Raw genomic sequence first — 72,089 nt, 5'->3', positions numbered from 1 at the left:
AATTCTGTTGTAAAGCTATGATATATCAGAGTATCCCGTTGTAATTTCATGAAGATATGGGGGGTGGAGTGTTCAACTTGTACTTGTGAGCAAAAGCACCTGCGCTGAGATTGGCAGATGCTGACACAGCTGTAATTTCATGAGAAGTTTGAACAGGGAGAGATGGAAGCGATGAGGACCTTTGCTTCAAATGGAAAAGGAGGAAACCTCAGTTCCTAGAGATGCTCCCAGAGATATTCTTAGAGATGAGGAGGAGGACCCTTTACTCCCAGGGAAGGAGAAGGGCCTCTATTCTTAGAGATGAAATGCTCCCAGAGATGGGTGAAGAGAACTTTTGTTTCTGAACGGCTCAACCTTAAAATTGTACCCCAGTAATTCAAGAGTGGACCCTTGAAAGCAGTTGTGGGAAAAGCTGCAAGTCGGGGGAAGGGATTCACATGCGAGCAGAGAGATTCCTCTTCCTAAAATGGACAGAACAAGGTTATTATGGAAGTGATAAACAGACTGAACATCTTAAGGGTTGTCTTTTTACATTGTCAGTGGGAGAAGGGAGGAAGGTGGGGGGAGGAGGAGAGTTCTGAAGGTGGTATAATTTTTTTTTCCTTATTTTAGGTCTGTTGATAAACTTCTTTATATTCTTTCAAGTTTGGTGCCTGCTTTGCATTTCTCCTAATTCTTATCTCACAGAAGATAAACAGTAATGAGTATTTTGGACCAAACCACTACACTAAATTGGTGTTTCCACCCAGTTACAAACCAAACCTGCTATAGAAACAGAAAGAAAAAATGTAGATGTATCCCTCATAATAAAATTTGATTGATCTTTTCAAAATAAGAATTTGAAAAATATAAATATTTTACCTTAACAGCATAGGTACTCTAGGACTGTTAAAAGCTGTGAAAAAGCTTGATGTATTTTGAAGATCACAGTTTTATTTATCAACACTGGAAACAAAACGCTACTTTGTTATGATCAAGATTTTGCATATTAAGAGTATAACGATAAAAAAAATAGACTAGGCTTGTTATCAGAAAAGTATCACTTTTTGTGATTTTAGTGAAGTGGATGCCAGTTAATCTCTGGCATGGTCCAGGTCTGAGGATACTTTACACATTCTAGACTACTTCTTCAAAGGTGAATTTAAAGGTGAGACTAATTGAGAATTTGGGTACTGAAAATTTAAGAGAAGACTGTCCTTTGGGTACTGAAAATTTAAGAGAGGACTGGCCTATGGCTCAGTTGGGGGTACTTTGTCCCCAGTTCTTGTTTGCTGCTAAGATAAGCAATTCATGGTTTTAATTTGGTTCATGACTTTTTGGACAATTTTTTAACTGATTAGTAGGTATGGCTGAATCTATGTGTAGATACTCAAGTTGCCTGGCAACCTGTGTGTGATTTAGGAAATACTTCTTTATGTCTTCGGTATGGAAATCACCTCTCCTCTGACACTCCCATTACTGGGGATGTCTGTGAGCCCCAGGACCCAGGGAATGAAGTTGGTGTCCTCCTGCCCAGGCTCTCAGTAACCACAGAAAACTGGTGTGTGACTGAGATATTTCCTATGTTAGCAGTTCTCAGCTCCATTAGGTTTGGGGTTTCACTGACCCCTTAGGGGAAATGGGTGCTGCAGACTCAGGCAGTTCAGGAAAAACAGGTGTAAGTCTGGCAGCTTCCATGAGGAGAAGGGAGGAGATAGGTGGTGATTTCTTCTTCCACTTTGCCCCATCACCCTCTCATGAAGGGAGAGGACAACTAGTGTATTCAAGTGAGCAAACATGTACAGATACAGACATGTCAGCTGTAACAAATGTCTTGAAATTACACGCTTAGAGTCACAGTAGCAAACCAGCGGTGGCCTCGACCTTTCAGAGCATTGACCTCATCAATCAAGGACAACAGAAACACCCTTCAACAAGTGAACAGCCACTTTCTTCTGCGAAGAATGCCACAAGCAAATTAGGGGTATTGTAAACAACACTGGGTTTATGTGTTTGACATCAGTGCTAATACTAAAAAAAAACAGGTTTAATTTTTTTTTTTATTTAATTTCAGCTGCTTACTTTGTTCTCTCGCCAATATCTGTATGTTGCTGACAAAACAAACTGAATTTATGTTGCTGCAATCATCACAATGAGTCATTAAAATCATTAAAATGAGTCAATAATATGAGTCATCAAGTGAGAGAGCTACACCTGCAACCAGCTCCTGTCCCTATGTTATGCAATTAAATTTTTCATGATGGGCTTAAAACTTACGGGTATCACGTTGAAGTGTTTCTTAACAGCTCATACTGCCACTGGAGTTATAATATTTAGTACTGCTGAATGAATATTTGTGATTGAATTAAACTTTTAGTCACTGAAAATAGAACCTGCCACACAGAAAGGGAACGTCGTTACTCAAAAAGGAGTGTTCTTTTGAGAAAGTTCTCACAATTCTATCTTGGGCAGAAATTATTGGTATATCAGAGTTAGCTTTAAAAACTAGTATATATTATGAAGATACAGCCTGCTTTCTAGATTTGGGTTTACACCTTCATTCTTGCACTAGTAAACTTTTTATTTATATGAATTAAAATTGTTTCACTTTTGGGGGGAGGGAAATTATATTTGAGAATTATATGTTGTATATATTTATATTATATAAACTAAGCACTTGAGGTTTTTAAGGAAGGGCACTACACGTTATAGGTATCTGTATAATGCCTGTCATACCCGTTTCTCCCTCTTATATTTGGTGCCTTATTAATGTAAAAAAACCAGAAGTATTATCCTTATTTATTATGTATTGGGTATTGTTTGCCAAATACTGAAGATTAGAAGTTTCAAAACTTCTAGTGACTGAAGATGCATCACTCATTTTAGCAAAAACTTGATCTGTGCATTATTAGAGTTTTTTTTCTGACCATAAGATGCAATATTTAAAGCCCCAAATTTGCAAACTTGTTTATGTAAATACTGACTTCAATTCTTTTTCCCTTTCCAGATTTTTTAAATATTTTCCTTTTTTTCAGGGACCTAAACATAGCTTTTGTTATCCACCTTTACAAAGCCATTCATGAAATTTTGGCTTTAGGTATTGGCATCAGGTTTTGGAAAGGTTAGACTAGAAGAAAAAAATTGACTTGTTCAGCCACTGGTTTTTGTTATTCTAGTAGTCTCTTTCCAGCTTTTCCCTGTTAGTACTCTGAGACATAAACAAGCTTGTAAGAAAAAAATACATTTCCAATTCTTAGCTGATTAATAAGAGGAAAATTAAAAAGGAAAAAGACCAAAAAGCCTAGTGGATTGACATGTTTCTTTAAAAGAGTTTGGGCTGTTTCATAAGCAGTGTAAGAGGGTGGGGAGGGAATTTGAACCTTTTTTGTGCCTGCCCAGTGTTTTTTCTTGAGTGGGTTTAAGAAGTTCACTGAGGAATTAAGGAGTTTTAGCCTTTCTTACAGTTTCTCCAGCAGAAATTTATACCATGCAACAAAATGCCTTTTCTAGACAGATTACACATTTGTTCTATGAGTCTATCTCATAATCTGTCAGCTCACAGAGAGGTACCAATGGGAACTGCCTTTTCCTCTGTGCTAAGCTTCTATTTTAAAAGTGATTTACAATTCCTAAACAAAAAATCAGAGCAATAGAGCTATAAAATTTATTACTGTGATCATGTCACCTTTCTCTGTGGACTGCTGAGTATTTAGTAAGTAAAAGAGAGAAAATCAATCTTTCACGGGTAATATATAATCTACACAGTGATGGCAATCTTTCATTTTACTTTGGCTTGCCTGACCAGGGAGATACCATTTCTATGGGAAAATCTCTGTCAGGTGGTGACATCATTTGGAGCTTTCTAGAGAAAACACTGTGCTTTTAGCTTGTTTTTCAGCATGAAGTAGAATAGTGGTTTGGCCACTAAGTATCTGTTTGCTACTCAAGTACACTCTTTGTAGATGGACATGTAATGTTTGGGATTAACATCTAATACAGCTTGGACAGAAGAGGGAAGGAGAAAAAAGGGTATTTTAATAAAACTAATTTTTGGAGGAATCTTTTCAGTGAGGCTCTTTGTGAAGCCAGCAACAGATTTGCTAAGCTAAGGCAAAGCAACACTAGCAAGAGCCCCAGATCTGTGAAAATGCTGATACTTTTACATTAAATTCTGGGGTTTTTTTCCTAACTGCTAGTGTCAGAATATTTCAAGTAAATACATCGTCCAAAACTAATGCCTCCAGCTGAATTCTCTGCCTTGCTTTATATTTGCTTTCAAGTTAAATAACACAAGATGAAAATCAAGAGCACTTTTATTCCTGTTCTTTTCTCATTCTTAATGTTTCCAAAGTCTTAAGGGAAATTCTCAAAGGACTCTAATGGGCAATTTCAGTAATGCAGCAATGTTATAGATTCTTGGCTTTTCTGTAAGGTGGACTATGATTTAAGAGACAGATCTTTTTTTATTTGCCTGAGTCTTCTATTAAGGGGCTTCTGCCTTCCTGGAAAAATGCTTATTTCTATCATTGATTGATGTCTTCAGTGAATCACAGTTTAAAACCTGGTTCAAGGGTTAGGTAATTCTTAGTCATATGATTTAATATTTCTAGACAGTAACTTTTGCCTTTAAAATCTAAAATATTTATGTATTTTGGGAGATGATGCCGACTTTGTTGTTTTACCAGCCATAACCAGAGCCAGGTGTGCAGCAATGGTCATGAGAATTTTCTTGCAGTAAAAACCCCCAAACAATAAAAAGGCAGAAAGCTTCTCCTGGGTTCCTAATATGTCATGGGCCCTCAGAAAAAAAATAACCTTCACAGCCACTTGTCCTCCATAAAGATGGGTGTTACTGAAGGGACAAGAAGATTTGACGAAGATTTGATAAAAGTCTTCAGTTATGTTAAAGGTAGATGTGGAAGAATAACTACTCTCCCTGTTTTAATTGGGATTAGGAATAATAGTTTTAAATTATAAGTGACAATAAATTATATGGAATAAAATTTTCTTACAGCATTGAAGTAGTTTGCTTTTAGAGATGGGAGAGTCTCCTGCAGGCTCCTCAGAATAGACTGTGCAAACATCTGTCAGAAATGGCAGAGCTGTGTTTTGGAGAAGGCTGAGACTAGATGTTATGTGGTAATCACTTCCAGCTCTACTTTCCTATGGGAAGAGAGAACTGCATGTAGAAAGAGTAACACTCTTTGAAAAGAGGAGAGTGGAGAGTATGCTTCCCATGGTGCCAATGCTAGACCATCAACCCATCTGTAAGGCAAGTGGCAGAGCAGCATTATGACCTGTAATGGAAGGATGAAAAGGAAGGCAGTGCCATTTCTCTATTGTGCCTGCAAGGCATAAGCTCCCTCTGCTTTCATCCGTGCTAATGGAAGAGGAAGCATTTACTAGCAGCAGGCTGCCTCCAGAAGAGACACTGACACAATTCCTGCGCACGCAGTGTCATCCCTGCAGGCACCAGATTCTGAGAACTCAGCTATTGCTCAGCCGAGAGTGGCACAACTGTGCTTACACAAAGTCTCTCAGCTGAGGATCTCAGGGTGCTACTCAAGCAATTTAACCCCATTTTGCAGAGAAGGGAAATGGCTCACAAGATGTCTGAGTGAAAGTTCAAGACCACACAAAAGCGGTCAGGTGCTCACTCCCTGTCAACCTTAGGTGAAACACAGGAGTTTGCTGTGTAGTTCTTACCTGAATGAAGCATGCTATTGTCCCTACTGCCGAATGGACCAGCACTGTATTCCCAGGAGACCCTCAAACAAATATGTTGAGACTTCTTCAAGTTTAAGCATTCCTTACTTGTGTTGATTAATTCCAGTCTCAATAAACTCAGAACAGTGAAAAAGTACCTGGAGGTATTCAAAAGACTTGTGGATGTGGCACTTGGGAACATGGTTTAGTGATGAGCATGGTGGTGCTGAGTTAAACCTTCAACCAAATTATCTTGGAGGTCTTTTCCAACCTTAACAGTTCTATGATTTTCTATTACTAAAAATAATACTGAACTAGAGAGATTCTTTTGAGACATGTTTAAAGCAGCAATGGAACTACAGGAAAATTAAAGAAAATGGGTGATTTTAAGTACATTGTACTGAGTGTAGTGATGTTGCTATAATTTTGGGAGACTAAATTTTTGCAAAAGTATTTCACAACCCAGCTTCTTCCCCTGCATAATCCATTGGACCCTTGTTCCATATCCACTTGTGGGGTTTACATTAACTCTGGTGGACTCCAGTAAAACATGTCAAATTTAAACTAGAGCTACATTAAAAGCTTTTGACAAAATTGAAAACAAAGAAGTTTACAGGAAAGGTCACTCTGCAAGCCCAGTTTGAAATTCAATTGGCACATTTCCCATTTTTTCCCTTGGGTGTTACTGCAGACCCTTTCCTTTATGAGGTGGATGAACCTTTATTTCTTTAGGTACCTGCTCCTTGTGCTATCTCTGTGGCTCACAGTCAGTGCAACAGGTAGTTAAACATTTGTAAAGCCTTTCTTATCTTGAATTTACATTTTTACCAACTATGATGGATAACTGCAGAGAAAATCTGTCACAGGTCCCTTTTGAAAGAAAAGTAGCAAGAGAAGTGAATCAGAGGGAATGGGATGGTTGTGAATGGGATGCTTATTTTTCTATTATATTTCTAATTTTCTATTATTTTCTATTTCTCTTTTTTGCAATAAAGATCATCTGTCTTGACCATCCTCTTGATTGGACTTGATCAGAGTTCAAAAGGAGGTGGATCAGGGATGATGTGTCTCAAAGGCAACACATGTATTGCCTACTAGGGAATTGCTTTTTCTTCCAGAGTCCTATTTAGGGCATTTGGATTCTCAAGTAAATGTTGGTATGTTAGCCATGTAAACCTATTTTTTTTGCCATCTGTTTCTATATCTCTAAGGTCTGTTGCTGCAGTGCATGTGGCAGTGGCCCCTGCAGCAGAGCATTCAGAGGACTGGTGGACAGGCCTCCAGAACAGAGAGGTCTGATTCTCACCCCGTGGTTACGGCGAGTTCCCATGGTCCTAGTGGTTCATAGTTCATATGTTTTAAGTTTATTGGGTCAGGAATGCTCCATCCAGTTTTATGCATAAGCTCATGTTTATGCATTTCCCTTAATTGCTTATGTATTAGTTCTGGAAAGTTCTCCCTTCTTCGATGTCCCATTGGTTGGTTCATGTAATTCCCTCCCTTAAGTTATCTCTATTGCATATTCCTCTGTTAACTCCTCCTCATTCAATCCCCATTGGTTGTTTCCCTTTGTTCCACCCCCCCCTATAAAATGCTGTGCTCTCCCCTTTTTGCTGGTCTTTGTCCCTGGACCCTCCACCAGCAATAAATGATCTGGAACCTACACAGAGATACCTCTGTCATCCTTTGCTTCTGCCAACACTTTTACACCACCTTTGTTTGGGGCTCGCTCCTTGCGAAGGAACAGCTTTCCCTGCAAGTTGCAGCTGACAGCTTTCCCTCCTTGCTGCAGCTGAGAGCTTTCCCTCCTTGCAGCAGCTGACAGCTTTCCCTCCTTTCTGCAGCTGACAGCTTTCCCTCCTTGCAGCAGCTGACAGCTTTCCTTCCTTTCTGCAGCTGACAGCTTTCCCTCCTTGCTGCAGCTGAGAGCTTTCCCTCCTTGCTGCAGCTGACAGCTTTCCCTCCTTGCTGCAGATGACCCCTGCCCCTGCAAGCTGCAGCCGACCCCTGCCTGCCACAGCAGAAGCCAAGGACGTCTGCAGCTGGACACTGTGCTGCCTTGGGCAGCCCCAACAGTGTCAGTCTGTGGCTGTAATATTACTGTTTTGACCACGTTTTTCCTATTTGCAGCAGCCCGTACTCTTAATAACTTGGTCAACTCTAGCTCTAATAATTTCAAAATTTAGTTAGAGCTGGTAATTAATTATTTTTCCCAGCTGATAATTTTGTTTTGGTAGTGTGATCTTTATTGCATTTATCCTTTCTTAACTTTGTAGGTTTGAACTGTGCTCGGTGTTTTAAAAGAAAGTACTTCGAGTCTTTAGGCTCTATTTATATGCCTGAGAACACGTTTATTCTTCTAAGATTTAATTCCTTTTTATTAAGAGATTGTATTGTGTTTTAATACTTATGTGTTAATATAAAATGTTCAAAGTTCAGAAATGAGATTTTTCTAATTAGATCCATAGCAAGTAAGCCAGAAACCAGGAGAGAAAGGTGTTAGATATCTGTCATGCTTGAACAAATCTATGCTATCGCCAAGATAACTATTCTAGGACAGATCCTATATGACAGTTAACCAATTTTCGGTGAAATAATAAAATGAATTTGTTGTTTTATGGCACGTCAAATTTGATCTTTTATTTTAACATAGCCATTCCTTTGAAATGAGTAGATTTAAACCTAGCCCCAAGTCTTCTGTAAACTTGCTTCTAGCTATGTCAGTAAATAGAACGCTCGAGAGAAAAGGAATCTTTAAAAAGCTACTGAAGGAGCTAAACCACCTACAGTCAACAGGGTCAGCATCCACTGGAACTTCTCTGTGTGACCTGGGAATGATCCTGACTGGTGAAGTTGCAATAACATTGGTCTCAGGTTGTATGACTTTCCCCTTCCATCCTGCCCCGGTGCATTTGGTAAAAGACAGCAACTCTTATATATTAACTCAACTAATGTTTCAATTAAGTGTTTTTCCTACTCAAATACAGTCGCTAGGATGGACAGAGGAGCTCTGATCTTTGAAACCTGTGGAATTATGTGGTCCAACCAAGGACCAAAATACATTTCTGTCAGTGACTAACTACTCTGGGTGGGTTTTCTCTTTTAAAAGTCTGTTTGGTATGCATGGGATCTCATTAAGTAGGAGGCTGTTCCTCACCCAAATACAGATTGTATCTATATATATATATATTGCTGAGCTGCTGTTGTGTTCTCTCTGTGCATCTCTCACTGAATCAAGAACTGTATGGTTAGAGCAACAGATTGTTTGACGCCTGTGCTCAATTACCAATCTTGGTTTACTAATCTTTATTATGAAGGGATTCATTCTAATATATTAAATGCATTATGAAATATGGTTGTTATAGACCTCAATATAGAATTAAATATCTAGTAATGTTTTCCTACTTTTCCAAGAATTCAACATTTAAAAAGTGTGTTTTCAGCCTCTTAATGACTTCCATCAGATTTATCTTAGATTACAGCAACAAATCTGGCACTCTGATCCTGAAGTCAGTCAAACCATGAGTGTTATTCTGAGGCCAATTAGATGAAGAGCATGTATGTTTCAGAGCTACTGTAACAGATGAAAAAATGAGGTAGATTCTCATGTTTCTGAAACAAAAATCCCTCAGGCAGATTTAAAGCAAGCAGTAATGACTCTGTAATTATTCAGAGGTGAATGAGAAACCAATGGAATTCATAAATAAACAGAAGTACTGCTGTTCTAGCAACACTTCTGGCACTGTCTGGAGACTCGAGAAATCATTAAGTCAATCTGTGGCTGGAGTTTAGCGAACTCCTTTCTAGAAAGGTCAAAGAAAAATTGTTGACACTAATCAAGGCTCACATGAAAAAAGGCACTCTGAACTGAGAAAACTTCTTGGCATCTTGTCTTGATGGCTCTAAGTTCTGTGTCATAAATTACATTATTTATGGATGTCATGTACTGAGTTAGCTGTGAAAGTCTGGGCCACAGCTAAGTTAACATTTTACACTGGAATAAAATCTAGTGAAACGTCAAAAATATGATCTGTGATTCTGGCTGATTCTAGACTCAAAGCAGAAAAGAGATCTAAGGAGAAATTAAACACAGATCTATATATGAAGAGAAATTAGGCAGTATATGTACACTCATTTTTAAAAGCTTCCTGGCTAATTAGTTTTGAAAGCTAAGGCAGGAGGGCAGAGAAAATTCAAGTCATTTTCTTTGTCTTCTGTTTCAGATTCTATCCCTTCTTTTCCATTCTCTTCTCCTTTTGAATAATATTGAAAGGGGAATGATCTTGGATATTATTGGTACCAACTATGAAACAGGTGCAATAAAGGAATGAACTGTTATAAAGGACATTGGATGCAAGTTCTGTGTTTTGGGTTCAAATTTTGCCCGATTCAGCTGAGCCCAAAGGAGGCATCCTAAAAATACAATGGATTTTTTGCTATTTTCCTTTTGTCCTTCTTGAGCTGTTTGTACCATGGTAAGTATTAGTTCTCCTGAGCATACCCAGACTAGATTTGTTTACATGGGAAGTGATATCAGATTAAGTCTGTTTCTGCTTCAGAACAAAGTAAGGGGGGTCCCATTTGAAGTTACTCACTTCTGGATCATATCTTGTACTTCCACATCTAAATTGTCACAGCTTGAATTTCATTATTTGGGTTGCAGTGAGTGAAAGAAAAAAATTGGGTTGCTCTTAGTTTCGTTGAGTTTGGGAGAACCTATGAATAACTTAGAAATTTTATCATGCGCCGTTTATATGAACATAAATGTAACAAAAGGCTATTCAGATGTATTTAATAAATTTTATAATAATAAAAAATTATTTCATAAATGGAAGGAAATTATGCTATATTCATTGTTGTAACAGGATCTAGAGTCAGCCAATGCTGCCTGCACATTTCCTAACACTGCTAAAGCTAAAGCTTTTAGAAGATGACCTTGAACAACATCCCTTTTGCATTGCTTATCTATTGTTCCATCACCTCCTCAACTGAAGCATTCACTTGTGGTTCTGATGTATAATATAATGACTAACCTGCTAAAATTGCTTTCATCACCATCTATGGCACTTTGATAATCTTGGGGCAACTATCAGGAGAGAGGCTAGAGGTTAAAAATTCAAATTCATGATTTTTTTTTCCAAGAAAAAAAACAAAGTCCTTTTTTCATGGATGATTTCATTAGCTCCCATCATTTCTAGTTACCATTGTTGTACCAATCTCTCTGATTTCTCTTTAAATCTGTTCATTCACTTCAAAGTCCAGACTCCTGTCCAGCAGTCTTCCTATCCATGTAAGGATGCTCACTCATCTTCCAGTGCAGTGTTGTCCCTCCCCTTTCTTCCTGCTGCTTCTCCAGTATTTCTGGCTTTGTCTATCTGGCTTCAGTTTCCTCCTTCTCCCTTGCATCTTATGTTTGGACTGCACCCAATGCTTTCTGTCTCCTCACATGTAAGTGTTCAGAATTCCTCCTGATATTTCTGTTCCAATGTTTTCAAATCATCTTAATGGATTTGTTCTCCCCTTTACTAGGAAAGACAATGAACTCTTTCAAGGTTTAGATTAAGGAGTCAATGTAGAGCACAGAGTGGTGGCAGCACAAAAGGCAAGAGGCAGGAATTTGATGACAACAGATTAAACACATGCTTATTTGTGTTACCCTCTTCTCTTTTTAGGACAAATTAAACAAGTGGTTTTTTAATGGGAACCTAATTTTTAGGTACTCCTCTTTTGTGTTTCAAGGTAAGGGTGGAAGCCACCAAGTTCGAAAATATATTTTCTGCCACATAGGAAAAACAAATATATACTTCTTTTAGAGGAATAATACAAATTTTTCAGTGGTAAAAATAGCAGTCAAATGGAATGTAGTGAGGTGTTTTTTACAAGGATTGATCCAAATAGTCAATGCAAAGATAGTCTTAATTTTTTTCTGAATATACTGTCCAAAGAAAGAAAAAAATTTAGATGATTCTGTCTTACAAACTTACTCAGAACTGTTTAAATTGTATACATATTTGTGCGTGTTTTAAGACACATTTCATTGTGTAGTTGGCAATCTTTGATGCTTTTTTCTGAAGGCTTGTTCAGTCTTCCTTTAAAAGTTTTCTTTCATATGGATGCAGTCTCTGAATTAGGGGAAATCAGAAACCTTTCAACAAAAGTTGGAAACCTTTCAACAAAAGTGGACCAGGCATACTTTGCTTTCTGTAACACCTTTGACTTCCAGATGAGCACGTGAGTGCAAATATCAAAATATCTTGAGCAGGTGTTTTGGTGATATTTTGGGTCTGAATTAAAAACTCATGGTATCAGCTGATTCATTACTGAGCCACATAGAGAAAATAACCATCTAGGTGTTTGCAATAATGCATTAGAAGCTTGTTAGGTGAGAAATGCCTATTCATCCCTACTATGATCTGTCTTAAACCCCCGAGATGTTCCCATCCTAAGACACCAAAATTACTAAATAGTCCTCCTTACATATTTCCTGGTTCATGTTAATCAGTACTTTGGATGAGACCTGGAGAACCTGGTTCTTTGAGTAGAGGAGACCTTTGTGACTAGGGAGTATGTGCTGGATCCCAATTCAGTCAGTTGTACTAGAAATGAAGCAGAAATTCAAGATGGTATTAACAGTACTATAGCTACACATCCCTTTTGTCTTTCTGTATGTCTCTGACATGGATTTCAGCCATCACTAGTTCCTCTAGGAAGCCAGGCATTTATCTCAAGGCTGGAAAATAGGTATTTCTTTCTAATGATGTTCATAGTCATGACGCTTGTCCTGTAGTTAGGAAAATGTTAATGCAATCTACATGGTGGTGGGGAAGAGAAAAGGGGTTTTGAAAGGAGAAAATGAGTTAATGGCTTGGGAAATTTTTAGAAAGGAGGAGAAGTGTGCTCACCTCCTGTGAATTCCTGTGAGTTTCCAGATGTGCAGATTGGAACAGCTGTCAAATTTTAATTTTTTATATTCAAGCAGAAAAAGGAGCTAGCTTTGATTTTCTTCATTCCAAGTAGATTTTTAACCACAGTGTTAGTAAGCAAAAGTATGCTGCCATTGTTGCTTCTCCTTTGCTGGTGTGTGGGCAAATACTACTCTGAGAGTTGCCTCATTCAACTCGGAAGGGGAGATCTCTATTTGTTAATTTTGCTGGAACTCCTGTACAGTGACAATGTCTGGCTCATCATCAAATATATAGTGACTCTATAAAAACAGAATTGCCTTCAGACTACAGATGCAATCGTGATTAGGTGACAGGTAAGAGAGAGATTTTGAGGATCTAGAGATTTGACTTAGGTATTTAAAGGAGAAGTAAAATGTTTAAGTCCTTTAATGGATCTGTGGTGATTAGTCAATTCAAAGGCTCCTGATGACTCAAGAAATGTTTGGAAAGGGTCCATTTTCCTCTAAGACAGTGGAAAGTAAACCACTGAGAGTGGTCATGGAAGTAGTGAAAACAAAGAAAATAGTTAACTCCTTCTACCAAAGCTATGTTTTGATATGGACTGAAATATGCTGGGATAAGGTACATCTCTCAGAGATAAGATTTGAGCTGAAGTCACCTTGTGTCTTGGCAAGCTGTGCAAATGCTGAAAGAGAAAATTTTGAATATGTTGCATATTTCACCATTTGCATACTCAGACCCTTCAAGAGGCTGGCTGATCTTTGTGAAGGAGTGAATGTTTGCATGTGCTGAGTCACTCAAGAAAATACTTCCATGCTGCTGACAGCTACAGAGGACTCAAGCCCTGTAGGAACCATCTGGATCAGAAAAAAACCCCAACAGTGACTTGGTGAGGGTTTGCTTTTCTCTTCTGTTGCTTTCGTGCTGATGGCAGAGCAAACCCAGCTGATTTCTGTTTTGCTTACAGGAAGTGAGTGAAAGAAGAAATTTTCAAACTATCTCATACACCAGATGAGAAGATCCTTTGCATCACCAGTGACACAAACCCCCTATCTTTTCAGGCAATTCACCATTCTCATCCCCCCAAATTTCCTGTCCATCAAGTCTGCTCTTGACTTTACTTTTCCAAAGAGAGTGGCTACTGCCTGCTGAGTCACCCTTGGCAGCCCATTAAGCAAGAGAGACATGTCAAAAACCAGAAAGGGAAGACTGCAGGGAAGAAATGCCTACAAACTGTGATATGAGGTAGCAAAGGAAGTACACCTGCCTGCATGCCTCCTGGGGAGGGATGAATAGTGTATGGGAAGGCTTCAGGCCAGTAGGCTGACACCAGGCCATGGAGTTGACTTCAAAGGAAGCATCAAAAGAGGTTTCCTTAATCCAAGGACTACCTGATACTGGGACATACGAAAGTATGCAAATGTTCTTGTTAAAAGCCCAGTAGTAATAGCTTCAGGATTTATTAAAGGATCTGCCCGAATACCCACCCATCTCCCGATTTGACTTGTTACACAGTTTGTATTCCTGAAGGAAACTGAGTGATCACTGCCATCTATTGGCAACAAATAAGCTAACATTACTATCCCACTGAGAAGATGCACTAGAAATTACACAATTAACCTGAAATTGAACATGCTACTGTTAAAGTTGATTTTTTTTTTTTTTAATATGAGTATTACACCATGTGAAATGTGCACTTCTTATGCTAGTTTTCTTGGTCTTACTTGGATTTTTTTGTGTCTTACGACACAAATCTCCATTTGTATGATTCGCATTAGATTGTGCTCCTGTTTCCAACAAACACCTGGCTAGGACAGCTCCAGGGAATTAAAAAATTGGAATTTCCAAGTATGAGATGACTTGGTTGCCTGAGGAAAAAATTTGTGCTCATGACACAAATCTTGTGAGAAGAAATACCATGAGATCTTCTCAAAGTAGTCACTGATTACCACATTTAATTCCTTGTTCATGGCCCAAATCTTGTGAGAAGAAACACATGAGATATTCTCAAAGAAGTGCCCCATTGTCACATTTTTTTTATTATTATCACACTGGTCTTAACCAAAAAAAGAGGAAACCCTTGCTGAATGAGAGTTCTACCAACTCAAACTTGTAAAGGAGAACTGTCCCTACCAGCAACTATGGAATTAATCACAGACAAAACAAAGTAAGTGACAAACCTCTTACTAATATCTAAAATATTTATCTTTGATATCTGAATATCTAAGTGTACTAATTATACAGAACTAACAAATGTAATAATGCACTGTCTTCAACACCTTTATTTTGAATGTTCAGTGTTCAAAAGATTTTCATACCTACAAATAAATAATTCAAAACTGATTTTAGACATCCTCAATGGCTCAGTATCACTAACTTTATTAGAAGTTGGAGCTATTTATGCTAGAAAGATGATAATATGAATTTACCATGAGTGATGCCATAATTGCAGTTGTGTCATAACTAACACCAAAAAAAAGTTTTTCTGCTGCATGTAAATTTATATTTGAAGATATTATTGGGACTATAGATTAGGGAATTAGTCAAAACAAATTTGGAACACAAAAGTTTTTTCCAATTTTTAGTCAATGGCATATAGACCTTCCTAAACACATTGAAGGAAATTAGTTCCTCTTGAAAATTAACTGATGTATTTTTTCAGAAGCCCCAAATTTCATCCATATTTGTGTTCCATTTATAGATTGGAATTTGAATTATTTCAGCTGACATCCTTTCTTCTAAACAATCAGTGTATATTCACCAAGTAAGATGAAAACTGATATTCTATGTAAAAGCAGAAGTGTTGATCAAATAGCCTAAAATTTCCTTTCTCATTCATTTAAAATGCATGTTTTTCATTTACGGCTTGGAGCAGTAAAGAAAACTTTGTGAACTTGAACCACAAAAAAATTTAAGCCTACTAGCTTGCAGGAGGAAACTGCTCAGCACAGACCAAGGATTTCAGGGTCTTTTGCTGTGGAAATACAAGGCAAATAAAGCTGCCTGAGAAGCTTTATGAATGGTTGTTTGAATTCTGTAAGAGAGTATTTTCATAGAGTTGTAATCCTTTTATCTTGAAAGGATTGTTGCTTAAATTACTGTTAACAAAATCAAGAGTGGGAGGCAACAGAGGCTTCCCAGTATTAAGGGGATCAAAGCATGCTGGCATCAATAGATATATTTATGTTGCAGGTTTACTGTATTAAATTATTGAGGTATTTCAGAAGAGAAGAAAAATTCACTATCAATAAAAGAAATATTATATTGCTAACTTTAGTTTGAACTTATTTATCTTTTTAAAGAATGTCTTCTTAATTTGCCATTATCTAATAAATTTGCCATCAACAGCAAATTGGGAGGAGCTGTCAACTTCCTCAAGGGCAGAGAGGCTCTGCAGAGAGACCTCGATAAATTAGAGGCCTGAGCAATCAACAACAGTATGAAGTTCAATGAGGGACGTGCTGGATTCTACACCTGGAATGGGGCAACCCTGGATGTGTGTAGACTGGGGAACGAGGCTGAAGAGCAGTGCTGCAGAAAGGGACCTGGGGTCCAAGTTGGTGGAGAGCTGAATATGAGTCAGCAGTGCCCTGGAAGCCAGCAGGGCCAGCCCTGTCCTGGGGGGCATCAGGCACAGCATCACCAGCTGGACAAGGGAGGGGATTGTCCCACTCTGCTCTGCACTGGGGCAGCCTCACCTTGAGTTCTGTGTGCAGTGTTGGGTGCCACAATATAAGATTTTAAGGTATTAGAGAGTGTTGAAAGGGAGGCTAAGAGCATGGTGAAGGGTCTGGAGGGGAAACCTTATCAGGAGAGGCTGAGGTCACTTGGTCTGCTCAGCCTGGAGAAGAGGCTGAGGAGAAGGAAAGCCTCATTGTAGTTACAACTTCCTTGAGAAGGGAAGTGGAGGGGCAGACACTGATCTCTTCGCTTTTGTGACCAGTGACAGGACTTGAGGGAATGGCCTGAAGCTGTGTCAGTGGAGGTTTAGGTTGGATATCAGGGAAAAGTTTTCCACCCAGAGGGTGGTTGGGCACTGGAACAGGCTCCCCAGGGAAGTGGTCACAGCACCAAGCCTGACAGAGCTCAAGAAGCATTTGGACAATGCTCTTAGGCACAAGGTATGACTCTTGCGGTATCCTTCACAGGGCCAGGAGTTGGACTCAATGATCCTGGTGGGTCCCTTACAACACAGCATATTCTATGATTCTATGAAATAAGGTTCAATTATTTTTTTCTTTAAAAGAAAACAAAATACAACATTTTTCTGTACTTGTTTAAGGCTTAGGAGAAGGAGTGGTTTCCATATCCAAGATAACCAAATCTTCGTATGAGGAAGTTTCCTTCATCTTTCACACTTCTTTCTTGTTACAACTTCCCTTTGTTGTACATACAAGGGGAGGAAAACAGTTTCTAAAATGCAGTAATTGTGGCTTTGTGTTGTTTGTCCTTCAGGCCAGTCACTTGTGCTTTCAAGGCACAGAATCACATAATGGATCAGGTGGGAAGGGACCACAGTGGGCCATCTGGTCCAACCTTCCTGTTCAAGTAGGGTCATCCTAGAGAACTTAGAACAGGATTGCATCCAGATGGCTGTCCAGTATCATCAGGGAGGGAGACTCCACAACCTCTCTGGGCACTCTGTTCCAGTGCATGGTCACCCACACAGTGGATACCCATGTGTCTCTGCCTCAGTCTTCTCTCTCCCTGCTACTCTTTACATTGGCTAGACAAAACCACTGGCTGGTTGGTCCAGCCAGCCAGGACTGCATTCCTCAAAACGCTGTTTATGCTTTTGGCCAGCTGAAAGCAACAGCCTCAGGATGGCTCTGCTGGCCACCTCCACCAGGAGCTGCCGAAATGGAGAGCTTGCTCCTCTGTTTGAAGCAGTGATGTACATATTACAGCATTTTCAGCCTTTGCTATTCTATTTTTTTAGTATTCCATTAATTTGCCCTTTGGTTTAAAGAACCAGGATCAGAAAGTCCTCAGAAAGAGCTTAGGATCATCTCAGCTCATGCTTTATCTTTTTTTTCTCAACGTTGTCAAATTGAGGAATGTTTTTTCTTAACAATAGGAACAGGAGAAATATAAGAACAAACATTGTTGACATGGAAGCCCTCCTTCACATACTTTTTTTCTTTTTTTAATTAAATTACTTACATTTATTTCCTCTTGCCTTCCTATTTTCCTCATACTTAATAAAGCTTGGAAAAGAGTTTAGTGATGGTTGTTTAATGCAGGACTAAAAAAGCTCTGCTCTATCAATTTAACCTCATGCCCTGGATCATATTTTATTGTAATGATGTGCAGTGAGAACATCATGACATTTTTTTATAATCAACTGGGGTCCCTGAAATTATCTTGCCTAATTTTGGCTTTTAGTTGCCTAAAACATAAAGTTTTAGAAACTTCATGGCAGAGAACAGCAAAAATTAATTATGGCCAACTGGAATAAGGATAACATTTCTCACAAGAAATAGCATTTTAAAATAGATGTACATATACATAGATATGTATATATGATCTTTTTTTGCTTATACATAGATAGACACATGTACACACGTGTATTTCATCCTGGATCTGGATGAAAAGTCGGAAACTCGAGACTTTTCATGGGAATGAGATCCTTCTAATGTATCTCTTGATTTGCTAGCTACCAAGCTCCTTTGCTTCCCACCCCTCCAACTGCTTTCCTGGATGCTCAGCTGCCTGAGGAGCCAGCTGCTCCAACAGGGAAGTGCAGGATTATGTGGAGCAGGCAGCCTCCCCACCCCACTGCCAGCCAACTGACTAGAGCCTTGTCAAAGAAAACCTGTATTACTGCTGTTAAATTTTTTATGGACTCCTGCAGGATCCATATGTGCTGTTTAATCCATACTCTCCGATGGAGCAGCAATCCTTCAGGACCAAGAAGCAATTTCCCTCTGTAAAACAAGTATTTTTCTGTGGCATGCAGAAGTGCTCTTCTCAAATGTGTGCTTTAGCTGTGATTGCACTAATGTGTGCTCAGCACACTCCCAAGATGTGCCAGTATATCAGAACCGTACTCAAACAGGGCTCAAGAAAAACCAAAAGAGAGCCACAGAGGTCTTGAAAGCTGATGACAGTGAAAGACACTCAAGTATTTCAAGAAATAAACAAGCAGGGCATTTCAGAAGGATAGGAATGATCTCAGAGAATGGGAGGAATCTGGGGGGAAATCCTGATGAGCCAATGTCTTCAGCTTTTAGACACAGAAAGCTGTAAGTGTGTCATGCTTCAGAAAACCCCAGAGTTAATTTATAAAAGCTCGGGGTTGTTGCATGAGTAGAGGATAGCTAAAGAACATCATCTGTGGTTATGCAACAGCAAAGCCAAGTTCATCGTCTCTCATTTCCTCAGTAGCAAACCAAACCCTTCTATAATGCCCTATGCCAGAGAAAATGTTTTGCTTTGGGATTTTTTTCAGCTAGTAAATGACACAAAATCCAACTAAAATACCAAACAAAATCTATTTAACACAATTCATATTTGAGAAGAGTGTGTGAAAAGAATCTGACCTGTCCATATGTGTTTCAGGTATGTATTTGGTGACATTTTGACAAAGATCTTTCTCCATAAATTATTATATTTGAGGTGGTATTTCTCTTGTAAAGACCTCTCCCTCAGTTTATAAATGTTGTTTGCTTGGGTTTTTTAACTCCCCTTTTCAGATGTTCAATTCCAACTTAACTCTCCCTGTGAAAAGACCCCTCCATTTTCCAAGCAAATACGGTGACTATAATATTTAAACCAATACCTCAGCTTCTTCCCCTTCACATGTCAAACACGTTTTTTCCTTTCCATTATTTCCTTTCCTACCACAGATCACTTTTCTCTTCTTCTTGTCTACCTCATCTATTCCAATTCCCTCATTCCTTCTTAATTTGCTTCAGTTTCTTCACTTTATGAAAAAGGTATGGAGCACAACTTCCTTCAGCCTATTCAGCCTATTCTGTCTTTCCATTTATTTCTCCTTGCCCTTCTGATTTCACTGTAAGAAAATTCTTCCTTCCTTTTCACATTCAACTTTTTGATTTCTTTTTAATCACCTACTCCTACTCTGCATTGACTCAGACTTTCTTTTCCTCCTCTTTTAACCCTTCTGTGCCCTGCATATTTCCTCCTCCTTGCATCAATGCTCCTCACTGCACTCACTGAACATTCTTTTCAGATTTTTTTCTACCTCCTCCACTAGCTTGTTATCTTCCCTACTTAAATTCTTCCCTTGACTCATTCAGTGTTATTATTGTTAATAATAATAGTAGAAAAGAAGCTTTCCATAGAAAGCAAAAGAGGTCTCTGCCAATGAATCTGACAATATAAAAAGAGATTATAGAGACAGAGGTGAGGTGAATAGAACTGAAGAAGGCAATGACACCTAATGGGAAAAAGAAGTCCTTGTTTAGTTCTCTATCATTTTGTTGTTTCAGTTTGTTTTCTGCTGGGGAAAAATTGGGCTAGGGATTAAAATACCTGCAAAGCTCACTTTAGATAGGTAGCTGTTTCAGATAACCAAGTGGGAGTGCTTCGACTGTGTCACTGGAGCCATTTGTCAGAGACATCCATATTCTTCTTTCTTTTCCAGAATTGTCTGCAGTATTTATTCTTCTACCTTACGAGCTGACACTTTGTCATACAAAGCAAAAAAAGTTTGTCTTTTTCGTTTTTTTAATCTAAATTGCTCTTCAAATGTTTAGTAGGGCTTACATCCAAATAAGTTAAACCTGCTGAAATCAGATTTAGTAAAGGTCCATATGTTGCAGGCAGGCAGTGTGGCAGGCTATCCCTAAGCTTAGTCTTTCTCCTCAGACAGCTAAGGGTCTTTGTCTGGGCCGAGGAGATCTGCTTATCTTAGATCCACTAGCTTTAGGAACACATTTTTTCACAGTGTTTTATAAACTGTCTAAACATCACAACTGGCAGATAAAAATCTATTTAATAGTTTTTTTATTTAGAAATGTAGTGAAGAAAGGGCTTGGGAAATGTAGTCATTGCCTAGCTTTCTGCTGGGTTTTGCATGTCTTGGTGTTGCCTACCAGGTAAGTAGGCAGCACAGGAGGAGCCTAGTGCAGTTTGCTCAGCAACATATTCAAATTCCTGCAATGACAATGAAATGAGAGTTGTGGAGGAAGGAAAACAGGAGATGAGACAGGAGATATGGAGCAGTAGCAAATGCAGTCCTGTGTCCACTTCCTGCTGAGTCAATTCTGTCCTGACCTGGGAAGGAAAACAGAAGAGAAGGGTATCCCTCAGAAAGATCTTTAGTTCCTTCTGCTCTCCATGCACTAATGAATTGCTCTGCCTGCCTTTGTCTTTTATATTTAGAAAAATATGAGGATATCTTTAACTGTTATACATTTGTCAAAATGGTTGAAATGTCCAGTGCACCCAAACGTTGTTGAGATGGTCAGAGAGCACCACAGTCTCACCTGGACCCACAAATTTGTGAACACTGTAAGACAGCAATGCTTCTGGAAGAGGCACTCCTGCTCTCCTTTGCTACCAGCAATTCACTGACATCTCCGTGGTATCTGCTTCTTCATATTCTTCCCAAGAGGAGTTGTGAGCCATGCAGTGGGCCTGGTGGGGGAACCAGCCATTAAGAACTAATTTCAGCTTGAAATGTTTACTTGAGCCAGTTCAGCTTTTCTTTTCTCTTTTCTTTTCTTTTCTTTTCTTTTCTTTTCTTTTCTTTTCTTTTCTTTTCTTTTCTTTTCTTTTCTTTTCTTTTCTTTTCTTTTCTTTTTCTTTTCAGGTTATTCTATGACTCTGTGATCATGGTGTGCCTCATATTAATCCTGTCCATGATTGGAAAGGTTAATAGATATTTGGTTGGTTTTGTTTTTTTTTTTCTTTATTTTCTGCTCCATTTGGTCCTATCTATATCAGAAGTGGTCCTACTTTGACAGAGAGATGACACTGAAGTAAAGTGGGTTATCTGAATTGTGGAGCCCCTTCAGTGGTGAACAGAAAGGGATCCAGTGGAAGCTTTTAGGTAGGCACAGCTTAGCTCCCACATGGTCACACTGCCAGGACTTGTAGCAAAAGGTGCAGTATTCAGAATAAGGAATGTACAACCTCAGAAAAACTTCCAGTTTTAATATTAGTTTCAACTAAACTTGAAAATAATCTCCAACAACAGTACACCCTGTAATTAACACAGCTTGATTTTCTGTCAGTCATCTTTATTCTTTTAAAAGTGTTCAAGTCAATTTGGAAAAAGGATCCCACAGAAAAAAAGTGAAAATCAATGCCAAAATGAAAATCATTATTAAAATGAAATAATTAAAAAACATTTAAAGTGGTACTTAGCTTCTTTATTAAGTTGTTGTAGATCAGGACAAAAATTAATATTTAGCAGAGATTTTGGGTGTGTTTATTTTCTTCTTCTTTTCCTTGGTAACAAAGGACTTAGTAAATGTCGTTCTGTTTATTAGAAATACAAGGCACATGTAAAAAACTGCATGAGTGAACACATTTGATATTTCAGCTGCAGTGTCGTGTCATTTTAAATGAAAAGAAAAAAACCTGGATGGATGTCTGAAAAGGGAAATGCAGGATCAAAAAATGTATACCAAGGAGAAACTGAGGCAGTTGAAGGAACAGGTTACGTGATGATTTTCGATTTAGGAGTAGCATGACAGGAAGGGCACTAAAAAAACAGGACAAAAAAGGACACAATTGAAGAGGGTTAGGAAGATCTACTGCTTTTATTTTTTTAATATGATTTTGGAGCTGATTTCTTCAACAGTCCAGTCTTGCAATACAGTAGAAAGGAAGCAAAATTAAATGCCTGTTTTTTTGAAACTTATCAGAAAAAACCCACATATAAATTACATAATGTGCAATTTATTAGTTGCACTTATGATTGTCAAAAGATTTAGTTGGGATCAGGGATATGGCAAGGTCTTTAAAAGCATTTCAAACCTGATGCTAACAAATTAAACAGTTTATTTCTTTTATTTATAAGGTCCAAAGACACTTCTACATGATTTGTTATAAGGTGAATTTTCTCTGCCATTGGCAGAGATTTTTAAAAAGTAACTTTTATCAAAGGATGGACATCTTAAGAAACAAGGAAAATCTACTGTCAAATATTCCTTTAAACCATTATTTAATTTAATAAGAAAGCTGTTGGGTGGGGATGGGGAGGGAGAAGATAAAGCCCTTGGTCCCACTGCCCCTGCTAGAAGAAGAGTGCCAGACCTAGAAGAAGTCTGTTAAAAATAACAATGACTATACCCAAGTGAATTTAGAAGTTATAGGAACACTGCTCACCTATTTCATTTCCATTGCTTTAACCCCATGTTCTCACCTGATGAAATAGGAACTATTCTTTAGGCATCCCTTTGATGCCTTGTTTGCCTCAGGAGGCAGAGAGGAGGAACAGATTGGTATTTTTCCCTTCCCTTTGAGTCACTGGAGACTTTCACAGCTGGAGACAATATGTCAAAAAGAGCCATTAGTAATTTATAAATTTCTCAGCTGCTTGGCTAGTGTATCATAATCACAGGTTCAGCTTTAAATCAGTCACCAGGGCTGGAGTCATAATGAAATTTTTCCTCTAGGTCAGGTAGGCAGAAGAATTCTGACATTCATAGCAAGGGGATGATCTGCTTCCTCAGGTTGGTTTATTTTAAAAACCTCCTACTCCTACCAGGCCTTAAGGCTTTGTCATTGGTCTGGATTTTTTTTCCTGAAGTGCCTTCAGACATTACAGGTTTGCTTTTGGCCTGTTACAGGCATTTCAAATTTGCTCTAGACTATTTCATAATACTGTGTCATGTGAAGTCTGTGGGGGCATGCGAGGGCAGGTCTCTATTGCACTCTTACAGCTTCAGGTGTATGGACTGAATGACCATGATGTTTCTGCTCCCATATTAAAGAGATTCCTTTCTGATAAACTTGAGTCTTTTCCTTTAAAGTATTTTTTCCAAACTTAAAAACATATTCCTTATTTTTCTCCAGTTTTTGTTATTCTTCCTGAGGTCTGAACTGATGATTAAAGTACAAGATTTGATCAGCAGTCTCATTTGTGAGAAACAGTATTAGCTGAGATTTTTCTTTCTGGATATCAGCAGCATTGCTTGTCCAACTCTTTTTCAGGCAGGAATCCACCCTCAGAGAGCTTCACTCTCTGCATTTGTCTGTGTTCTGGTTGATTGTAACCCTCAGTCTCAGCACCTGTGTTGGCCTACAAAACAGACACCCATTTTCTTTACCTCTTTACAGTCTAAAAAACAATTCCTGCTGAAAATCTCTTACCAAATCAACACTGATGTGCATTTTATTCAAATAAACATTACCCCATCAACATTTTTAGTGTGAAGCTCCTCAGAGAACCAGTTAATCCACTGAATTCTGACTGCGTTAACTTTCAACATTCTTATCTAAACTGTCAAGTGGCACAAAGTCAAATGCTTCTTATAAATCTTTTGCATTGAAACCATCAATATGCAGCAGGTCTGGAAAGTTTGCCAGTCTCCTGAGAAGTCAGACAAGAAATCAGCAAGGATTCACAGGAGACCACTATCTATCCTTAAAGATATCTATCCTTAATGTAACAGGTAATCAGAAAATACCATTGCTGTAGGGAATGGCATGAAATGTCTTAGTTTCTGGTCTGGAAGTAACATGAACATGAGCTGGAGGACTTTTTCATTTGAGGTGGTCTCTACAGTTTTTCTAAAACTTTTTGAACCTCCTCTTTCCCCACTGACACAACATTTACATCCAAATTTTCTTTTTCTTTTTTAAAAGTTGATTATTCATCAGTGGAGGTCAGTGAGCTCTAAACTCAGACTACTCTGCTGCAGCACACCTGGACTGATTCTCCATCTTCAGTGAAGGCTGCTCTTGAATGTTTCCATCCACAAAAATCCCTAAGTTCAGGTTCCCCTGATGAAAGCTCTCATTGCAAGATGAAATTTAACATTTTTTTCTGAATCGGTGACTCCGTGATTTGAGTGTAAATTCTTGATACTGCCCTTGTTGCCAAGCCCTGAAAATGTCATCCAGTCCTTGGTGTCGTTGAAAGGAAACATTTGGGTGATGGTCCTCATGTTGGTTGGATGCATTTCCTCAAGACAGCCACGTCACCTGCACAGTTATTCTGGTCACCAGTCAGCTTTTTGGTGGTGTCAGTAAGTTGGAGTCATGAATCTGCTGTCACAAAGGGCATATGGTGAAGATGTCTTCTGTGCCAGGCAAGAGATTTAATTTAAACCCGCTGCATCTGCAAATAAACTCTTTTAGCTGCTATAATGACAGGTGTAATAAGCTGTCATTACCTCAGAAAGAGAACTTTTGTCTTTTGCAGTGCATCTGACAGAGCTGAGGATCTGGGTTCAAAAGAAAAAGACTCAAACCAGTGGGACAATTTGGTATCTATTTTTGGTATTTTGGGGTCAGATAACAGCAGGTTCCTGCAGCAGGATTCTTGTGGGGGAAGGTCTGCTTTGTCCTTCTGAAATGTAATTCTAGTCAAAATCAAAAGGTGACAACAAACCAAGCCACTATTGGATATTTTCTAAAATAAGCTAAGCTGTCAATCTTCAGAGTCATGGTAATAAAAATAATTGCCTTCATATCTTCCATGTTCCAGCACTTGTGAAGAACTGCAAGCAATTCAAAGGGTCTTTGGTCAGACAGATTATTTCTCAGCCCTTGAGCCCAGTTGTCCTCAGCACACCATTCTCAAGTCCTGGAAAATCTTACCAGGTTTTAAAGTCTTTCTATTTTTCTTCTTTGAAAATCTTGTAGAAGATTTTGTCCAGGGAACAATTTAAAAGGCAAGCCATGTTCATTTCTTATTACATTCTCAATATCACTTAGGCTAAGAGAAAAACTGTTTGGATTAGGTTCTTGTGAAGTAACATCTATAGACTCAGACTTGATGCTTTATCCCATGTGCCACCTTCAGCTGAACAGTCCCAGCTGCAGACAGTCAGTGCAAAAACAAAACCTTCACTACTGAAACTGCATCAGGAAAAATAAAAAAATATAGAAGGACTTATTTCATAGTCCTACCAAACTTCGCTCCTCAGTTTTCTCCCTATATCCTCTTTGCTTACTGCTGAACAACTTGTAGGTTAGTTTTCAGGTTATTGTTTGAGATCTCTATGTCAAAAGTTTCTTCATGTTTCCAGCTCAGCCTTCCAGAGGACAGGGGAGCCAAAAGGCCTAAAAAAATGACTCATTATATCATAATTGCAAGTGCAAAATACCCCCCAAACCTAAAGGTGGTGACTTCATGGTAGAATTTCTTAACGATAAGGCCAGTAAGGATCATTATAACTTTGTAGTTACAAATACTTTGATATGTTTTCAATACTAAAACTCATATGCTATTCTTTAATGGGAAAGATGATGATCTTTATTGTACGGAATAACCACTGGAACCCACCACCTAAAATTCAATTAAGAACACACCACAATTCTCTGGTGTGATATTTCTACAAAAAATGTTCAGAAAACAGCATCAAGTTAAGAGATGGACTCAGCTTTCACACTGATTCTCACATCACTTTTAGTAACACTGTTTTACTTCTTTAACTGTATGGCCTTCCTGTCAGACAGTTCATTAGCATGTCCTGTGCCTTAAAAGCCACTTGCAAAAACCCCTGTAGATTCTCAGAAATAAAGGGCTGCAAAAGATGTTCAAAAGGCCCTCTGATCAAGTCTTCTGCACTGAGCCTCAACAGGCATGTATGTAATGTGTGTAAAAATGCTGATTTTAAGGAAATGCTGTTGTCTGAAAACAGCTGGAATCCTCTGCTACTTATCAGAAATTACAACAGCCATCTATAATTTACTGCCTTGGCTAACACATTCATATTTTTGAGGTGATTTTTCACTTCCTCACTTCTCCTTTAGTAACAACCCTGCATTAAATCCCTGCTCAACAAAGTCAACAAGAAAATTCGCATGAACTTCGACAGAAACAGGCTTTCTCTGTTTTTCTTCTTGATTTAGATGAGTGGCCATGGAAATCTTCAGCTGACAGATTTATGTAGAGACAGCAAGACACCTACATTTTAAATCTTTACTTTAGTCTGTTTTTCATTTGAATGTGTGCTTTGGGAATCCATTTAGATAATTTTTATATTTCAGTGTAAATCCCGAGGTAAAATGTCGCTTCTAAACCAACATTTACCAATTTTTCATTTAATGGATTTGTGATGAAGTGTTGAGCTTGACGGGAAAAATTAAAAGTTTCTAACTGAGCCCTGATGACATAGGTACAGTTGTCTCTGCCTTGAGCAAGGGAAAGCACTAGATCAACTCTCTGAGTCCCTGTCAGCCCTGTGAGACTTTGACATAACTAGTTTGCTTTTAAGTTCAATCAGACATACTTGTAGCTAAGGCAGACCAGAAAGTAAAAAGAACATGTCAGGAAAAATAATGTGATGTACCTGTTTAAATCTATTAGCTACAGGAAGCAAACAGCCATACTTGTTTAGGCTCTCTACTAACAGGTTCTCTGTTCGTAAATAAGAAACTGAGTGAAGCCTTAAGAGGGTCTCTTTGATGTAAATCTCATGCTGAGATATTTTCTCCATACAATGATGAGGAGAAACATTAGAGCTACAAACAAAGGGGCCAATGAGAATGGGGTTTCATCCTGCCAAAATTGCCTAGGATTAGTAATTCTCTTCATTACCCTCTGGACGCAGTCTGGTCTTCCTTCTTTCAACTGCTCTCTGATGAATTCAAATATCACAACGACTTAAAAAGAGACAAGGCTTTGCACAAAAATAGAAAACAAATCTTTTTGTTTGTTTTGTTTTTAAACAAGTCTTTAAGGTTCTTGAAGGTAGAAAAAATCTGAAAAAGCTACTTAAAACTTGTGAGTTAGATGTGCTATGGTTCTAATTGGTTCTTTTCATTTTAAGGCTTGTCCCAACTCCTACAAAAGTGAATGGAAATCTTTGCAGTAACTTCAAGGCCTGGTGGACCTGCCTCACAAGCTGCTCTGCATGGACACCCACGCTCTTTTTTTCTTGACTTCTTGATTATTCTTTTGAAAATACCAAAGGACAACATTAAAAAAATGGTAAGAAATTAAGCAACCTCCCTGTTTATTTTGTCTAACTGAAAACTACTTATGAAACAGTTCATTGCCCTCTGGGTGGGTATAATGTCCATCCAAGGAAAGAAGGATACAGCTCTTCCAAAGGAGAGAAACAAGTTACAGCAGAGGTAAAGGACAAGGGTAAACCTGGATGGCTCATAATGGTAAAGGGCCTAGTTGGGTTCCAATACAAAACTTCAAAACCCTAAATGATCAACATGTAAATTAAAGAACGAAATTTAATGGCCTTAGTATTTGTAGCAGCATTTGTATCTTAGGAACCCACTAAGTTCCTAAGTGGGGGTGACATATTTGACAATCTTTGCTGAAGGAGTTACAAACTTTCCCAAACTAGCAGCTCCGGGATGTTGTCCATCAAGATTGCATGGTCAGCCATGGCAGTCTGCAGACTCCCTAGACCTTCTCTGGGGATGGGGGTGAGAAATGAGTGACTATTTGCTTGCCTTTTGCAATACTGCTTTTAATCCTTAGGAGTATTCTGCTATCCGCCTCAAACAGACATCCAATAAAGACTTTGGGGTTTTTATGAGCAGCAAAATTATTTTGTCTTAACAGTGCCACATTGATTTCCTTCCCATGTGACCTGCTCCCAGGACTAGAAGATATAAACCTAGTCCATGATTAGTAATGAAGGGCAGAGGAGCTTGAGCTAAGGCAGTTCCAGAGAAAAATTCAGCCCCATTCTGTGGTGTCAATATGTGTCTCTGTGGGCAAAATAAAAGAATAATAAAACAATAGAAACAAATAAGCAAAAGGAGAGAAATTTTGGGATTTATTTTGCAGCTGATTAATTAATATGCTGCTTTATTTCTCCCCTTTCATTCTTCACTCAACCTAACCATCAGCCTGACAAAAGTAAACTCCTTATATGCACCCAATAAAGATGCAAAAGCAGGAAATCCCATAGCGAGAGAATGGCACTTTGCTTCAGTTATCCTGGGAATCCACGTCAGACCAGAGTATCTTGTGCAGCATGCTGACCTCTAAAAACATTTGTGTGACAAAACCCTTTGTAAATCTTTATTAGTTAAACATGGCTTAGATCTCTGATCTTGTGGGATCACACCCCCAAAGGTGAGTGAGGATGGCACAAGCATAGGGTGATGTGGGGAAGAAGCTGGTTCCCATTACCAGCAATGACATAGCCCCTGTGAGATACAGCCCTGAGTGTGTGCTGCCTGAGATAACCAGAGAAGGGCATGAATGAAGGACTTGGGGAAAGAGACATAGTTTGTAGGGAAATGTTGTATGCCAGACAGATTCAGAATAGTTTAAATCTCTTTCAAATCTAAATTCCCCATTTTCACATCTTAAAGGATATCTCAATTTTTTTTCTTTTTCTCCCACTCTTATTAAGTAAATATCTAAGTGGTAACTTATGACAGAGTTATACTTGAAAAATACCAACATAATATATTGTCTGGTATAATCTGAAAAATGTGTATTTCTTTTCAATCTGTCGAGACCACCTGAATTCAAGTACTCTCTGAAAGTTGGGATTCTATTCACTAATTTTTGGCTGATCTATTTAGGGCTTTAGGAGGCAAGTTTTTTAACCTGTGGGTTTAATGGTTTTGTTAGGTCACTACCTTTTTTGCGAACTTTGCATTAAGTCTCATTGTCAAAAATTAAAAAAGCTGTTTTGAAGAAGCAAACTTTTGCAATGTTTGTAGTTCATGAATTCACCATCAAAACAGAACCGAATTTATACACACTTCAGACTTTGCTCACGGCTTCTTGGTTCGATAAAAGAAGGGGAGAATTAGTTTCCTTGTTGTACTCCCAAGGGAATCCCGCTAAGTTAAAGCACATTTTAATCTCTTGAGCCGGCAGCTTTATTAGTAAGCGTTCCCCGATCTTCAGGGAAATCTAATTTCACAAATAGATCAGAGTCACTTCAAACGCAGCTTTCAGTTGCCATCCACCGGGGGACAATCGGGGAGGAGGAAGTTTGTCAGAAAAGACCCTCTCTGAGCCCAAGAGTGATTACCAGAGGTGTCTCCATCGACTGCCACCCACCTAAAGTCGATAGTACTCAAATGAGTACGCCGGTGTGGACTATATAAGAGAAGCGCATGGCCCTGGAGGGCGCATCCCCCATCTCCGGGCGCAGCACCGAGCGCCCCACTCCGCGCCCGGCGGAGCCTCCGCGGGGACACGGGCTCTCCGACGGCGGCACAGGACCTCGCTCCCCAGCCCGCACGCACCCAGCCGGACTCGCCTCCGCCTGAAGGTAAGCGGCCTCCCGCCCGCTCTCTGGAGGGGATCTTGGTGTGGAACGAGGGGGTGCCGCTGCCCCGGCAGCCAACCGCGGGTCGTTTCCCGGTTACTCACCGGGTTTGCCGTGCGCCCCGGCGGCGGCGGAGGAAGGGAGAGCCCCGAGCCGTCGGGGAGAGCCGGCTCCCTTGAGGCTCCCATTAACTCCTTTGCCCAAGAGGATTTGCAAGGCAGGCCAACTAGAAAACAGTTTGTAAATAACAGAATTTCCCTCCCTCCCTCTTAATTCTACCCGTTTTCTATAATTAGAATAGCTTACTTAGGGCATTAAGTGCTGCTCTCGAAGCCCCAGCCTGCGGTAATTGTTTTCGCCCTTTACACCCTGATTTGCGGCAGCTCCGATGTAACTCTCCGCTCGCTGAACTCCATCCGACTGCCGTCCGTGGTCGCTCCCCGAACCCCCCGCTGTGGCGCTCCCCAGGTGGAGCACAAGGTGGCTGGACAAGGCTGGCCCATCGTGGGGGCTCCCCCGCCGCCCTGCTCCGCCGACAGAACCAGGAGGCACCCGCGGGCGCGGGGACTCCAAGGGCAAAGGGAGCCGAGCAAATCCCCTGCAAAACCCTGTACCGCGAACATGTGCGGCGCGGTTAATAACCTTGCCCTAATCCGTGTCTATTAAACGCACTCTCCGAGGAGCTGGGCGAGCGCGGCGGCACTGCGGGGTGCCGGCCCGTCGGGTCCCCGCTCCGCGCCCCCTCCGCCGGCGCTCCGCGGGCTGCGCCCGGCCCAGCGTGCGGGAGCGGCGGTGCCCCCGGGCGCGGCATGGGGGGCGGGCGGGTGGGGTGCGGGCCGGGCCCAACGCTGACCGCCTTCGCTCTCTGCCTCCTCCCAGCGCCGCAGAGATGCGAGGGGCGAAGAAGCGCCAGGCGCTGCCCGCCATCGTGCTCCTGCTGCTGGCCTCGGCCGGGCCGCCGCCGGGCGCCGAGGGCAGGGACGTGCCCGCCGCCGGAGCCGAGCGGGGGGCGCTCCTCGACATCCTCCTCCAAGCCCTGGGCGACGACGGCCGCCCGCCGCCGCCCCGCCCGCCGCGGAGGGACCGGGTGATCTCCCGGCGGTACAGCGGCAGCAGTGCCCCGCCGGCAGAGCCCCGCGCGGCCGCCGCCGCCCCCCGGCCGCCGCCGGCCGCCGCCGCCCCGCCGCCCCCGCGGGTCTTCGCCGCCGCCCGGCACGGAGGTAAGAGCCGCCGCGCTGCCCCGCGCAGGGAGCCCGGGGGTGCAGCCCCTCCGGAGCCCGTTCCTGCCACCTCCTCCAGCCGCCGAGCCCGACGGCTCCTTTGCCGGCGCATCCCGCTGCGGCAGGGAGCGGGCCAGCGGAAAGCGGGTCGGGGGATGCCCTGCCATCGTCCCGGGGCTGCCACGGGGTGGGCTCTGCCTTTGCTGAGTTCGAGCCCCCTGAGGGCAGTGCAGCTCAGCCCCGCTCCCCAGCTGAAGCTGTGGGGGTATCCGAGACAGACGGGAGGAGAGGGTCACCGGGGCTTCGGCACCTTCGGCCGGGAGGTTCGCTGCGGCCACCATTGATCCCTCAGAACAAGCCTTCCAACTTCCCTATACTGCAGCGCAGCACTGGGGGCCCCGTTTCTCCCCAAACTTAGGACTGCTCCTCTGATCTGCACAAAGAGGATAAATGACCAATCTGAGCGACAGCTGTCTGGATGTACTCCTTTAAACTTACTCTTCAACTTTGCTGGTTCTCGTGTGATGCACTTCTCTAGTTTTGCAGGGCAGGTGCAGAAGATCCAAACTGTGCTGGGCATGGGGCTTTTTTCACCTTTCAGAGGATGCTCAGACTGGGGCAGGGAGCCATCTCGAGAACTGGCACGGGCCAGGCCTGGCAGTGACAGCAGGGACAGTTCAGGGCCAAGCACAGCTGCCTGGTGATACTCACACTGTCCTTGGCTAGGAGACTGACACTGCTAGGTTTGATGCAGAGCCATGCAAAAACATTTCGTACTGGAGCGGAGCTGCCTGAGTGGTTTGCGTGGGTTAGGATGGTGCACTTCCACAAAAAAAGGAGAATCTAGTGACTGTCCCTGGCTGTAGCCCACTAATATTTTTCTCTTGTTGCCTGCCACAGACCTTGCTGGAGAGAAACCAAACTGAGGGAACCCAGGGAAGTTGGGTTTCTTAGGGATTTGTGTCCCTGGAGAGCGCCCTTGTGGCTGATGGCTTGCAATGGATGAAGCTGAGATGCAGCCCTCCCCAAGTCTCACTGGTAGACTCTTTTCTGTTCAGTAGTCCGTTTTAAATGAAATTAAGCCTAGTTTTGGAAAATCTTGAAGTTGCATGACAAATTCAGAAGTTAATAGGTGAATAACTGATTGGTTGCCAGGGCAGCACTTGCACAGGGAGATTGCTGCACATTCTAAGGAAACTGGGCCAAAATTTATCAATCAAGAAGTAATCAATGCTCTGGCCTTGAAGCTTCTCAGTGTGATCTGCTCCAGGTATTGGACTGTACATCACTAAGGGGTTGTATTGTTACAGTGAACTTCCAGATAATCTTGCTTTTTCAGACTGTAAAGTCTGTGGTAGTTATGGAAAACCAACCCAAACCAGATTGCCACAGATTTGTGTGCTGACTGGAAAAGATGGTGCAGGTTATCAGCATGACTGGTCAGAAGTGTTTATTTACTGTGACTTGAATACTTTTTGTGCTGTGGGCAAGACCTCAGCCCAAGAAAAAAATGTAAAATGGTCTTTTCGAGGCAGAATACATGAAGGCTTACATTCTTCTTTTCAAGAGAAAGACAGAATAGTATAAATCTGAGAATTACTTTCAGGTTTCTACTTTGCAATAATTATTGCAATAACTACTAGTATCAGGTGGCTTGAGGAAAAATTTTATTTTAGACAACAGTATCTCCCATGTGAGATGTTTGCTCTTAACTAAATAATTCTATTTAACTACAGAAAGCATAAATATTTCATAATATTTATATAACTTTGAAGGGGAATTTTCTTGAATCCATCAGTTTTATACACAGTATATTCTGTTAGTTGTTACTTTTAGTAATTATGTTGTACACAAAAGAAACAGCTGAACATCCTTAGAGAAATTCTCCATTTGTCCCCGGTGTAGGTGCAGTGTCCTACAGGCAGCCACAAAGGTAGCTTTCTCTCCAGCCTGAAAGAGCAGATCTACAGTTTAAATAATAGTCACATTTTCAGATTCATCTCATTTTTTGTTACCAATACCAAGGATACAAATTAGTACCTGTTGTGATGGTGTGTACTTGTTTTGTGGGATAGAAGAAGGTGATACAGCTTTTGTTACAAGTCATTAACTCTTTTTTTATAATGCCTGTCACCAACACATTAATGGCAGCTTTTTACTCCAGCTGGTATTACCTGTTCATCAGCTGAACAGAGCAGCTTATCTTCCCCTCAGACAGGAAAGTCGTTGCATTCAGTGGAGTACTCAGCCAAGCATTTGAAACGGGAGTTACATATTTTGATTGTCTGTAGCTGCTGAAAATCAAACCCAAGTGTGTGATTTAAAAGACAGTTGAACAGCTAATTACTTCTTTTGTTTGAAACAAAAAAGCATCCGGAATAGTGCTGTATACAGAACAGAGAATGCAAGACAAATAATTTCTGTGTGTTTTCTCTTTTTCTTTTTTTATTTTCTGAGGATGCTACTCTGTATCATCAATGAGTTGAATAGCAGGAGTACTGAAATGTACTTCTCCTCCTGTTCTCTCATTCCTTCACTCTCAGGGCTCTCTCCAGCTTTAGTCTAGCCACTCACTGAGCCGCACCTCCACGCTCACCTTTCTTTTGTTTCATTTAGGGCCTTGGTTAACTATTTGTATAGTGAGAAAGCTGACCTGGAGTACCACTGGGTGAATTCTAGGAGCAGCACAGGGTGTGTGGCTGCAGCACATGTCCAGGGGTGAGGTTTGAGAGGGGATGGGACCTCCTCCTTAGATTTATGGGGTCCTGCTCATTTAGCTCAGGCCAAATGGGAAAGCACAGCACCTATAGGGTGTCTTTGATGAGGCAGGAAAAAGAAGAGTGAAACCCTTAAACTGTCAGACATGGTACATGTACCACTCAGTTATAGATGAATATGTAGGATATAAAAGTGAGAGTGGTTTTGGTCTGTGATACCCCATCTGGATGTGGCTAGCAGGTGGTTCACAGACAGGTTCTGGGCTAGAGCTATGCCATGGGAATAAGAGTTGTGCTCCACTTCATGTGGTTTTGTCACAGAGCAAAGGGGCATGACTGAAGTAGAGTGGACACTCAAACCTGCCCTGCTGTGTTGGGCCAGTGAGATGCTGTGACCTGCCTGGAAAGGACTCTTTAGGTTCTTCTTCCCCCTTAATAATCAGGGTTATATTCCATGTCATGTGCTTCTTAACCATAAGCAAGTTTGTGTCATGGTTCTTGTGGGACCCAGGACACTCACATATGCAATAGAGATACCAGTTTCACCATCACTTCAGCTGTCTTAACTTCTTATCTCTTTTATCCCTACATGTTCAAAAGTCTTATCTCACATAGATCTGTCCCTGTTTTTCTTGGTGACCTGATTAATGAGAGTGAGCACTTACTCTGAAGAATACTTTTAGATGAAATTCCAACAAACCAAAAAGCAATCTTCATTTTTTCTAGGATTCCTGGTAGGATGTCACTAAAAATACAAATTGTTCCTTTGAATTATTATATCCAGTGGGATTAAAATTTCTCTCATAACATCCTTTACTTGCCTGATTTCCGTGAAGTTTCTATGCTTGAGTGTGATTTTTTTTTTTTCACTAAGAAATGTCTCAAAGTGTTTTAAGCTTAACGATGAAAGCTCTTCAATGGGTAATCTTTTTTATAACTATCCCCTGCTTCTGATGCATAACTGTGGTTAGCTTTTTTTATGAAGAAAACATGTATTTTCACAAAGAGAAGATTCAGCTTCAGGTTATTTTTGGATGTCAAGTCAGGGGAACTAGAATAGTTTGTCATTCTTCTTAGATTTTCTTTGTTACATTTATCCAAACACTTTCCTCAAAACCAGAATAGCTTCCATGTAATTAGATTTAAAGAAATATTGAGAAATAAAAAAATCTGAATTGACTGTTCTTTCCTTACATATTGCCCACCACAGTGGAGAAAGGAACTATCTAAACTTACAAGGGTTAGGGGGCTGAAATTTCCTTTTTGTCCTGGGAGACCAACAAGACATTTTAAAACATTCTGAGTAGTTATTTTTCAAGCATGAAGGAATGAAGATAAATATTGCTCTCAGTTTATGAGTATTTCCAAATTAGCCTCCTGAGCATATCTACTTCAGATTTAGAATAACATATCAGAGAAGAGAATTTGGCCCTCAAAATATTTAAACTTTGAGATTACACTTACAAGTTCAGTTTTATGCCAAAACTTCTTACACATCAGCAGCAGAAAACTATAAGTTGTTCTATGACATAGTGCTAGTTTAACCATTATTCATAATGAATTAGATTTGAGAGATACATTTGAGGTTTATTTTAGTTTGGGGTTAAATCAAACCCATGTATCCTATGTAAGGTATAAGAAAAGTTTTGCTCTTTTTCCTCACTTAAAAAGATCTCCTGTAGGTGTAGTGATAGTTACAGCTGGAAGTCCCTAATTCTGCAAGACCTGCTGTGCCTAACACTAAACTACTTCAGTGAATGTAATTACAGATCTGGAATAAAAAAAGGAGACCATTGAGGAATGTAAACTTTGTCTCTAAGAAATTAAAATGTATGGTATGACATAACACAGAGTTCTTTGTAATGCTTAAGCCTCATCCGATTATTATTTCTGTTAATAAGCTAGTTTGCTTTTTTTTTTTCTTACTGTATTGTGTTAATAGGAATTTCTGGGCATTCAGGAGACTTAAAAGAAGATGAGAGTTAATAAAAATGACGTTCTCCAAAATCACATTTACCAAAACAAACGTTATCTTAGAAATTAGCAAAATAGTGGTTGAAATTGGTTTAAAAGAAGAATAACTGTTAAATTTATAAAATCCAAATAAATTCTTGTGATCTGTAGTAATCATTCCTCATTCTATAACTGACATTTTTGAATCAGTTATTTTTACAGTCAAGCTGGTAGGTAGGCTTTTCTGAAACAAAACGAGGCAAATATATTCTGCTTTTGAAAGCTTAGTATAAGCCGTATTCCAAATGGTTTAGGGGCTTGTTTTTCTTTATTTTTAATGAGGTGGACATGATATGGAAATAAATTATAAGTTTGTATATTCCAGATCTAGTGACTAAAAGAAAAAATATTCTCATAGATTAACAAATGTAATTAAATATCAAATAATATTCTTCTCAGCAGAACATCATGGCAAGGCAGTGTCCTTGGGACAGGGCAACTGGCTTGAGTGCTGGAGGGAGTCAAGATTGCATAGGGCAATATGCTTCCCAGGCCAGTGGTTACTGAGCCAGGATTGGAGTGGCTGTGAGGGTCTCGCCACACCATGAGGCAGAAATAGAAACGGTCCCAGTGAGTTCAGTGGAAATAACCATTATCTCTGCTTGTACCACGGTTAGGTGTCAGTTCCACCCAAAAGATACAAGTGGGCAGGATAAATTTTCATTTCCTTTGATGAAAGGAAGTCCCAAATGCTGCTGAGATTGTATACTCCTTCAACCTTCAGTCCTATGCAGTGCTTGAATCAATCATGATTGTGATTGCTTTGCTATCTGTCACACCACTGCTACATTCCTTTCCCTGCCTGCCTGGGTTTTTAGGGGTATTGTGCAATATGCCTTTTAGCAGCAATACTCTGTCTTTGGCAAACATAATTCCCAGTAGAGCCAGGCCACTGAACAAAAGACATCTGAAATCTAGGATAAGCCATAAGTCTTCCATATCATGGTGGAGAATGTCAAGCCCTTGGACCAACTCTGAGAGCTGATGAGGGAGTGAGCAAAGATAAAAAAAGTAGTTGTTACGTACAGGGAGACTTAAAATACAATGAAGTACATCAGAGCAATCCTTCAAATGAAGTGTCTCCAAGGGGCTTTGCTCTCATTCCCTTTAATCCCAGCAAAGGGCACTCGATATCTGAGATGTGCTGTCCTGGCACAAGAAGGGAGAAGCCTCGTTGAACTGCAGTACCCTGAGCAGCAAACATTTCAGAGTGCACTGTGCTGTCTCAGGAGCAAGATAGGATGTCAGCATATGGAAAAGCTTTTCTGTTGAGCTATTGCTTTAATCAAGATGAGTACATCTTCTGGGTTTTGTTTTAGTCCTATTTAATATTTTTATAAAACTTCTATTTAGCATGACAAGACACACAATTACTAATGTGTGCAGTTCTGGCTCCAGAAAAGTGAATGTCAGAATTTTCACTGTATTACACCAGGATTGGGCCTGAAGTATGCCAGGATTCCTCCAATATGCAGGGAAGAGAATAACAAAGAAAACAGAAGTTTGTTTCAAAGTAGATCTTCCTGCATTACTATCTGTAATTCAGGAGCAGCATGCATTCTGAATTAGTCCAGCTTCGTCCTGAGCCTGCGAGTAAACTGAAGAGCTCGTGTGGTTTCGTGTAGTTTTCTTCTTTCCATTAGGCACAATTTGATTTTTTTATCAGAAAAGAATGGCAGGTCTCTGTATTTTTGTGGTTTGTTATTTCAGGTGTTAGTCTGCCAGGGAAAGCCTCTGAGAAGTGGGAAAATGACAGTGCACAGGTGTAAGGCTTTGTAATACATTTATTGTTTGATAAATAGCCTTTAGCCTTGAAAATACACTGCTTCATGTGTGGAGATGATGTTGCTTTTTAAATAACTATGTATACAGGGAGAGAGATTTAAGAAGGGATGTATGCATACATCCATACATGAAGGCACACAGACTCCTCTTCTAATTAATAGGGTTTGAGGGCAATTTGCATGAGAATGATGTGATGTTTAAGACCCACATGTGATTTAAGAGTTACCAATGTGACTTACAAAGGCTTATATTTTTCAAAGTGCTTATCACAGTATAAAAACAATTGCATAGTAGTAGTCACTGTGGAAATCTATAATCAAAACTTCATAACCAATGAGGTACCCGAGAAAGATGCACCATCTACAAAAAGAGCCACTGAAAGGCTGCAGAGAGAAAGGGGTGACTGGTTTCATGCCTAAAGTATATGTCTGCGTTGGGATCATTTTATTGTTAAAGAAGATCTCTCCAAGTGACCTGAAAGGAGTTTGTAGGAAGGGGAAAATATCCCCCTTATTGACATCTGTTTTCTAGGGAACTAAAATTTTTGGAGTTTTATCTCCTACATTTCATGGAAGTTAAAAAAAAAACAAAAGCTGAAATGTGACCATATCCTATGTTAATAATTTGTAACACTTGCTTTAAAACATACCAAATAAATACACTTTAATAGTCATGGTAAATATTTTCTTTTTCATTGCATGCATTCAGGTGACATGGTACTGAAAAAAAAAGAAAGCTCAGTTGTTGCTTATGTTTGGTTTTGATGGTTGATGGCTAGGCTTTTCTATTCAATTTAAGGATGACTGCTTCATTTTGTCACTTGTGAATTAGAGGTTATGACTTTTGTGGAAGTCCTACAGGCTATTTACTCAAGTTTGGTGGGTTTTTAATGTCGGTCAATTGGAAAACAGTTGCTCTAGTGAGGGGTTTAATTGACTATTGATTACATACTGAGGGCACAGTTCTTTAGGTTATAAACAAGATTTAACACACAAAGAATCCAAGCATTTGATTGATTAGTGGCCATTTTTATATTATTGTATGTTTTGTTATGTCTGCTGTGCAAAAAATCATTTATGTGCTGTGCTCCACCGATTTTACCAAAACAGCACACAAAAATGTGTTTAATACAAGCTTTAACACCAGTGAAAAATACTGTTTGAAGTTACAAACTGTGTCTACTTTTTGATCATAATACTTTGTTTTTAAATATACAGTTAAAATGTATGTAGTCAAGCAAAAACCACTCATGGTAAAGGCACAATTTTGAATACTAAGAATATTTGAACTTTTAAAAAAATTTTCTTCTTGTTGTTTTTTTAAAAGCCTACTGTCTTTCTTTCTCAATTCAAGTAAATTGGTTCAGTTGCATTTTAGTACATGCTATCTTACTACATTATTTAAATCTGTGTCTTTAACTTAAAGAAAAACATTTAAAGTTACATCAGCAAAACAATCATTGTCATGTTCCTTGCAGATTTTAGACAGAATCCTGAGTGACATAGCACAAATCTAATTAAGGCTTTGCTACTCAAATTATTTTCTCCTTTTTCACTCAAGCCTGTAAAATAAAGTGAAAAGCAAAATAAAACCCTACTGGAAAACAGTCCAAAACTTTTTCTTCCCTAACCTTTGCTGTTTATGATGTGTTTCAGTAATAAGAACCTTTGAAATGAAGTGTTAGAAAATGCATCCTTGTCAGTGTATGTGGCAGTGGTGGATGTATGCCCTGGATTAGTAAAACCCTTAAATCCCATTGGATTAAAATAAGTAAGGAGATAGCTGTGATGTTATTACTCTAATCATGATAGAGTAATTACTTCTTTGTCTGCTAATGACATGGCATGCCTAACACATGAGAGACTTCTCCGCTGTCACAGAAATTTCAATTTAGGAAATTCAGGAGAAAGATTTTAAGAACTTGTCTTTTACATAATAGACAAAGAGTTATGGCCAAAACATACTAATTATGAGGATTTCTTATGGTTTCCAGGGAGATCTTCTGGGCCAGAAGACAATCTAGCGTAGGATAATTGCTTGCATTTAATACTATGCGCCTGAATTTTGAATGGACCTGTTGGTCAGTAGTAATTTAGCAAGGTACCACAATTTGGGCTTCCCATTATTCAGTGATCAAGTGCCAAGTTCGTATGGGAAGTTAATATATACAGATTTCCCCCTTTATTCAGTAAGAAGTCACTTTTCCAGATATCAGGCAATTTTCGTTCTTTCAGAAAAGGGATTACTATAAAATAAATAATTTGTGTGTATAAGACTGGCAAAGGTAGAGCAAATTTACACTCAGATCTACTTCTCGTGAACAGGGTGACTCCACATTACCTACATGGTGGAGTCACTCCATGTGTGTATATGTGATTCAGCTCTAAGGCAATATGGAGGATCACTTATATAAGATGCAGTCAGGGCTTTCAAAATCCTTGATGCAAATCCAAACTACACATTTATACTGAAGTCCACTGTCCCAGAACTGAGCTGCACCTCCAGAAAAGCCTTGCTTCTCCTTTACTTTTGGCTGGGATAGCTGTTCCTTTCCTGTCAGAACAAGGAGTGAAAAAAAGCAGAAAATCTGGAGATTAAGTGTTACAAACATGTTAAGTCTTATCTTAGGATAAAGAGAAAACCTCTCAAGTGTTAAGTGTACCACTTTCTCTGCAGTTACACTCTATCTCAGAATCCCAGAATATTATAACTGACAGTGGTATTAAAAAATCAGGGAAATGTTAAAGTTGCTCAGTACCAAGATAAAGAAAGTGTTTTCTGCTTTTTTAAGGTCAGCTGTTTCTGCTCAGCACCTTTTGGCCCACTGAAATGTATGGTTGCATGTATGTTACACCTGTTTATGATCCTTGAAGATAAAACCTCCAGTATTAGTATGTCTAAGTAGCTCACTATCTTTGTTTCATTTATATGTAACACTCAAATAAAATATTTTGATCTTAGTTATACTTTATAAGTGGTCTCCTTATGCAACTATGATAGGGTAAAATGACCTCAGCCTGAGTATATGATCACTGGGAACACCTTTAAAGCCGTTGTTTGGGATAAAGTATTTACAATGGAGAAATGGTGTATTATTAATCCATTTGTGGCAGTTCTGTATCTGTTCTAATTTGGAAAGAAATAGAAACATTCCTAAAATAAGCACAGGAAATGTAAAGTACAGTTAAACATTATCATTTGCACAGCAATCAACCTGGAGCCTAGGCATATTTAGAAAAAAGAGCAGGGTCTAATTAAGCTCTGGCAAACTCGATTCTATTTCCTTTCACACCAGTAGAGTTTGCCTGTGTTTGTCAGTGCTGAGTTTGGCTTGTATGCAGTTAAGCACATGTCATCAGTTTTCATTCAGTCCATTCAACTAGTTCATATACTGCCTTTGATGTATTGCAGCTGTTCTTGTGTTTGATTTATGCAAATATTCCAGAATCTACATTTATTAGCAGCCATGATAGCTCAGAGTGCTTTGCATAGAGTCCTGCAGAGTTGCACAAAGTGAATTTCCTCTTAATATTTATCTATATGTAGTCTCTGTATCTTATTCTAAGAGTGGTTTTGCCTTCAGTCAGGAGCCCTCCAATAACTTCCCAGGCATAATTTGGAGTCTCTGGATTCATCTGAAATACCTCCTGTGATAGTTTACTGATTCCAAGTAGCTGATAGGTGAATTAATGGAAATTGTTTTCTGTTATAGAAAAAAAATTATGAATAGGGAAAGATAGCTTCAGTAAATAATGCCTTGAATAGTTTGACCAGTCTTTCCTATATGTCTCATTCTTTTCAGTGAGTTATCCTTTTGTAAGTTTAATGAACAATTAGTATGGTAATGCATCTTTCTTCTTGGAAAGGGAGTACATATTCACAGCTTTAGTATTCAAAATAGCAAGGGTTTCATAATATGCTACATTTTTTCATTTGGATTGTTTGAGGGATATGCTATCCCATTTGTTAGATTTTCTTAAAAAAAGAGGGGTCTTTTGCATAAAGTCATACATCAGATCTGTAATAGTTTTGAGATTTTTTTCTTTACTTTTTGTGCCAGTTTGGACAAAATAAATATATGTTTTAGTGTTTTCCATGTTCACATTTCTGACAGAGGAGAAAAGAAAAAAGGTGAAGTATGCACATAGTGCTAATCTGTATGTGTGTGGTGCTGTTCCAGAATCTCATAATGCAAAGTATAGTTGTTAAATAAGTTTTTATACTTCAAATGAAAACAACAGAATATGTTGACCTAGACCCTTATCCATTCTAGTTTTAACTGTTTTCTAAAGTGATCGCTAATAGCAATAGCAAAAAAGTAACCATATACACTACATTTGGCTTATTTCTTGATCTCACAGCATTTTCTAATGGAAATAGGGATTTGCTGAGAGGGAAAAAAAGAAATCCATCCTTCTTAATGTTCTTTTGCCAAGCTAATATAAGGGTCTCCACAGGCAAGGATTAACTAATACAAATATGCTTTCTGAGCAGCCATTGAAGAATTACTAATACACATAATTACAGCTGAGTTCAAGATATCCAACCTTGTAAATACATCCTGTTATAATTTTGTTACGCTTGACTGAAGCCCTAGGAGAAGCCAATGTTTCAATCTCTTTGTTCAAGTCTTAATGAATTATTGGAAAGTGGCTGATTAAAAAGCATTGGATCAGAAGAGGCTGCTGCATTCTGAATGTTGCTCTCTTTGATGTTGTTTACCTCCCAAGCTGACTCATTTCCTTGGCCAACAATCTCAGCCCATGAAGCTGTGAGCCTACTTTGTTGGACCATTATATTGTGCTTGGAAGACAAATGTGGTAGGTAGCTGTTTAGTGAATATTTTAAGAGTTCATTGGAACTCACACCTTAGAATAGAATTCTCCCCAGAAGTGGGGCACAACTATATGGTAGCTAAAGGGCATACAACAAAATAAGTGGGATGCTCAAGCAGACCTTTAGTTTCTTCTTAGAAACCACAGTTTCCACACTTCTTTTTTTTCTTTTTCCTATTTGGTAAACCAGTTTGCTACCAGTTTCCAGTTGCCTCTGAAATGAATGACTCTTCAGCTGTCCAAGGCAGAGTCTATAATGTGAAAATATCTGTTTGTTACACGGAGGCCACCATGTGCCACTGGGGAAGAGCTGTGGCCTACACTATGTGCCAGCATATACTTGTGGAGAGCTCCAGGTTTCAGTTAATCAAAAAAGAGCACAGGCATGAGGGGTTAGGGTGTGAGTGCATCTCATCTTGAGGCTGGAGTCAGATCCTTGACTAGTTCCTTGACAGTCTGAACCTATTCAAAGACGTGGATGAAGTTTGAAGAATTGGTGGTACCTTCACAATGTCTTAGCATTGTTCTATTACTTCCCACAGTGCACGTAGGAGGCAGTCCCCCCATGAGCATTCACCTTTCCCAGCAGATCAGTTCCACACTGCATTGTTGGTTAAAGAACTCAAATAAGAGCAGTGTTAAACTGCATCCTGATTTTTTTCATCTCCATTAAACTAGTCTCACTTAAGGTTCTTCTCATTGGATGCATCCATTACAATAATGTAGAAGGAGCCATAAGGTTCCCCACTCAGGCAGTGGTTGAAAAACACTCTTTTCAGATTGTGTGGAATTTTTCAGTTGAACCTGTCTTCAGGTTATCCTTTCATGCAGCCTCTCCTCTCTTGGAGTGGAGAGAGGGAAGTTGGCATGCATGATTGATGGTCTTTTCTTTAGAGATGACCTTGCACTGTGGTTAAATTATTAAGCATGGCCTGCACAGATAGAAGTGACACAGAGTTCATGGGTTCAGAGCTTCTGCGGTATCTCATTGGTAACATGCCTTGGAAGGATCCTCAGTTGTGTCTTCTGAAATACCACAGAAGGAGAATCAGAGCAGACTGTGCTTTTACTTCAGTTACAGTAACCTAAGGATTATTTAAAATTAACCATATAGGTTTAATTTGAAGAGGCAAGTATACAGGCTAAGGATATTTGAAGCACAGTGATGAGGGCTGTAGCCCAGGCCCAGGAATTCACTCTTTCTCATAAGAGTATGGTAAAGATTCAGAGGCTGCAATAGAGGAGGAAATAACATGAAAGCTGATTTTGCCAGACAGGTAAAGACTTATTCATGCTGAGGGAATCTCCAGCTGGGAAAATCCATGGTTGTTATAGCCTATGTGCCACCAGAACAGAAAAAAGGGTTGGCTCAGAAAAGAGAATCTGGCTCAAAGAACTTAAAATAAATATCAGATGTCAGAGCTGTGACTTAATTGTTTAGCTAAGTAGATCATGTGAATTACACACAGATTGAAGACCTGGTTTTGCTCCTGTTGAAATCCAAGAGAGCAGAATCAGGGCATACTCTCTTTCCAGTGTTTTTCTGTCCTCAAAAATGTGTTATTTGAGAGTACACAAGCTCCTAGAATAATTGTACCAGCTGGGAATCCATAGAGCTGCTTCTACACAACTGCTTCGTGGTTTATTGTATAGGAAAAAGCTAAGAATCTAAACAGAATGCATTTCCTTAGCTGCTCTTTGTTTTTATTCCAAAATTTGACATTCAAACAGTGGCTTCTGTGACTGACCATGGAAACTGGGACTCCAGGTTCAGACAGTGGTTTTTGACAGATACCAATCTCAAAGACATACATCAAGATATATCTGTATTTTCCTCCCTTTATTGTAGTCCTGCAATACAGCTCTGCCAGTTTGGGAACTAGACCCATGCCCCAGCTCAAAGACATTAGCTTATAAATATCCCCTTGGGAAATTGTAGTTTTGAAAGACTTACAACTTCATAGAGATTTTTTTTTTTCTTGTAATGAACATGTAAGAGATATTTGTTACTTTTATGAATAAAAGGAGAAAACTTTTTATTAATCTCACCATTACACATTAATGAATGCTTTCTTTAGTATTTTAAAATTCTCTTTTAAAAATAATAAAAAAAAACAAATAAAAGCCAATATTTAATCATGAAGGCTTTACAGAAGTGAGAAAACTATCCAAATAAGGACAGTAGCACCTGAAAACTTGAAAGGAATTTTTAGTTGCAACCAGAATTATATTTCTTGGAGCTGACTGACAATCTTACATTTATGAAGAATAGGATGGTTTTGGGAGAAGGCTTCACATGTACAATTGACGTGCATTTCTATTACCTGGCTAAGATCCTTCACATAGTACTAGTGACAAGGTTAAATACTGGTAGACGTGACAGAAAGAAAAGTGTTTGGAAACATCTACAGCCAATTAACAGACTGACATATATTTGTACAAATGCTGTCTGGATGATGAATGACTTGGTACAGCATGTAACTGAGTACGTTGTAAAGGAACAGAGCATAGAGAAATTATTTAGTATCATATTTCTGGACATACTTGGAAGATACTATGGGAAATAGTCTGATTTAGATAGGGCAGTTTTTAGGTGCTGGGTTTTGCATTCATACTGTAGCTAGGGCTCAGCTTCTTCAAGTTCATGATGATGATAATACCGTTACAGCAGTCTTTTCACCAAAAGTGAGCTGTGATTTCTTTTTCTGAGAAATTAGTGTCTTAAGCACTCAGTGATCAATTACATTTCCTTCACAAATGGTGAATTAATCAAAGAAAAATCAAAGTTTGAGGGGAAGAGGAGGAGCATAATATTTCCAGTGTTAAAAAACCTGGATAGGTCACAGCAGGCAAAACTATCCTCCCCATTCCCTGTCCACCTATCCTGACACTTCAGACATGATTAAATGTTTCTTCTGTAGCTTGAATGAGTTAGCTCCCTCCAGCCTCAGGTTATGTCCTTCCCACAGTTCAGTGCCCAGTCTTGGAGGAGCCAACTCTAGGGATAATCTGTTGCCCTTAAGAGGATGTTGAACTGGATGTTGGCAAGCCCTTTCAGGCCGTAAATAGTCATTGCTCTGCTGAGGTGGGAAGGCCTCCCTGGAATTACTGTTCATGCCGTTAGTTGTCTTCATAGCAATGATTGTGAACTATTCCTGTCACTCTCTGTTCCCACTCGCAGCTCAGCAGAGTCCAGACAAGGTGTGGAGGGCAAGCAGGGCACAGGGGAGGGGAGAAGGCAAAGGGCAATGGCTTGGCAAGAGTAGGGCAGGGACGGGCAAGAGTTGGGGAAGTATCAGTCTGGGTCCTTACCACGGATGTGAACAGATCCGTATCATCCTCCTCTGATTGCAAGTCAACCTTTTCTGCTTCTAAGGCTACTGAAGGGCCTTGGTTAAAAATAGTTTTCCTCCATAGCTTCTGAAGGATTGACGTTGGTATGAGTAAAGGTAGGAATGTGTCTTGTATCCACTGAAAGTGCTCCAAGTGATACAAGATTAACACCAAATGCTCCTATGCCTGTTTCTCCTACTTTGGTTCTCTTACATCTGGATGAATTTTCCAGTCTCTGCCCTCGTACTATTACAGGTGCTTTTACTTTTGAACAATATGGTATTGTCCATCACAGAGAGTGGGGAACTGAGACTACATGAACAGTTGTGGTATCTCAAAGATGGTCATTGGACTTCAAGTCAGAAAGTTGGGAAAGGAAAGAACTTCTGTACTCTTTCCAATTAGCAGCACAATAAAATGAAAAAGAGCAAAGTCAAGTAAAATCAGTATGTGTTTGCTTTGTTTACTCTTAATTATTTGGTTTTGTGAAAGTTTCTGTTGAAAAACTGATTTCACCTGAAGCATAGAAAACCCTGGAGACAAAAGTTTGTCTCAGCGGACTTCGTGTCACTTCACCTCCCTCCACTTGCATGAAAGAAGGCAGGTTTCCCATAGATTGTGCTTGGGATGGACAGTGCTGGCAAGACTGCCATGATAGTAGCTGCAATAGCACAGCATCCTTGGCCAGGGCAATCTGCTCTCACTGTGTCCTGTGATGTTTAATAGAGAGGTACAAGGATTACAGGACTAAGGGTCTTGTTTTCTCAAAAAGGACTTCATTCATTTTCTACCACAGATGAATGGAGAGAAAACTGCAGCAGTGAAGAAAATTTAGAATACAAATGAGCACAAATTTAGAATATAAATTTAGAATACAAATGAGCACATAACGCCTTCTGAGACAGCAACACAATTGTGGCTCTGGTGCTTCAGAAAGAGAAACTTGAAAAAAATGGACTGCTTTAAAAGTTATCTGTCTCATGATGTACACCAAAGTTCATTTGCTTTTCCTAAAAACAGTGATGTTTTACAGTCTGAAACATCCAAAAAGGGCCCGGATCATGGCCACTTTTTTCATAAAAACTAGCTGAATCAGTAGGATGTTACTTACAGATTTGCCAGAAATGTGGCAAGGAGTTTGAGACTTTAATTTCTAATCCCATGTACTGCTTTGTAATCTAGTAGTAAGTAAATTGAATTAGTTCTGAAAATGACTCCATTTAATGATTTGCAGTAAACAAAGAATAGGGAAGTTAGGATAAAACACTGTAGCAAATAAATATATTTCTTCTCAAGGTTTAAGAACATGTTTTGGCTCATGGTTTACAAGCTTGCATCATTTTTAGTTTAGATGTAGCATTTAATCAGAAGGACTCCAGGAGAGAGGTAGTAGTAGGGATTTAAGGAGAAATTATCCCTCTTAGGTGTTCATAGGCCATAACCCAATGGGGATGATAGAACATAAATCATAACTGAGATAGTTATTTTGAATTAAAATTGGTATTTCACACTTCGAATAATTTGGCGGAAACCTATTGTATTTGTTGAATCCAGCTATCTGCTATTTCAGGAAGCACATCTGAGAATCTTGTTCATAACCTTTTCCAAAGAAATGGAATGTGCCTAGCTAATGTAAGACTTGTCTTGCCTGTTTATCAGTTATTAGAAATAAATAAGCACCCCTATATTCTTGAAGAAAGATTTGAGTCCCATCTTTTGTGTTACTATTTATATAATAGTATGTGCAGAATCTTTCGTACTATTTATAACAGCGTTGATAAAGTTTACTGCACCATTGCTCAAATAAATTTCATTAATCCAACTGAAATTAAGTGTCTCACATTTGTCATCTGTTTTCTTGGTATCCCCCTGAAGGTCTCTGTCATAACAGGACAGCTGAAAACTATTTGGGTAAAAAATGCCTTGCATAATTCTCTTGCAGTTACATTAATGGGGTGTTGATGAGTGAGAGGGAGTATACAACCATCAGTGAGAGTGGAATTTGTCTCTGGTCACTGTAAAAAGGCAGCACTTCAAATAAAATTTCAAGACTATATTTAGAAATCTTAAAAGAAATACCAAATATTCCATTCCAAGCAAAAGGTGAATAATGAGAAATTTGAAATACTCCAAATCTATTCACATCTGTAGTGTGCAGATGTCAATCCATCAAACAAATTTTATGAGGACATATAAACATAGATCTACAGACAAAAAACTAAGCGTGCTGAACTGGGAAAGCTGTATGCCTTTGCTCTCTGTATGTTTTTAATATGCTCATTTTCACATTTTACTACCACTTGTAGGTGTCCTTATCTGAGTTTTTTGTCAGTTTTAGGAATCCCTTTGTACAATAATTCACCCATTTTTTAAAATGTTCAGTATTTGCAATACAGCAATTTTGGTAGAACCAAACTGATTGCAGCTACACTCTTGTATGCCCTGTGGACATTAATCCCCCTGGGTTTAAGGGAGCAGCTGATGGAGATGGGACTTAGAAGGGTGAGTGGGAGAGACGGGACATACATGAGTAGACGTTCTGGGATAAGAATGAATGGTTGACTAGAGCAAAGAGAGGACAAAAATAGAAATCGTGACTAAATGCCAGACTGTGATTTTGGAAGCTAGTGCTTCCTTTTACACTCATCTTTAGCACAGTTAATAACAACAGTGATTTTTTTAATGTAATACTCTTGACAGTGGTGACTGACATGGTAAACTCCATCAACCATTATGAAAGCAGACCCTTTTAGTCTTTCTCTTTGGGGTCGTTCTGTTGTACTTCTAAACTGCCTGATGTCACAGCCCACTTCATTACTCGAGTTCCTGGTGAATATTCCAGAATAAAAACTTAAAATTCTGTATGTACAAGACTAGATATTGTGTTCATATCTAAAGTTGGGAGAATTTGAAGATATATCAGTTAATCTGCATTTAAAAAATATTATTTGCCGTGCTCACATCAGAAAAATATTAATGGAATGAATACCAAGGAAAGTAAATGTTAAGTCACTGGTTTAAGTATCCTTACAAGCCCTGTTTCAGCCTGGACAAAAAATTAAATGTGGAAGCACTTATCAGACATGGGAGCAGAACTAGCATTTTAGGACTTGAATAATGAGGTACAATTATATATCGCAATGTGCCTTCCAAATATTCTCTATAAATAAAGTTATAATTTGTATGAACAGCAGTTAAGTCCAGAGAGATTAGAATACTGTTTATGTCTACTCTTTGAGAGGATAAATTGACCAAGTCATTAATTATGAATTCTTAATTGCACTCTGTGTAACCCTTAAGCTCTGGAGTACACTTTGTATTGTAGGAACTTAAAGGGCTCCCATTAGGCAGGGTAATGGGTAGCCTGGTAAACTCTGCTCTCAGAGCAAGGAGGTATGCATGGGTACTTTCAGCATGTTCTACATTCAGTAGATGGCAGTGGTATGCAGTTATATATTAATTTAGGAATTTCTCTTGAGCAGACACTCTTACCTCTGTGAATCCAAGAAGTTTTGATTTAGAGACTTATCTGAGGCTTTTTCTTCCCCAGCAAATACTGAGATACTAGATAATTCTTTACTTGCTAGAGTAGAAAGTGATAGAAAATGAAAAAAATATTGCTAATTTATTGTAATCCTCATTACACAGCACTTGGAGGAATCTGGTAAGTTGAATTTCAAACACCAATATTATAGCCAGAAAGGAATGTGTCTGTCTGGAGCATTGACTCATTTTCCATCTATGCTCAGTATGTACACATCAAAGTCTCAAAACAAAAGTATTCAGTAAGTGGGAACTGTGTGTGTAGTAACACAGTGAGTTCTCGGAATACTGCACACAGAAATAGGTATTTTCCGTTGTCTGAAGGAATGAATTGCAGATCTAGTGGGGGAAAGCAGGGTATGTGAGTTGGAGTGGGGGTATATAAACAAAAAAATTACTAAGACAATTAGAAATTATCATAAACTTAATTGTGGAAAACGAAGAAAAAGAACAAAACAAAAGCAGAAATGCAGTTTGTGTAGTAGAAATCGCAGATGAGTAGTCTAAGAGAATTAAATTCCATCATTTAACTAGATATTTTCTCTTATAGCAGTTATTTCTAACACAAATTATATAAAATGTTTAATGATTTATGATTAGTAATGATGGAAGGAGTTGCTCCTTGTTGCACAAAGCAAAGGGTTTTTTTTTCCCCTCTCTGTGGGAGACTGCAATAAGAAAAACATTAAATCTATTACTCTGTGAACTGAGTCGTAATACAACCACAAATTCATCCTAAGGATTTTGAGCACTCTTAAGGACCTCAGAATCAATTGGTGGTCTCTTAGTAGGGAATAAAACTATCACACATTTTTCAACAAAGAAGTACATACTCTGTTTCTGTGCTGTTTCAGACACCACATGAGGAACCAGAGAAACATTTCAATCTATATTAATAGGGCTATTGTCTACAGAACAAAAAGTAATCCCATTCTGGTAGCAATGGCATAGCAGTATAGAAAAAATTGCATTTCCAGCCTAGCCAAAGCTGCTGGAAGTCCTCAGTTTTTCAGGTAAGGACTTTGTCTAGCCCTGGCCCCAGAAGTAAGAGTTTTGTGCAATCTGGTCACAGCCAAAGAATAATAATGAGAGGAGGAAGTTAAGACCTTTTAGTTGGTTGGGGTACTGAAGAAAGAAGTGTATGCTAATTGATTCAGCTATGCTTAATATCTTCTGCTGCTGAGGGCTGTGCTAGGAGCTGCTCTCCCAAGCACTGTGAAACCACAGTGTGGAAAGTGCCCCAGCCAGGGATTGGGATCAATTCCCTGTGACAACTGCCCACAGTGGTGACCACATATTTCTGTCTACCTCTAGCAGTAATACCCAGGTCAGAGCTCTGAGCACACACTTCATGCTCCATTTATTCACAGGGTATTTTATCATGCAATTCTCAAGTATAACACTGTAGTCAAACACCTGTGCTTTACTCCACGCATTCTTATCAAATGAACATTTTTTCTCTACTAGGATGCCTTATCTTTGCTCTTTCCACTGTTTTCTATTTTGGGCAAAACCCTTTTTACAATATTTTTAAACTGAGGAAGTACATCTATTTCTAAAATTCGTAGGAATACTTACGTGTATAGATTGAGTCATGCAGAGAAAGGATGTTTTGGGACATTAAGGTTTTTGATTATATGTTGGGGTTTTTTTTAAACACTGTTTTTGTAGGATTTCACTTATATTTAGGACAATCATGCTGAGGATACTTTCATCCTGGCATTGTAATGTCATTCTATTCAGTCATCTTCCTAGCATATCACTTTACTTGGGTATTATTCTCTTGTTCTTGTTGAATTTCATCTCTGTTGCTTCAATTCTTCTGGGAACTTATAAAATTCTTTATGAATTTACATTTGAAAGATTTTATTATCACTTTTATTACCAAACATTTTATTTTCTGTGCTAACTAAACCATCTTGACATTGTTGAAAGCATACAAACCTCCTCCTAGTATTTCACCTTGTGGTATTGTCACAGTAGGCAGGAGTTGCTATCTTTAGGCATGGTGGAGAATTTGTAGTAAAGGAAAGATCCATCCAAATAAATGTGACTTGTCTGTGTAAGTATTCAAGACAGTTTTGCTGACAGTGTTCCAATATTTGTGGGAGCATGATATTTCAACCACAGCAAGATTTATTTGTATACTATGAACAAATATAGCCTTTGTATAAGTTGAAACTTTAGAGAGTCTTGTCCTTTAAAATGTCACATTTATTTAAAACTCTGCTAATACTGTGTTGTAAGCAGTTTCATGACATGAAATGTTCTTTTCTAAAAACAAAACAAAACCAAAAACCAAACCCCACATGCTATTTTCATGCCAAAACATTTTGGAAGCCTGCATCTGGATTTATAGTAGAAAAGTCAGCTGCATCTTACTGCTGACAATTTTCTTCTGCCATCTCACAGATAGAAAGAAGAATATGCACAACTGTAGTGGGTTGACTCTGGCTCAATGCCAGACACCTACCAATGCCACTCCATCGCTTCACTCTTCAACTGGACAGGGGAGAGAAAATAAAATGAAGGTTTGTGAGTTGGGATAAGGACCAGGAGATATCACTCACCAAATACTGTCACAGGCAAAACAGGCTCTAATTAAAGATATTAATTGAATTTATTACTAACAAAACCAGGGCAGGATAATGAGAAGTAAGTAAGACCTTAAAAACACCTTCCCCCCACTCCTCACTCCTTCTCAGCTCTACCTCCTCACCCACAGTGGCAGAGGGAGACAGGGAATGGATATTAGATCAGTTCATAGCATGTTGTTTCTGCTGCTGCTCCAGCATGGTATCCTTCCCACAGGAGACAGTTCTTCATGAACTTCTCCAGCTGGAGCCCATCTCATGGGGAACAGTTCTCCACAAACTGCTGCTAGTTGGGCCACTCTTTCATGGGGTGCAGTCCTTCAGGGACAGGCTGCTCTAGTGTGGGCTGCCCATGGGGTCATAAATCCTGCCAGGAAATGTGCTCTAGCTTGGTCTTCTCTCTCCATGGGTCTGCAGATCCTTGCCAGGGCTCTGCTCCATCATGGGCCTCGCACAGGTTCACAGCTTCCTCTCAGGCATCCACCTGCTCTGTTGTGGGGCTCCTCCATGGGCTGCAGGTGGATTTCTGCATCTCCCTGGACTTTCATGGGCTGTAAGGGCACAGCTGCCTCACCATGGTCTCACCATGGTCTGCACCAGCTGCAGAGGAATCTCGGCTCCAGAACATGGAGCACCTCCTCCTCCTTCTCCACTGACCTTAGTGCCTGCGGAGCTGTTCCTCTCACATGTTCTCAATCTGCTCCTCTCTGGCTGCAGTTACATCTGTGCAATAACTTCTTTTTATTTTCTTCTTAAATATGTTATCACAGAGGTGCTACCACCATTTCTGATTGGCCCAGCAGTGGTGCACTTTTTTCTGTCTGATGGACTCTAATTCTCAGAATAAAATAAAAATATAGAGAAGTTGCCTGTTGGGAGCATAAACTAATGGAGATCTTGATTTTTTTTGCCTGAGGATGTGGAGGTTTTATGTCCCAAGTCAACAAACTATTGTGTGGAGTTGGCTTACTTCAGGGCTGCAATCACAGTTCTTTTTATTTATACTCCATCAGGACATGAATTCTCCTGGCACAATAATGGTGACATGATACTGGAGGCAGTGCAAACACAGGGTAAAAATCAGCACCTGCTGTCACAGCCTTGCAGTCTAAACAGACAAAACGCAGAGAAACTGAAGGCACAGAAAGGTGAAAAGACCCACTGAAGGTGGAGCAACAATACCTTGAGTTGCAAGCTGAGGACAAGCTTGAGACCAGGCCGTGGTTTATTTAATCTCCTTCCTCTTTGTAATTTCACCCAAATTAGTGAAAAATTAAACATTCCTGTCAGCTGCTGAATAACAACTGAAAGAATAATTTTCTAGGGAATTAGCTTTACAGCAGTGGTTAAATCAACTTTGGAAAGTTTATAACAAACTCAGAGAGGAGAGGCGGATCAGCTGTTGCTTACTGATTCTTAGCTCAGACCTTGCTAGCTCTCCCCATCATCCCATTTACCCCAGCTGGGATAAAACTTAGGCAGATCAAGTCACCTTTTACCTGAAGCCATGAGATCTTCTGTGAAATGTCACAGCTTGATAAAGCTAACAGTACGGATTGCTTTAGAACCAACTTTGCATTATAAGCTTAACCATTCTGTCTGTAAAGCAGAGCTGGAAAACCCTCTAAATTTGTCTTGTCCCTAGAGTTTACCATAAATATTCCTACTATTTGAGACAGAAGATCCAGTAGCAAATCTGTTTTAGCACCATTTAATAGTTGCTCATGGCCAGCACTGTCTGTGGAAGTGTGTAGGACCAGCAGCATTCTGCCCCAGATTAGTAAATATCTAAGGATACACACAGAGGCCCTAATAAGAAATAAATCCTTGAACTAAGGTTATTTATGATTATAAACTGAGATTATGCCCAGGATGAACACAGGGTCAATAGCTCAAGTGCCTTTTAACTCAGATGTACTCTGTGGTGGGCAGTGCAGACTTTGTAACCCTGGGCCCAAGAATGCCACAGTATAAATATTCTCCCAGGTGATTAAAACCAGTGTTACTATATCCCATAGGGTATATGCTGGTTGTATTTTACAGTTGTGTAAAATGGTCTTGAGGCAAAAATGAATTGCATAACCTCTCTCCACTCAATATTTCCCTCTCATGTGAGTTTCACACTTAAAACATTTTATTTTTTCATTTTCCTGTTCCTTTTTTAGTTTTGCCCAGTGTGACTTTGAAGTGTTTTGATTTTGGTAATACTTTGCCAATCTTTCTTATTATATTAACGCTTTTGCTTTTCTTTTGTGAAATTTATATGCCAAAGGAATATGACTCGCGTTGTGAGAATATGAACCTTTGTTGTGAGAATGGACATCTTAATAGGTGATAGATAACACATGAAGTAACTAAGTAAATTAGGAGTAACTTACTTAGTTACTGGAGTAACTAAGAGTAACTGGAGTAACTAAGAATTTATTAGAAGCCAGAAAAAGCTAGTTCAGGGCTTTTTCCTGATGATTTTTCAGTGCTTTATAGAAGCATTCTGTATGGACTTGGTATCCTGCTTCTGGCTGCAGTGTGATCAGGAGTCAGTGACACATATTCTATTCAAAGAAGATGTTCATTAGTTGGATTGAAATGCTAAGTCCTTTGAGACCTCAGCCTCGAAGCTGTATACAGACAGAGGGTTTGGCTACGCTGTGCTTGTGTTGGCCAATTCATCGTTTAGGGGGAGTTGCCTCTGCCACTAGAGCCAGAAGCATTCCAGTAACCTGTACTGCCCGTGATTCTTATACAAATGAGCTTAGGTTGTTTTTGTGCAGGGCTGGGGGCTCGCTGAGTGAGTTTTACCCGGCAAATGCGCTCGAAGGAAGCGAGCCAGGGGCACACGGTGCAAAGCTGATTGCTGCCCGCAGGGACAGCCGCCGCAGCAGGGAGCAGCAGGCACGCAGGCAGTGTCATTCGGCTGCTTTTCAACACACGACTGACCTAGATTTCCCTGTTGGGGCAGGCGAGGCTGGGCTGGTGTGAACCCTGGGCCAGTGTGGGTTACTCGTGGAAAGCAGGCTCTGCAGTGCTCCTTCTCAGGCTTACCAACGCAGCTACAGCTGCAATCTTACGCTTGCAATGCACAGCTCCTCGCCGGAGCATCAAATCTGTCCTCCTGTTTCACCATCTGGCCATTAAAAGGGTGGGGTTTTGGCTGTATACAGGCTTTTCCTAAAGAATTTTACGGGGCAAATAGAGAATTTTATGGGGCGAAAGGCAGCTACTGTTCCCATAGGAAATTCTATGTACTTTGCAAGTGTTTGTGTCTAAATGTTCTTTGAGCAAGAACGGTCAGGTCCTAGCCTGTCCTTCACCAGGCTGTGGTTATTCATCAGTAATTGTCAACTTGCAGCATCTCATTCAAAACTCGCACCAACTGTTTCCCTATTTTGCCTTTTTATAGCCTTCATTCTATATAATTTTAAACTACCTGACATTTCTTTTCAGTAAAATACTGTTTATTGGAGAAGGGGTGGCATTTCTTCTGCAATAAGGAAAGAAATTAGTTAAAACTGATATTTTTAAGGAATCTTAAGTAAAGTAGATTTCCTAACCTTGATGAGTTGCAGTAAGACTTGGGCATTTTAGCTTAAAATCCCAGCCTAAAAATACACCCATGTGACCTCTGAGAAACTGCCTAAAGCCAGTGGTAAGAATTTATCTTGGCAGATAACCAGCATCTTCCTTTAGTATGAGAGGGAACTTGCTCTCTTCTGAGCTAAATTTTAATTCAGATGGGGAACTGAAAAAAAAAAATGTAGGAGAATACAAAGATTTAAAATTACTTTAGATGTAAAGAAATGTTCTTAGTGAATAAATATATTTAACTGCAGGTCCTAATGCTGCAAGTTAGTCATGTTCCTTGTATAACAGCCAGAGAAGGTTCTTTGAATTTGACATAACAGGCAACTTTTTACTGTCTGCAGTAATAGCTGTGGGTACCCCAAAATTTTGTACTAGTTTTTCAGTGGAAAATTCATGATACTGGGGGGAGGTGTGTTGGTACTGAGGATATTTACTTGCATCAAAAGTTTCTGCTGTAAGCCAGAAGCAGCATCCCATTGGAAAAAAAAGGGGAAAGAAAAAGTAACTTTATTTTTTTGTGTTAGCTCCATTTTCTGTTCTTTGTGATTATTTGTTTATTCTGAGACTCCTACTCTCTTGCACTTTATGGAAAAAAAATACCATAAATGGAAAGGGACTATTTTAAAATTCACAGCAGTTTTCACAGGAGAGGAGGACCATTTTTTGCTAATAGTGCAATGAAAATATCCATGGCCTGTGTCTACTTCAGGTGGTTTGTAGGAGACTTTTCAGGTACTTGTTATTTCAAAACCCCAAAAATGGTATTTGGTTTGTATTTATCTACTTATTTTACGTAATTTGTTCAGGTACTTACATACTTGTCATAACATGAAAATGTATTTATATTTTTGTGGTCTTTCTATACTTACAGCCCCACTCAGACCTAAGATGTGCAGAAATAATTGTCAGAAAATGATGGTGCATTATAGGATGACCATATGGTATTCATCTGGGAATTACCTGAAATACTTCATAATGTTGTTTACATACCCACCCACCCTCCCCCAACTATGAAATTAATTCCATAGTTAGATTGGGAAGCTGTTTGTTCATCAGACATCTTGACATAGTATGCTTTCAGGGCTTTTATTGTAATTCCTAGGCTACATAAATAATTTTTTTTTCTTCTCTCCTCAGAAATTTTTCCAAGAGATTCCAGTCTAAAAGACAAGTTCATAAAACATTTTACAGGTAAGGAAGCTGCTTGTGTTTTCCTACACGTGCATATTCTAAGTAGCTACAAGTGTCACACCATTAACTTTTTTGAGACTCAACACCAATATTAACATTTCTAAAGTTAAATGTCCATATTTTAGAGCTAGGAATTGTTGAAGAACTAGTTTTATTGAATAATCAACTGAATTATCTAGTCTAAAATAACTTTTAACAGGTGGTAAGTGAAAACATTATTTAAAAGTCAGCATTTAACTTTTATCCTCCTATTGTGCTTTCCATATTTAGTTTCACATTCACTAAATTTAGAACTTCTCATTGGACTGCACATATCTTTAAGAAACAGACCTTTGTGACCAAGTAAGTTTTCACCAAATCAGGGAAGTTTTTTTGCATCTGTCTTATGTTGTGTACTTGTGGATGGTTATTTTAATAGTGGAAACAGATAGAACAAGGAAGGATTAAATTAGTGTAAATGAAAAATAAAAATAACTTGCTGTTTCAAATATGAAAGTTTGTGATGATTACAGTCAGGTACTTCAAAACTGAGGTGGAGTTGTATAATGCATTTAACTTTGGGACTGTATTGTAACTACTGAGAAAAATATTGTACCCTCTGAATATATGCAATAAGAGTTGTTAATGGCAAGGTGCTTGCACTGAATCTTTGCTCTCCAATTCCAGCTGTTCTGTAACTCAGAAAAGTGAAGGTCTCAAAGTATGACACTGCAAATCTCTTGGTGATTTTCAAGGTTATTTGAATTATTGAAACTAAAAGCTAGGGAAATAGTTGGCTGTTGGAGCATGAAAAAGAGAATTGGAAATAATTATGCATTTCCTCTTTCCTGGAAAGTTCAGGCAGTCCTTGACAAGAAAGGAAGGGATTTTTTGTCTCTTTTGCATGGGGCAAGTGTACCCCAAAACTTTGGGATAAGCACAACTTTAAGGATCTTTCTGCCAATGGCTCACTGCAACCTAACAGCATCTACAGGAACTGTGCCAGAGCCAGCTGGCCCTTCACCCTTGCAGTAAACAACAGTAATTGTGAACCTGACTATTTTCAGTCCATATGAGAAAGAAATTAGCATAGAGCTTCTATGCTATGCTATGTAGCACAGCAATACTGAATATTCTTCTGGGAAGGACAGACAAGAAAGATTTGTTTATGTTAGTACTTAATCCATTTCCTTTTCATTTTTAACTTTGGAAACTCCTCAGCTACCATAAAAAGCTCAACAGAAGAATCTGGGGAAGCTAAGTAATGAATACGGAATGAGTTTCATTACTCAAAACCAGGGAAAAAAACAACCATGAGTTTTACAGAAGGTATTTTGAGAGTAGTAAATCATAGAAAAGAAAAAGGGAAAAAAAATACTTGAAGGCCTCTCTCTGGAGCCCTTCATTAAATTAATAGTCCTTCTCTGCATGCGTAGTTTCTATCAAAATTGCTGAAATTACTTGAGTAACATTAGCTGGAATGAATGAGGAAAGCAGGATCGTTCCCAAATACTGAAAGTTTATTTTTTGGCTCAGAATTTCTGCCTACAGTCAGTCTTCCTTTCTTCCTTTCTTCCTTTCTTCCTTTCTTCCTTTCTTCCTTTCTTCCTTCCTTCCTATCTTCCTTTCTTTCTTTCTCTCTCTGTTTCTCTTTCTTTCTTTCTTTCTTTCTTTCTTTCTTTCTTTCTTTCTTTCTTTCTTTCTTTCTTTCTTTCTTTCTTTCTTTCTTTCTTTCTTTCTTTCTTTCTTTCTTTCTTTCTTTCTTTCTCTTTCTTTCTTTCTTTCTTTCTTTCTTTCTTTCTTTCTTTCTTTCTTTCTCTTTTTCTCTTTGTTTATCTCATTCTCTCTCTCTCTTTCTCTTTTTTTATCTTAAGATCTTCAGTGATAGAGTTTTCTGCCTGTTGTCTTATTTTATTTTATTTTATTTTATTGCTTTATTAGATCCTGTAATACCTAGGCATTTTCTTAAAATACAATGGAACTTTGAGTTTTGTTATTCTGTTCCAATCGTAATCCTTCTAGTAGCCTTCATTAATTAAACTGTTTGATTATAGTCCTTACTAGTTCAAGAAGTAGGACATCCTAAACTAATAGTGAAAAAAAAAGAGAGAAGCTGAAATCAACATTATAGTCCATTATCTTTACAGTTTCAGGGTTAAGAAAATTATTGCACACTTCTCATATGCCAGGAATAATAGACACATTTTAAAGCCAAATAAGAACCATATGTAACAGTCTTTGACTATAGGAAAAATCATAAATAATCTTGTGAGTCATAAAGCAATCTATCAATTTAGCTTGGAAATCCAGCCGACACAGAGTGTTTTGTAAGGCACAAACAAAATTAACAGCCTATTTTTTGATGACAGGGAAGAGAGCTGGAAAGCCATATATTATCTGAAGGGACATGGAATTTATTTAGTGACAAAAGCCAGTGTTTTGTCTCCATTTATGCTGGATAATTTCAAATTACATACTTTTCCTCGAGCCTAATTGCTCACTCAGATAAAAAAATGGCAACAATATTCCAGTTCAGACTTGCAAAGGCTGCTCTTCCAGTTTATTGAAAAGCTTATTTGTGGCTGAAAAAATCTACTGAAATCCATGTACTAGTGTAAAATATATCTAACCTTCAAGTATGTTTACTGTCTTAGAGAGGAATCTTCTCTTGAGCTCATGGCAATTTGGCTTCACAATCCAGAGAGAATTAGCTTGATGTATTTTACCAGGCTCATAAACCATCTTCCAAGTTATGAAATAAGTATTTTTTCCCAGAAACACTTCCTGTCTGCCTCTGAAAGGAAACTTAACCAACACAGTCTGCTTCATATGGATCATTTTGTGGCATTGCTTGAAACAAGCTATTCTGATTCAGGGTTCCTACTTGTGCTAAATTTAGATTGAAATTTAGTCTTACTCAGTTAATGTCAGTTTATGTCAATGTTTTCTGTCCAAACCACAGGATACTCATCCCCAGCTGTCAGTGATAGTCTTGCTAAGCAGGTTACGTGATGCAAATATTACATTTTTGCTCTCCTTTTCAACTTGAATGCCATCAGTAGTACTTTCTCAGGGCCATCAGTGGTTTTGGAAGGGGTCTTGGAAAACTTGTTACATTTGAGCCATATTTTTATAGAAAAATAGAACCATAGAATGGTTTGGGTTGTAAGGAACCGTAAAGATCATCTAGTTCCAAATGCCTGGCCATGAGCAGAGACACCTTTCTTATCAAATATTGATGTAAACAGATGGCAGTGTATAAGTGAAGGGAGCAGCCACTATACCCCGGACACGCAGGGATTTGCCTTGCCAAAGATGAAGCACATCCTGCCCTGTGCAAATCCGTATGCTTTTTTACTAGGATTATTTTAACTGGAGATCAGGTTCCTAGATGTTATTCAGCTGTCATTTTTCTTTCCTCAACACCCACACTGTATATTAAGAATTTCATAAACCATCTATGTGCAAATTAAAAGCATTAGTACATAAAAGTACTTAATCTTTCCAGGGATTAGAAACTCGTATTTACTTAAGATGTTGCTTTTATTTATCTTTAGAAAGAGTATCCTCATTCCAGGTGCTTTATTCCTTCTACATTAGGCTACAGACAACTGTTGAGCAAACTAAATTCCATTGTAATTGTCATTCTATTTTTCACCACTTAAAAAATTTTACTGCTAATTTTCAATTACTGGAATTTCAAGGCTAAACCAGCCCATCACTTTTACATGTCATTTTTCTGGTTTTCAGGTCATGAGCATAAAGGCACAGCAACAGAATTTCTTTCTGTTATTTCACTAGCATTATTTTACTTGTGTTGCATCATAGTTGTTTAAGGTATAGTAAAAGATTAAATGCAAGTTTAGCCAAGAAAAAATGAACTTAATGCTATGTGTTGTTGTCATTCATTGAAGCTGCAGAGCAGTGTCACTGAGAGCTTGTTGTTAACTCCTCCTTACTTTCAAACAGGGCCAGTCACATTTTCCTCAGAGTGTAGCAAGCACTTTCATCGACTGTATCACAACACAAGGGACTGCTCAACACCAACCTGTAAGTAGCAAAGTACCTTTTAGTGCTAGCTGTGATACTTGTTTAAAAGCAACCCACTTTTCCTATTAAGTGTTTGTTGTCCTGGTCCTTTTTTAACTTTAGCTCTACATTACAAAACATACCCAAGGTCTTCTGATATATAAAGATTTTCTGTGAATGCACTTGATGTCAGCTGAACATCATGGAGTTCCTTCAAAGTGATGCTGGAATAAATGAAATGAAAACTACACTCTGAAAGAAACAATAGGGCATGCTTATGCAGAGGGCACACATATTCTTCTTCCTGCTCTCTTTAGCTTTGCTCGTGCAATAAGATAAAATCTGAGCCATTCTTTACCTTCTCTTAATGCTCAGTAGTAGGGTTATATCTTGGGGGTTTAGTATATTTCAGCTTGTGAAGATAATTTTCTATACTCACTGTTAAACAACAAAAAATCATTTGATTCATCATTCTATTATTGATACTTTCAGTTTTCATCAAACAACTTTCCTCTGTGAGACTACAGAAGCTTTGCTTTAACACAACCTGAATATAATTTTGTCAGAGACACTGAAGAATAGAAGTGTTCTTGGATAAAATGGATAAAAAAGCAAACAAAAACCCCAAACCAAAATGGAAATTCCTTAAATGGAAGTTACTTCAGCATTGTCTAGTGCAATGGACAATTCAATGAAAGTGAGTGGAAAATAAGCAGTATGTTTTAATTAGAGAAGGTGAATATCATTAGGGATGTGTAAGCACAAACTGTGGACCAGTTTGGTGCTTTGGAAGCTTTTCAGGATTTAACATGAAAGAACAATGGCACTTTCTGACTGCATTACTCAGAAGCACTGTTTATGAGCAGCTGAGATGCTCTCTCACCATAGCTCAGCAGGATTTAGCATTTGAAGGGGGATGGAGCAGCCCTCATCTCCATTTGCCTTTAGGCTTATCAGAAGCTGGAATGTAGGAATCCATGCCTGATCCTCAAAAAATATACACACAGCTTTCTAAGTAGACAGATGAGTAGGCAAGGCATGTATCTATTGAGCATGCGAATATTAATTGCACTCTCATGTATTGCCCGAGTGCTTCACTTAATTTATTAAGAAACACAGTCATATTATTTCTCTTCTCATTAAATAGCTTTTCTTAAAGTTAAGACTGTGATTCAGAATGGTGTGAAGAACTTATCTTTTAGTCCAACTATCAAAGCAAAATGTAAAATAAAAAGGGTGATTTAAACCAAAACAGAGTTTTTGTTCCTCCTTGCACCAAGCAAACCCAAAGCAGACAATGAGTTACATTCACCTGAAATGTTCTGTTCTAAAAAGGAGAGCTAAATCAGCAGAATTTTCTCCACCTTATCCAGCACTCAGGCTGATCGTAGCCAAGATCTTTTCCTGTGTCTTTAGAGGGGTTTCATATTTTCTTTCGGGGACATCTTAGTCATCACGGGATGTCTGAGGATGAGTTATTTCCTCTCCTTCTGACATGGTTATACATTGTACAGGTATTTTCTGAGGAACTGAAACCCAGATAGCACTCACTTTCTTGCTGTTTGGCACAATTTATATTAAATGTTATTGAAATACTTATCAAGCAAGAGAAGAAATTAACACCTAAGTATTTCTTGTTAGCAAATACCAGAAAGAATAACAGTGACTCAGGGTCCACTTGAACCAAGTGGTTGTTTTAACTAAGGCCACAAGAGAGAGAGATTAGAAGTGGAACTTTAGTGTCTTTAGTCTGATGATTGGGAGATGTACTTAAACATGGAAAATATGGAATTAAATTAATATTAACACTAAATGGAATAAAATGCTTGAAACAGCCTGACTTCCGACTATGTAATGGTCTGATGGTTGGAATAGCCTCCCAATTAATGAATTAAATTCCTCCAGGTGCAACTGAGAGTTGTACCTGGTCTTCCACATCCTAGGAGGAAACTGCCTGGTAGAATTTTAATTCTTACCATCACTCACTTTTCCTCTAGAGCACTGACGGTGCTACAGTACAATCTAATATTACCTCTTGCACACATAATTTCATGAATTTCCATCAGATAACAGTTTCACTGTGTAGAGTGTCTGAAATTCTAGTACAAATTTTACATTTAATTTTATGCAGTTTTTTGAGGGTATCTGGCAACTGAGATTCATTATTACTGTGGGCAATTTTGTTTTATAGATTACAAAAGGTGTGCAAGGTTGCTAACAAGATTAGCAATGAGCCCTTTGTGTACACAGTCCTAGGATGTTTGCTATGTAAGTATCATTTTCCCCACTCATTTTCTTATTTGTTGAATGATCTAGTGATTTACTTCACACTTGTACCTTGTTATCAGGAGTGCATACAAAAATGTGGTATTAACAGAGGGTATCAACGTGCAGCTTTGGCATTGCAGAACTGACTGGTTCCTCCTGGAAATACACAGAAGCACAAATACTTCTGAGAGGCTCCGCTGTAATTAACTACAAGTCACTTGTGGCACTGCAGTCCATAATTACGCACTGGGTGGCCTCTCAGTGTTCAAAATTTCAAGAAGGAGTCTGCTTGGTGAAAGAAAAATGCCCAAGGACATCATCAGCACATTTATTTCAGGCTGTTCTGCAGAGAACTTTGTTGTTAATCCATGGAAGAACCAGAATATCTTGGTCTCAGGTCTACCAATGCGATCTTCATGGATAACCTGTCACTTCATTCATTTCTGGGACCCCTTTTCATTCCCATGTTGTCTCCTGAGAATTTCTGAAAAGTTAATACCACTTCATGGTGATGGAAGGAAACTGAGCATAAAGATGTGACAAAGCTAGAGGCTTCACTAAATAGTCTGAGAAAGAAACCAGTCCATTCTTGTTTATGAATAGCATGTGAAATGTGTTAATTAAACAGCATTGTCACTGATAAAAGGAACATCTCCAAGTCAGCTGTTTTCTCCTGTTGTTTGAATATTAATAAGATGGTTATACTTTCAAAGGTTAATTTGAAAATAAGCGCTGATTGCTATTATTAACCAATCAGATGTATAAAATCAGTGGATTTTATTTATTTAAATTTCTTTAAAGATGGTTTCCTTTCACCACCTCCTCCTGACAAAAACTGCAAGTTTGGAGCTTGGGGGAGTTGTGTATGTCACTTCTTCCTGCATCAAGACTTCAATTCATACTAATCAAGAATAAGAAAAGAAGAGTAGGATATGAGTCAGTGTTAGCTGATTTGATTTCTCAGTGGAGGTGGGATTCATTTTGGTGGCTGTGCTTTAAAAAATGTGACACTATTTCAGTTCTGAGAAGAAATGACATAATTTCTTTCTCTTCCTCTTTTCTAAACTGTTTTCAGTCTCTTTGGCCTCTTGATTTCCAGGTGTTGCAGATGGTTTTGAATATACCAAGGACAATGAACCAGAGACTGACTAGGCATCTCATCACTTTGCCTGTATCTCCTTTTCATGACTAAAGGCAGGAATCCTTTTCTGAATGCCCTATTAAAAAAAAAAAAAAAAAAAAAAAAAAAAAAGTATTTTTTTGGGAGATGCTTAAATTCCTATTTGTTTTTCAGCATTCTTTTTAAAATCTCAGCTTTCTCAAGCATCCCACCACTCTCTCTTTTTCTACAGTTTTAGCTTTTTAGTCTCTGTTTTTCCTTTATCAGTATCCATTTACTCCTCTGGATTCATGTATCAGGGCTTTCAGAAAGATTTCTGTGTTCCAAAATCTTTCTTCTTTTTCTTTCAAGAGAATGAGTCAAAGATCTGCCTACATATCTACAGTACAGAAGCATCTATCTCATCCTATTTCCATCTTTAAAATACAAAAGGATTAAAAGTTGCTATGATTTGCAAAGCCAGGTGTTTTAATTTGCCTGCCAAAAATACACTCAAAGACATGAAAAATAGAGAAGGAAGGTTTTAAATGGTAAGCCTTGCTAGCAGCTCGTGTGCACTGTGTTCACTTAAAGTTGTATCTAGGCTGGCTTTCTGTCTACTTTGTTAAAAATAGAGAAAACATTATAGGAAAAAGTAGAGCCGTGATCGGAGTGTTTCCCAGCTGTCTCTGTGCTCCCTCACCCTGTTCCTCCGTCAAATACAGTGGATAGTTTCCATTATAAATAAGACATCTTCAGATCTTCATGTTTACTCTTATCCACTGATTCTTGGAATGAAAACATTCTTTTTGAGAAGGCTGAAGGTGGCAGGAGTCACTCTCTCTTCCCTGTTAACAGGGAGTGCAACAAAGAAGTTACATATGTTCATCCCTGAATAACATTGCATTTCTAGCATGATTCTCTGATTGCTTCTCCTCCATCTTTTGGCACAGGGGATCTGTTTTCCTCACCACCCCCACAGTAGCATAGAGAGGACGTGGCCATAGATCCTATTGCCTGAAAGGAAATTTGCTTTAAATTTAACATCTGAGAGAGTCTTGGAGATTCTTGGTCGCTTTGAAGAAAGAGGCTCTCTCACTTGAAGAACTGACAGCTATTTTTAAGCCTTTTTCCTGCCAGTACTAAAATAGGCTGCCTTTTCCTCATTAAAAAAAGAGCTGCAGTGCTATTATGCGAATAATTTCCTTCCTCGCCTGTAAATATCCGGATATACAAAGGAGACGTGGTCTTTTCCTCTTCGAAAAGAACTTCTGTTTGGGGAAAGCCAACCATCTTCCACTGGGATCTGGTCGCGCGAGCCGTGGCGGGATGTTTCAGCACCATGGAGAGGTCCGGCGGGACGCGGCGCCGCGCCCCGGGCAGCCGCTGGGATACCGGGCACTTGCTGCCCTTACAGCTCTTAGAGGTTTGGGTGGGTTTGTTTTAATTTCCTAAGTCAGATCCCTGCAAATGGAAGAAAAGCATTTGATGAAACCCAGAATGTAGAAATCCACGTGGCTATGCGCATGGGGAACTTCCCTGCGGACCACTATGTGTTAAAGCTCTTGGCATGGACGCTGAGGATTTGCCACGGCAAAACTCATTAGTGTTCACAGGAGGGCAAGACCCACGGGTATTCTGAAGTTAATCTTAAGATTTATGCAATCCGCAGGAAACTGTGGTTTATGAACAGAATTATACTAAGCGGCCTGCTTCTCTGGTTTGAAACTAGTTATTAAATGGGATGTCCTTTTCTCTTGCAGACTTTCTACCAAGGAGGGAATTCTGATTTGCCAAGAAAGTGCCTTGAAATCTTCAAAAATGGAGAAGACATCTTTTATCTTTTTGATTTACAACGTTTTGTTACTAGATGCATTTTATTTTCATATATTTGTCCAACATTCCATGTTTGTGTGAAACATTATTTTATTTTGTAAATTTGTTGCCTATAGTTCAGACAAGCCAATTATTTAAATACATTGTACATAAAGAGTACTAATGATATACTGATTAAATGTTATAACCATATGCAGGGAGTTGGTAAAATTTTGCTGTTTCTCTTGTTCCGTTGTATTTACATTGTTCTGCTCAGGCTCTTACTCTCATTATTTGCACTAACTTGAAATGCAGAAGTCTGTGTAACTGAAATCTGAATAAGCTGTAAGTGGGGAAGTTTTACTTGCCATGGAAGATATTTTTTATTATGAAGCTTTGTTAATATATACATATATATTATTGCGCATCAGAACAAATTTGCTCAGAAATGCACCTTGCTTTCAGGAACATTTGTATGACTATTCTGGATTTTCATCAGTTACATTTGTACTGGCACTTATGGAAAGAGTTGCAAATAATGTAAATATAAAGACTGGAAAACTGCAATGCAGTTTTGGTGGAATAAAGAAAATAAAAATGAACAATTTTGTGGGAGGGGTTATTTATGTATATTAAGAGGTAGCTTATTTCATACATAAATTTAATCTATCTGGTGAACTTGAAATAATTTTCCACTGAGAACTTAAAATGTGTGGGTTTAGTGTTTTACAGCATTTCATTTTCAAGTGGCAAATTTCATTCAGCCATTTATTCTTCAGCTGCATAAGGTGCAAACAAAAATGCATCATGTACGTGGTGTGAACAACAGAAACCATCTGCAGGTATGCAAAGAGGGTAATAAAATAGTCCAACAGAAGAGAAAATGCTTTAAAGTATATTCCAAGGGGTATAATGAGTGAATTTGGCTGGTGACACCTCAATCTTAAATATTTGTAGGAAATCCAACACAATATGCACAACTGCTGCATAGTTTCTATTTAAAATCAAATTGTATTGGTCACATTTGCTATCCATTTGTCTCAGCTCTTTCATTGCAAGCTCATGTGATTGCTTTACAAAGAACCTAGTATGAAGTGAGGGTTTTACAGTCAGGCCCAGAGTAATTGACAACACACATTGATTATTATGCCCAAATCACAATTCTTGAGATTTATTGACCATTCAAGATAATCCCTTCAGATTAAATATTATCTCTACGCTTTTCCTCACTGTGGGCTCCATGAGCCCCTTAGCTTCTATGCCCAGCAGTTTTCCCTCTACAGAATAGCAGGAAAGCTGCCCTGGGATTCCACATCAAATAGCAAAGATCTGCTTTATTATCCAAAGGGGTTTTCTTCCTTCTTTCTATATGTTCAGTGTATTACTGCACCAAAGCTGTGCAGTGTCCTCTGATGCCCTAAGCAGTCCAACCCACAACTTTGAGAAGTAGTTACAGCTAGAAGCTTGTCCTCTGGTGTTTGTATTTGTGATTAACTGGATTGGTTTTCAAACTTTCTGCAATATTGATCTTTAGATAAGAGCAAAGTGTTCAAGTCTCCTTCTAATCCATGTTGGAGTCAATATTTATAATGAAAATCCTAATGGTTTGAATGGTGGAAGGATATCTTCATTTCTCTCTGAGTAACATACTTCATAGAAGGCATTATTGGCCAAAACATTCCAGCAGAGGAGAAAGGATGAGGCTAAGAACAGGCAGTCAGGCTCCAAGAAAAGCATTTGTCTTCAGCCATGCTTTTATATTTCCATTCTCTTTTGCTAGCTTCTCAGTTTAAAAAAAAAGTTTCTCCTTTCCTTCCTCAAGGGACTGAAAAGAATTCAGGTGTTTGGGTTTTTCTGGAAATTACTTTTTGTGATATCTGAATTACAATGAGAAAACCTAATTTGGGTTTTCTAATAAATTTTTTGGGCTCAAATCTAATGTGCTAAATCAAGAGCTTCACCTTTGAAAAAATAAAGAAATCTTTCTATTGAGTAGAAAATTATCAACTCCCTATCTTAGAGAAGATTCACAGATGTTACAAAAATGCAAAGCAGAGATTAGTGTGACAAGTTTAAATATTTATGAGGGAAAAAAGTTCATGAAATGATTAAAAGGATAAAACCCTGTAGTTCTTCTTTCCGAGAAGTCAAATGGCTTAGATTTATTTTTTTGTTCTGGAAAAATATTATTCTTTGAGGCATTTGTGGCATGGATCCCTTCTTTCTCTTTGGTCCCTTTTTATGCTCAGTATGCTCTAAATAGCTGGAAATAAAACCAACTTTTCTGTGCCACCCCTCTGAACACATTTGTTTGTTACTATATTTCACTGTAGCTTTTAGATGCAGGGATACTAAAGTTAGTAGCATAAAAATCACAAAGTAGCATAGCACAGTCTCTTTCCTGTTTAACCTGAAACATAAGTTGTAGTCCTTCTAAGATCTGTTAATGCATTTTAGGAATCAATTCTAGAGGGTGGTTATTTGGAAACTCAATAAAGAACCAAATGCCATAGAAGCTGAGATGAGATGGCACACTCAAGTAGGATGCAGTTTTGTCATGTTTTCACATTATTGTTTTCCAGATTTTCTTTCATTTTTTCTCATGCAAATGAATCAAAAAATATTTTGGCTTCAGAAATACTTCTGATTATGGCTTTACCCATTACTGTGTTGTCCTTGCATGCTCAAAATTTTTGTCTAGTTTCTGTCCTGGTGGAGACTATTCGATAGGAACAGAACCAGCATCTACAGTAGTGCCTTATCCCAACTTTTACTCTGGTTAACTGTTCACCTTTTTTAACCAACTTCATTATTCCAGACTTTTAAATTTCTTAAAAATGCCACTGACAACAAATACTATTTCTGGTCTGGCCTATTGCAGAGAGAAGGCCAACAGCATAAGGCCAAGAGCAATTTAACCTGGATCTGTGTGAATGGCGACTACAACCCAAAGTTAAATTTTCTGTCTTTATTGCTGAGACCGTCTTAATTTTTTATCACAACATGGTAAAAAATGTCCCAATCTGTGCTTTGGGTGCTATTCAAATGCAGGACAGAGAACCTGTTCTCATCTCAGAGAGGTTAAAGCCACAGAGTAAAACAGTGTGAGGAAAGTGTACATGAAAACAATGAACTTTTGATGGTTGGTGAGGTGGAAAATGACTCCATTTTCGGCTGTCTAAATGCATCACTGAGAGATTTGACAGCAGAGAGCAAGACAGCCAAGCAGAGTTTTGTAAAGAACTCTTCTTGTGATAAGGGCTCTCATTGTAGAGGGGTCTTTGAAAGCTTATTTAAAAAATAAGAACCCGATGCTACAACCACTTAGGCAATAAGTGATAGCATGAAAACCTTGTAAGTGTCAGAAACTGAACTTTTAACATGGAATGAGACATTAGTTTTAAGAAAATTATACCATGGAAGACCTTGAAAATGAGAATAAGCAAAAATATGGAAAACATTAACTGTCAGATTCACCTTGGACACAGGCACTTGTTGCCTGTTTTGAAGACCAGGCAAAGTGCTGGTAGAGTAACTGAGATGTAAAACAACAAAATGAATATATGTTCAGACCACATATAAAAGATTTTATTAATGGCTATGTTGGTTTTCAGCTGCAGGAGGAAATGGGTGAAGTTGAGACTGATTAGATAGATGAATACCGTGGGCATAGGAGATGTAGAAATCCTAATAATTTCAACCTGGCCAAAGAAACCAGCACCTCACAGACATTCCTTTCATCCCACCTCATCCTCCTTGTCCACTATGGGATGCCTAATTCACCTGGGGCAGAAGCTTGGACTGGTCAGCAGATATAGAAATGCTGCTTATAGACCTGTCAGAACTACCCAGCACAAGGTGGTTTGGCATGAGAGACTGAACTGAAACAACTGGTTGGTGCAGAAGACCAGGATGAATTGCTTCCATGCTGGGAAAGAAAGTATCTGCCTGAAATATGTCCCACTGCTCTCACCATCCTGTCATCAGGGGCTACTTGCACTGGACCTGAGCTGGGAAAGATTGCTATGGAGAAGTACAGGAGAGGTACAAATAAAAGGAATGAAGGTAGGCAGCACTTAATACTCTGGAGTATGGGTTTTGAATTCCCTAGGCTAATATTTGCTGCTGTTCTACATTTAATTTCTTTCCTCCTCCATTTACCATACAACAGTGGAACATAACCCCCAATCTTACCTCCTCACTGTGTCCATGAAGATGAAAGCTTTATCCCCTGCTCACAGACAGGTATTAAAAAAAAAAAAAAATCAGATATAAGCTCTTTTCATTAAAAGTCCACCAGAGAAAGAACAGGGTACAAATTGTGAAGGTTTCATGTAGCTTCACTGTAAGGCAATAATTCTTTAATATTTTGACAGAAATATTTATACCATTTGATAGCATGCCTTTTTATTTTGGACCCAAGGATGTGTATTTTTTTCAACCATAACAGCATCACTTTACTGTCCATGTAGAGCCTTACTACTGTAATTACAATGCACAATGTAATGAGTGCAATTAATTTAGCTTTGGTGCTCATTTGTCCTATCACTCCTGTAATTCTATGGAAGTGCAGTAATTCTGCCCCTTGCTTTAGTAGTTGATTCATTTGCTTACTTGCAGTATCAGAAATTTTTTATGCACTCCAATTGAAGACATTTCTTCTAAAAAGAATAGTCCTGTCATTGGACTTGCTGTCCATTTTTACACTGTATATGGTAATTTTTGCATTTTATATATGAAGCAACAAGTTCAAGGAATAATTACTAACTCATTTACTACAAACAAAAGTTATCTTTATTTGAAATATCCCCTGATGGTCATGCACTCTTACTTATGAAGCACATTTGGCAATAGTCTTCTGTTCTCAGCAATATGAACTCCATTTACACCGTGTGCCTCCCTTAAAATCATTGTCTAAATAGTACATAAATTAAATATTTCCAATTTATGTAAGTGATATTTCTTTTCTAGTAACAGTCAATTTAATTAGAGCTGAACAATGAATTTATGCTTTCATGGAAATATTTCACTTCCACATCATGGAAAATATTAGCTTGAAGCCCATCACTATATCTGTGCATAAAATGTAATATGACTTTTCTATATGCATTGCTTCATGATTATCGAGCTCAAATTTATTGTTTCAATTGTTTCCTTATTGCTCACTTTCTTAAGGTCTGGTAGCAATCTTTTGCAGGTTAGCTTTCATCTTTGGTACCCAAAGTGACTTATCATCAACAAAAGTACTTAAAATTGATCCATTTTGATCATCCTTCATAAGAGAGAGCTGTATTTTGCATTTGGTCATAAGAGAGGGCTAAGAAAGCAAACAAACTGCAGCCTTTCCTTTATTTTCCATTTTGAACCTTGCTTCTCCCAATAAATATGCCCCTGCCTTACAGTGTTCTCCCTGAGGGTCTATATAGCTCATACATTCCTGAATGCCACTTTGAGTGCTTAGGTAGTGCTATATGGAAATGCTGCCTAAAGTTATTTTGTCTCTAAACTTCAGTGAACTTGAGCTATTCAGCACCTTCCATGGGAATAATTTCTCCTCACATGATCTCCACATCATTACTGCCATTCCCATACAGTGTAAATCACTAACTCCTTGGTGTAAGTCCCTGTCTGAAAAGTCTGTATGGAGATAGGGTCTATAGGAGTTGACTGGACAAACTTCAGGATGATGTTTTGAAAGTACAAGACCCTAATTAATTTCACTGTCAGATTCTGAAACAGTCTTATAATGGCAGGTTTTAACATTTTTTTTAGAGGACTCAAGTATGTTATTATAATAAATTATGTTTATTAAATTATGTTAATTAAAACATGATAAAATGCCTTCCTCTAATAGGTTAATCCTGCATCTTAAGAGTTCTCTCCCATTCCTATACCCCAAAGAAAATCAATAAATAACACTAATGACATCAGAGACCGAAGTTTGCAAGATGGGGGAAAAGGGTCTTAAATTTTACCTGCTATGGTAAAGGTTCCTTCACCTTTTCCATACCCTGAGATGAATCTGTACCTCTCTTACATGAACTGTGCAGCTGTCAGGGCACATTAACCAGGCACATGGTTTATTTACAGGTGATAACCAGAGGCAAAGTATAAAAAGGCTGGCTCTGAACACTGGAGGTTTGAACAT

At 38.9% G+C, this 72,089-nt stretch overlaps 1 protein-coding gene across 1 annotated transcript; it reads left to right on the top strand.

The window, feature by feature from the left end:
• The first annotated feature begins 30,827 nt into the window (after window positions 1-30,827).
• ALKAL1 (ALK and LTK ligand 1) lies at window positions 30,828-63,015 on the top strand. Its single transcript, XM_069005965.1, has 4 exons — window positions 30,828-31,158; window positions 56,698-56,751; window positions 60,700-60,780; window positions 62,951-63,015. The coding sequence occupies exons 1-4, from the start codon at window positions 30,828-30,830 to the stop codon at window positions 63,013-63,015; spliced, it is 531 nt and encodes a 176-aa protein (XP_068862066.1).
• The last annotated feature ends 9,074 nt before the right edge of the window (window positions 63,016-72,089 follow it).

Source organism: Aphelocoma coerulescens, chromosome 2, assembly GCF_041296385.1.
Source record: "Aphelocoma coerulescens isolate FSJ_1873_10779 chromosome 2, UR_Acoe_1.0, whole genome shotgun sequence".
Classification (NCBI taxonomy): Eukaryota; Metazoa; Chordata; class Aves; order Passeriformes; family Corvidae; genus Aphelocoma; species Aphelocoma coerulescens.
This window is presented reverse-complemented; position numbering and strand designations above follow the sequence as displayed.

Bases quoted from the DNA above. Each gene is read 5' to 3' on its own strand.
- ALKAL1 (XM_069005965.1), top strand. From the start codon at position 30,828: ATGCGAGGGGCGAAGAAGCGCCAGGCGCTGCCCGCCATCGTGCTCCTG. The intron at 31,159-56,697 runs GTAAGAGCCGCC...TTCTCTCCTCAG, and splicing joins CGCCGCCGCCCGGCACGGAG to AAATTTTTCCAAGAGATTCC. The intron at 56,752-60,699 runs GTAAGGAAGCTG...ACTTTCAAACAG, and splicing joins GTTCATAAAACATTTTACAG to GGCCAGTCACATTTTCCTCA.